This window comes from Cololabis saira, chromosome 6 (assembly GCF_033807715.1).
Source record: "Cololabis saira isolate AMF1-May2022 chromosome 6, fColSai1.1, whole genome shotgun sequence".
In the NCBI taxonomy this organism is placed as follows: domain Eukaryota; kingdom Metazoa; phylum Chordata; class Actinopteri; order Beloniformes; family Belonidae; genus Cololabis; species Cololabis saira.
Genome location: NC_084592.1, coordinates 47,325,674 through 47,397,762, shown reverse-complemented (window position 1 = coordinate 47,397,762; position 72,089 = coordinate 47,325,674). Strand labels below are relative to the sequence as shown.

Genomic DNA, 72,089 nt, shown 5'->3' with positions numbered 1-72,089 from the left:
GTATTTGTTTCTCTCAAACGGCCTGAGGCCACATTTACACAGTAAATAGTAGTAAAAAGTATTTACAAAAACGGATATTTCCCCCTCTACGTTTTGAAAAATCCCATCATTTCCAGGAACCTGCATAAATATCTGTTAAGGTGCTATGAGCAGCCACAAAATTTCACAAAATTTCAACTTTTTTCTCAACTTTTTCTCAAAATTTCAACTTTTTTCTTAAAATTTCAACTTTTTTCTCGACTTTTTTCTCAAAACTTTCTTCTCGACATTTTGACCTTTTTCTCAAAATTTTGACTTTTGTCTAAAATTTTGACTCTTTTCTCAAAATTTTGACTTTTGTCTCAAAATTTTGACTCTTTTCTCGACATTTTGACTTTTTTCTCAAAATTTCGTCTTTTTTCAAAAAAATTCTCAAAAACGGATATTTCCCTCTACGTTTTGAAAAATACCATCATTTCCAGGAACCTGCATAAATATCTGTTAAGGTGCTATGAGCAGCCAAACCTGCAGGGGGCAGTGTAACAAGAAGATAAATCAGAAAAAGTTTTATTGCCAAGTCAATCATAAATCAGACGAGAGAACTTGACTCCGGTTCACACCGATGGCACCATTTATACGGACGCCATTTTTTAGAGGATGGATCACACTGGGATGGAGGAGAGAAAAAAAAAGGCATCTTCACACTGTGTATTAATACCTAGTGTCAAGGTGCAAAAAAAACACCTCAGCACAGAAAAGCAACATACACACAACAAAACAACAGCATAACTTGCATGGGTATGGGGGGGGAGGCAATATATATATATATATATATATATATATATATATATATATATATATATATATATATATAGGTACAGTGTACAGTGTACATTTAAAATGAAACAATACCAAAATAATATACAGTACAAAGTGCAGAAACAATAAAATCACCAACGTACTAGGATGATCAATAATACAGTAATAAAAAACAGAAAATAGACGGAAAGAAGAGACACACAAAGTGCACAATCACTTCTCACAGATGTGGCCACCATTTACCGTACACCAAATGAAAACAAAATGACACGAGTAACTTCCAGTTACTTCCAAGATGAACCAGAGTCTTTGGTTTGGAGTGACAGAGAAGTGGAGTTACTTTTAAGTGTGACGTTAGAATATAAAACAGGTAAAATACAAGAAAATATTGACGGTTACAAACTAATTGTAACCACAGGTGTCACTCATGACGCTGGTGACGTTTCTGTCTCATAATGTGACGTTCTGAAGAATAAATCTCCGTTTCCCTCCGTTTACAAGCAAAGCCAAAATGCATGAAAACACCACCGTTTTTGCTACGTGGAAACTGGGCCTAAACGTCCTCGTCCTCATCGACGCAACGGCTGCAATTATCAACGTTTTCTGACGAGCTGTGTGGATATTAGGAGCCGTCCGGCTCCAGCCGTCAGAGGCTTCGTCAGGCCTGCCGTGGTGCCAGAGGAGGAACCGTCCACACAAATCACGGGTTTACTGACCAGAGCGTCTGTTTCTGGACGACCCGAGCGGGAAACGCTGCAGGAGTAATGGAGGCCAGAGGGACCGGAGCCGCTGGAGCCGAACGCTTCGAACGCTGGCCTCGTTGTTCCTCGTTGTTCCGGTCTCAGGGCGGCCAGGCCGGTTCTGCTTCTGGTTCTCTCTTTCTTTTCTGTTTTTTAACAACTGACCACGCTTAAGCTGGCACAGATTCTGCTGTCAAAGCTCCAAAACCAGAAAATAAGAGTTGCACTTCAGAACAAACACAACGTACATTAGAAATGTAGAAAGAGTTTTTTCATTTGCAGCTGAGAGCGGCTCTTAAACCACACGGTGTAGCTTGGCAGCAGCCGCTACCTACACATCCACTTCACGAGCTGATCATTACTAAAAGACCCTGGAGGGAGATGGTATCCACTCTGTACTATACATGCTTGAGGCCTCAGGATGTGGAGAGGTGACGTCCCCGGACTGGTTCAGGGTTTTGACTGGGAAAAGGTGTGGGTAATATCAAACTTACCTCTCGAAATCCTGACCATCAACAGATCCATCATCATTTTGTGCATAGGACCTACATGACCCCTCCACCTTTAAAACTAAACTTAAAACCTTTCTGTTTAGTAAAGCCTATAGTTAGTGTTTAGTAAACCTCTAGCTGGTGTTGGTAAATCTCTAGGTAGTGTAAACTCTAGTGTGTTAGAGTCAGTAGTCATAGTTGCAGCTATAGAACAAGACTATAATAGTTAGTCTCAAATATAACTTCGTGGTAGATATGCTGCTATAGGCCTATTCAGATTCAGATTCAGATTCAGATTCAGAGAAACTTTATTCATCCCCGAGGGGCAATTCAAGGACAACTAAGCAGCAATAGAAGTACAGTAAATCCGCTCAGCTGCCGGCCGGTTGACCACAACGAGCAGCGAACCGAAACCGGAACAAAGCAGATAAAGGGTGACATTGGGGTTGGGGGAGGGAGGAGGGAAAAAAAGGCATCTTCACACTGTGTATAAGTACTCAGTGTGAAAGTGCAAAAAAACACCTGAGCACAGAAAGCACATAATAAATTTAACATCATCATCACAAGACTTACAGCCAGGAAGGCGTTGAGAATGAGGGAGGTGTGGTTATCAGCAAGTGTGTGTGAGCGGTAAGTCCATGAACTTCGCCCAGAGCTGCTCCTCAGCCAATGTCCTTGATGTTATCAGACTGCTCGGTCAGTTCTGAAACAGGTCCACAGATGTTCCTGAGAGGGGAGGGTTAGTAGTGGGGGCAGAGACCCTTGTTTACATTCCACCAGGGAGATTGTGACTAGAGTGATCGGCCAGACCGCTCTGTCAAGGCCAGATTATAGAATCTACAATTATATTTCATAACAGACAGACTCAGTAATTTTCCGCCTTTAGTCTCTGGTTCCTCAATGGCGACTCCAAACAGACGAATTTGTGATCAATTCCCGCCAAGCCGAGCTTCCAACTTCTCCAAGGTTTTCTCCATCTTGCCAATGAGCTCAAAGACGCCGCCAGCCTGCGATTCTGTTCAAGAATCATCCAGCTTACGGCTGTGCTCTCCCAGCGTTAAAGTCTGAGTGTTGGTCACAGAGCTGATCCCCTCAGCCACGTCCGGCAGCTCAGAAAGGGCCAAAACAGCTGTTGACGACTTACGCATTTGTCGGTAGACCAGGAATACCCCCCCTCCAATTAGGAGAAATCCTGCTATCATAAATCCAATTATGAAGCATCTTCAACGTCCCCGACAGACAGGATTGACAGACACAAAGGCCTCCAATGTTTCCAGGAGTCCATTGTGTATCCAGCAAAAAATGTCCCATCGGGGCAGGAGGGCTCCCTTACCCCCTGACTTCTCGTCGCAAAAATTTGGTCAATTGTGCTGAGAGACCAGTTAATCAATTCCATGATTGTAGAATTTCTGAAGAGTGAAAAGGAGAGACTCTGAAGACGAGACAGGACAAAAGCAGTAGCAGGGCAGATAGAGAGGGAGAGGAGCAGAAAAGCGTCCACCTTCGCCGAGAGCCGCAAGAGAAGCCTATGCTAGAGGGGGCACCGACATGATCCATTGGGCGGTGCCTCTCACCCTTCTTGTCCTCTCCTCTTCCTCCTTTTCCATTTCCATCATTCCTGTAGTTTCTTGTGCTGGCCCCCCTTTTTTCTCTTTTGTGCATGTTTGCAGGCCGGAGCTTTGGGAGCTGCGTGCTGGCCTGAGGTCCCCCCACCCCTCTGGTCATCCTGTTGCTGCTTCCACCTGCCTGCGGCACTACTACTACTGGTACTACAGGTACTACTGGTACTACTGGTACTACTGGTACTACTGGTACTACTGGTACTACTGGTACTACTACTACTACTACTGGTACTACTGCTACTACTGGTACTACTGGTACTACCTCAGGAAGTCATCCTTTGTCCCTAGAGCTGTCCAGCTCCTAAACTCAGCATCTTAATCTATTTTATCATCAATCTATTTATTGTTTTTTTTTCACTCCTCTTAACCTTTTTTAGACCCCATAAAGCTAAGCGCACTTTAAAACACACACATTTTAAACGTTGAATATTATTCATGTTATGTGTTATGTGCATTGTGTTTGTCTGTATGTCCTTAAGCTGCTGTCATGCCTTTTAAATTGCCCCTATAGGGGATAAATAAAGTGATTTGAATTTAATTGAATTGAATTGAATTTTTCATCAACACATTTGTAGATGCAAACACCGCAAACAGAAACGTCTCCGGCTCTTCCGGCTCTTCCACGTCCATTTCATCCTTGAAGTTTGCGTTTCGTGCATATTTGGTGTTCATGTTGATGCTGCGTCAAAACGAGATAAAGTGCTGCAGTCAAGAACTTTGAAATGTTTCCCAGCAGGTTGCGTAATGAAGGTACAGCGACTGAGAGGACAAAGACAAATGTCCACCCTGTCAAAGTTCCCGCCTCCTAGGTCTTACCCACCTGGAACCGGCAGATGGAGGAAAGGTTTTGAGGAGTTTTAAAAATGATTTCCATGATTCCATATCTGAAGCCCCAGATCGAACAGCTAAAAGGTTTACCTGGGAGCACAGGTAGGAGCCCATACAGGGAGGAAATCTAAATTCAAGTGTAAAGGACATATGTTTGTCTCTCCAGTTCACTAGTTTTCCAATTTGCTGCAACCTGCAGAAATAACATTTACCTGTTTACCTGAAAACGCCCCCGTTAAACCAGTTAAACCTTTCGCCACGCGTTGTGGTTTAGCGTGACGTGAGTAAATCCACTCCTTCAGGTCCAGTTACGCAGCCCGGAACAGCTGAAGCCAAAGCTCAATTAAACTGCAGATGTAAACATGCTGAATGTTTCCTCCGGTTTAACGGTGTCGAAGAAAAGCGAGACGTATGCGAGGTGTAAACCGAGAGTTCTCCAGAAACATGAGCAAACATGTTTATAACCTTTATAATCAGTTTATTTAAAAAAAGGAAGAAGGAAAAAACCATCTGAGGGACGTATCAGAGCAGGATGGACTAAGGCCACGTTTACACAGAGCCGGGTATTTACAAAAACGGATATTTCCCCCTCTACGTTTTGAAAAATACCATCATTTCCAGGAACCTGCATAAATATTTGTTAAGGTGCTATGAGCAGCCAAACCTGCAGGGGGCAGTGTAACGAGAAGATAAAGTCATGCTAGCCAATCAGAATCCTGGAAAAAAACATCAACAAATGACACGAGTAACTTCCAGTTACTTCCAAGATGAACCAGAGTCTTTGGTTTGGAGTGACAGAGAAGTGGAGTTACTTTTAAGTGTGACTTTAGAATATAAAACAGGTATAGGAAAAGAGCAGGTAAAAAGGTGTGAGAAATATTTTTTTTCTTTCTTTTTTATTATTATTTTAATTTTAGTTTTATTATTTTATTTTTACTTTTTTTTTCCCCCTTCCCTTTTATATTATTTTCCCCCTTTTCCCACTCTTTATGAATGAGTTTTCTTTTTCTTTTTCTTTTACTTTTATTTATATCAAAAACAGGGACATAACGTAAGCATGCAATATTGTATAACATGTATCATCTTTGTTCCAAATAAAAATTTGAATGAGTTACTTTTAAGTGTGACGTTAGAATATAAAACAGGTAAAATACAAGAAAAAATTGACGGTGGCCAAACAAATTGTAAACACTCATGACGCTGGTGACGCTGGTTTCTGTCTCATAATGTGACGTTCTGAAGCCTAAATGTCTGTTTTTCTCTGTTTAACGTGAAGACGGGGTTTTTGCAAATCTCCACTTCGGCCGGAGTTTTCAGAAATTATCATTTTTGGAGACTTTGAGCTTCGTTTTCGTGTAAACGAACGTCCAAAACGCATGAAAACACCAGCGTTTCCTGCTCCGTGTAAACGTGGCCTGAGCGTTCAGACGTGTCTCCGGTTTAATGATCTCCGTACAGTCCCGGGTTCGACTCTCCGCTGTAGGCTGAACCACTAATGACTCATAAAGCCTCACTTGCCACCTCGACTTGACAAATGGCAAATGTCAGCGGCATATTCTCCTGGTAGGCATAATTTTATTAAGTGCAAATATCACTGTGCTCCTTAGGAGCCACTCAAAGGTTAGGGCCAACAGCTGTAGCGGTTTCATGTGTATTAGCCGGGATTCTGCGGCGAGTCGTGATGGACGCGGCCACTCAAGCGTGAGGAACCCCAACTCTAACTAAATGCAATAAGGAGAAGCTGGGGCTAAAAGCATGTTTATTTAAAAGCCTGGGACAATAACCCTAATGGGGGACAGTGAGGTATGGAGATGTGAGGAGGAGGAGGAGGAGGAGGAGGAGGAGGAAGGGCAGGGGAGGGAATAAGAGACTGGTGCTGGATAGGAGGGGAGATCATTTTTTCCCCATTTATTGTCTGTGGTAATTTGTTGATTCACTCATCCATGCAGGGTCTTTATGTTTAATGCAGGCTTGTGAGAGGATGAGGAGGAGGAGGAGGAGGAAGGGGGGTTTACCCCTGAGAGATTAGCCTCCACCTCTCAGTGTGAGGGAAGGAGGTGGATGAATATCCGTCCTGAAAGTGGGGCCTCAGATGTTAATCAGGGCGTCTTATTGACTCCAGCCAGTTCAATACACCTGCCAGAGAAATGATGGCCGTCCAACGCTGACGCCCTGCAGACCCCCCCCTAAAACACTAACACTCCAGACCCCCCCCAAAACTAACGCCCTGCAGACCCCCCCCTAAAACTCTAACACTCCAGACCCCCCCCCAAACTAACGCCCTGCAGACCCCTCACCTTACAGGTGGGACGGAAACATGAGGAGTTGCAGTTAATACAGTAAACTCATGGCGGAAGAGGAGACATGAGGTAGTGATTGTGTGGGGATTCATCTTAATGTACGTATATAAAATGTTATATATAATAATGATTATATTGTTTATGATAAGATGTGTATTTATGTCCCGGAGAAGGCATGCCACCCTTTTTCTCCACCGGGAAAGGGTGGCGTGCCTTTTCCGGGTGGGTGGAGAAGTCCTGCCTCAGGTGGAGGAGTTCAAGTATCTGGGGATCTTGTTCACGAGTGAGGGAACGATGGAGCGTGAGATTGACAGACGGATCGGTGCAGCGTCCGCAGTTATGCGGTCGATGTACCGGACCGTCGTGGTGAAGAGGGAGCTGAGTCGAAAGGAGAAGATCTCGATTTACTGGTCAATCTACGCCCCTACCCTCACCTATGGTCATGAACTTTGGGTAGTGACCGAAAGGACGAGATCGCGGAAACAAGCGGCCGAGGTGAGTTTCCTCCGCAGGGTGGCTGGACGCTCCCTTAGAGATGAGTTTCCTCCCTTAGAGATGAGTTTCCTCCGCAGGGTGGCTGGACGCTCCCTTAGAGATGAGTTTCCTCCGCAGGGCGGCTGGACGCTCCCTTAGAGATGAGTTTCCTCCGCAGGGTGGCTGGACGCTCCCTTAGAGATGAGTTTCCTCCCTTAGAGATAGGGTGAGGAGTTCGGTCACCCGGGAGGAGCTCGGAGTCGAGCCGCTGCTCCTTCACATTGAGAGGAGTCAGCTGAGGTGGCTTGGGCATCTGTACCGGATCCTCCTGGACGCCTCCCTAGGGAGGTGTTCCAGGCATGTCCCTCCTCCCTAGGGAGGTGTTCCAGGCATGTCCCTCCTCCCTAGGGAGGTGTTCCAGGCATGTCCCACCGGGAGGAGACCCCGGGGAAGACCCAGGACACGCTGGACAGACTATGTCTCTCGGCTGGCCTGGGAACGCCTCGGACTCCCCTCGGAGGAGCTGGAGGAAGTGTCTAGGGTGAAGGAAGTCTGGGCATCCCTGCTGAGGCTGCTGCCCCCGCGACCCGGGAACGGACAAGCGGAAGAAGATGAGTGAGAGATGAGTGAGTGAGAGTGTATTTATGTCCATAATTCTGCCCCTACAGCAAGGTGGGGAGAACAACAGCCTTGTAGACCAGGAGCTTGGTGTCGACCCGGAGATCTCGGTCTTCAAAGACTCTTTTCCGGAGTCTGGCATAAGCTCCGTTGGCACAGCTCAGGCCATGATTGACCTCAGAGTCGATGTCCGCTTTGGAGGAGAGAAGGCTGCCGAGGGAGGGGAAGTGGTCGACATTTTCAAGCGTGGTGTTGTCCACTTTATGGAGGAGGCTGACGTAGCACCTGGGTCTTCTTGATGTTCAAGGCCAGACCCAGGGCTCTGTATGCCTTAGCAAAGGCGTTCAGGATGCCCTGGAGCTCTGCAGAGTGTGCTACGATGGCATTATCGTCTGCATACTGGAGCTCCATGATGGTGGTGTAGTGAATCTTAGTTTTTGCTTTGAACCTGTTGAGGTTAAAGAGCCTGCCATCAGTCCTGGACCAGATCGGAATTCCTTGTGGCAGCTCTTTGCCAATGAGGTGTAGTATGGCCGAAATGAAGACTGAAAACAAGGTGGGTCCAATGATGCATCCCTGTTTGACCCCCGTTTGACCCCTGTGAACACAGTGAAGGGCTCAGACAAGGAGTCGCTGCTGTTGAGAACTGTGGCTGTCATTCCATCATGCAGTAACCTCAGTATTCTGACATATTTGTCTGGACAGCCGTAACGCAGAAGGATGCTCCACAGGGCCAGCACGATCTACCGTGTCAAAGGCTGTTGACAGGTCTATGAAAGCCATGTACAAAGGCTTCTTATGTTCACGGCATTTCTCCTGGAGTTGGCGTGCTGTAAAAATCATGTCTGCTGTGCCTCTAGATGGCCGAAAGCCGCACTGTGATTCTGGGAAAACTTCCTCAGACAGCGGTAGTAAGCGGTTGGTGAGAACACGAGAGAGTACTTTGCCAGTGGTTGAAAGGAGTGAGATGCCCCTATAGTTTCCACAATCCACTTTATCTGTGTTCTTGAAAATGGTCACTATCAGAGCATCCCTGAGCTCTGAGGGGAGTACTTCTTTTTCCCAGACCTTCAGAAGGAAGGCATGGAGGCGGCACAGGAGCTCTGGTCCACCTTCCTTTAGGACCTCAGCTGGGATCCCATCTGGACCGGTGGCCTTGTTGTTTTTCAGGCTCCTGATCTTGGACCTCTGTTAAGGTGGGAGATTCCCCCATGTCTTCTATGATGGGACTTTGAGGGAGGTGACTGATGACATCTGGTTGAGTTGTACTGTTGCGATTGAGGAGTTCCTGGAAGTGTTCTCTCCATCGGTTGTTTATGGACTTGTTGTCCTTCAGCAGCTCCTGCCCGTCCTTTGAGCGTAGAGGGTTTTGGCCACGGTGGCTTGGGCCATAGACAGCCTTTGTAGCACTGAAAAAGCCTTTGTTGTCTCTAGAGTCTGCCAAACTCTGGATTTCCAGTGCTCTCTCAGTCCACCAGGAGTTTTTAATCTGTCTCACACGGTTCTGGACGTCAGCCTTGGCTATAGAGTGAGCCTGTCTCTTGGCTTTGCAGGTTATGTCGTTTTGCCAGACACGATAGGCTTCCATACTTCACAATCCTGCCCCCGTCGCCATTTACTGGTCGCCACAGGACTTTAACCCGGGATGTTAGGTGGATTCCCTGAAGGAGACGCCTGTGCGTGACTTTGTTTAACGTGGAGAGAAGGTGCACAGACAGCCACCACACGGCCCTTGACAGATCGGGGTCAGGATCCAGTGGCATGGACTCCAACACGACTGGCGACCCTTTTCTGCTGCAGCCTTCATCCGCCTTCCCAGCCGTTGATGCTCCCCTTGGGTCAGCCATCATCCTCCGCCTGGTCCACCGTTGAGGTCTTCACTATTTACCCATAGCTGGGACTGTTTACCCACAAACCCGGGACAGTGGTCGATGGGCAGTTGGATGTGTCCACACGCAGGTGGGCCTACATGCTGCATCTCTGGGGCATCTCTGGGACATATCTGGGGCGTCTCTGGGGCATCTCTGGGGCGTCTCTGGGGCATCTCTGGGGCGTCTCTGGGGCATCTCTGGGGCGTCTCTGGTGCGTCTCTGGGGCGTCTCTGGGGGGTCTCTGGGGCATCTCTGGGGCATCTTTGGGGCATCTCTGGGGCGCCTCTGGGGCATCTCTGGGGCATCTCTGGGGCATCTCTGGGGCGTCTCTGGGGCGTCTCTGGGGCGTCTCTGGGGCGTCTCTGGGGCGTCTCTGGGGCATCTCTGGGGCATCTTTGGGGCATCTCTGGGGCGCCTCTGGGGCATCTCTGGGGCATCTCTGGGGCATCTCTGGGGCGTCTCTGGGGCGTCTCTGGGGCGTCTCTGGGGCCACTGCTGCTCCGAGATCCCACACAGCTCTGCCTGGAACCTCAAGGTACCAGTTACCGTGTGTGGCAACCAGGAGGCGTGTGCGAGTCTTGGCAGTGGAGAGGCCGAGTACCGACTGAGGAGACTCACGCACTCGGCTCCTCTTTTCACCCCCGGAAACAGAGGGCTAGCTAACAGAGGGCTAGCCGGCAGTGATACAGATACACACACATTCATCCAAATTTCAATTCCATAACAACACGCCTTCCTCCCTCCTCAGGTGGGGAGGATGGCGCTAGTCTTTAAGTTGGTGGTGACGTATGACGGGAAAGGCAGGGACAGCAGAGAAACCGTCATTGAGCAGCTTCAGGATGAGCAGGGGAATAAAACCCTCTGACAACTACTGCTAAAACTCAAGGACTCTAATTTCATCTTTATTTAAAGTTTGTTATTTTTATAATAAATTCTAAGCATCGGGAAATTACAACGCTCTTTGGATTTATTTAAAGGACAGCTGGGAGTCTGACACACTGCTTAAGCCTTTCCATGTGGCAAGTAAAGAAACAAGGAAAACTCATCATTAGATTTTTGCCACTACAATTCGTCAATGACGAGCTGTGACTCTTAACTGGAGGACTTTTTGAGGATTAAAGGAAACAGACAACTGAGTGAAATATTGCTATTTGCTTTATCTCTGTTCAGGCCTCTAGAGCAACAGACAGGTGTTCTTCTGAAAAAGAAATCTATTTGTTAAATCTCTGCTCAGGCCTCTGAAGTTACAGACAGGTGCTCTGTTTTCTAATGTGTTTCCATGTTCTGCACTTTATAGCAAATTGCACTCATTTGTTCTTGGTGAAGCACCACCTTGATAAAAATAAACTGTTTCATAAATTGAACATATGTTTTCACTAGTCAATCTTTCACTCGTATATAAAAATCCATTTGAAACAAACAAAAAAACGGAAATCTCATTGTTTTCAAGTCTAAAAGATATGCGATCAAATTGCGATTTTTTAATCGAGTCCCAGCCCTAATATATATATATATATATATATATATATATATATATATATATACTGTATATATGTTATATAAATATATGTTATAAAATCAGACTTGCTCAGAGCCCAGTTTGTCATTTTTACCTCCCTGAAGTCGTCCATTCTCCCTGACTTCCTGTTCAATGTCCTCCAGCTGTCAGACGTGTCGTCTTGACGTGTCGTGTTGACTGTGCTGCGGTGTGACACCCGCCCAGCGGTGTGACACCCGCCCAGCGGTGTGACACCCGCCCAGCGGTGTGACACCCGCCCAGCTGTTGCTGCATGTCTGCCGTGACCCGTCCGGCGCAGGGTCAAGCTAACGTGGGTCACGCTAACGTGGACAAACACTGGTGTCCAACGGTTGGCCGGGGCTCCGTGGGAGGGCCGTGTTGCTGCTGCTGTCTGTTCGGCTTACAGACGTAACATCAGTCCATCCATCACAGACTGACGCTTGCAAACATCAAACTCACAGATTTATGGATTTGGTGTATTTTTGTGCGGCGCCACGCTGTGAGGTTTCACGGTAAATAAGCGTTAGAGCAAGTTTGCTTCTGATGAGTTTGTGGCAGCTGCTTCTGTCTGCTTTTTCTTTGTTTTTTTTTAAAGAAATATCACGCAGCTTATCTGGAAAACTACGGAAGAGTATTATGCAGGAGAAAAAGTATTTGAGAGGCAGATTTTTTTATTGTGCACATCGAGAAAAAAGTCGTTATGTTGAGATTAAAGGTATTGTGACATGAAAAACACATTTTTCTTGATTTTTTGTCTTTTGTTGGGTATCTTGACATCAATTACACCCAAAAAACAACGAACTTTTAACATTCAGTGTATTGTGTGCTTTCTGGGATTTTCCGCATAACTATGCAAAAACGGCGCACCTGGTTTGGTGGCGGGCCGTTACGTAACGGCCCGCTAAATCACCGGCCCCTCCACCCAGCTCCCTGCCTCCTCTCCTCTCCAGTGCACCATAAAGGCTGATTTATGGTTCCGCGTTACACCGACGCAGAGCCTACGGCGTAGGGTTACGCGGCGACGCGCACCGTATGCTGAACCCTACGGCGTAGGCTCTGCGTCGATTTAACGCGGAACCATAAATCAGGCTTAACACGGAGCTGTTTAGAGCCTCTTTTGTTCTAATCACCGGAGGAAAACTGCTAAGAAGACCCACGGCCACTGACTGGACTTAAGATAAGGGGACACTGCTGCTTGCATGCCTTTATTTTTATGATTGTTTGCTGTGGACTGTCTGCTTCGCCCTGCTGCTTTTCCGTGCATGCTTCGCCTGTCGCTCCCGGCTTAACTCTCCGACGCCTCTGTGAGCGTATTGCTCGCGGGGAGCTGCGGTCCCGGTCCTCTGGTCCCGGTTGGACTTCATCCCCGGGCTGTAGTCGCCCTGTCTGGGCTGTGTGTCGGTGTTTGTGGTTCGGTGTGCGCGCGTGTGTGTGGAGACGCCGGCAGAAGTTTGTAGCAGTTGGGTTGGAGGAGGTTTGGAGGAGGAGCGGGACAATGATTGACAGGAAAGGGGGGAAAGGATGCGTTTTTCACTGCGCAAAAAAACACTGTAATAAAAAGCCAGGAATGGAGTACTAGAGTGAAGTTTTTCTTGTTACACCGTTTTAGACACATTTGAGGGATGTTGGCCAAGACTTTTAATAGTGTTAAAAGCATGTTAAAAATGATGTCACAATACCTTTAATGTTGAAATACAAGTCGAAATTTCTCAGTTTTTCTCAACATTTCAACTTTTTCTCAACATTTTGACTTTTTTCTCGAAATTGTACTTCAACATTATTCTCGACATTTCGATTTTTTTCTCAACATTTCGACTCTTTTCTCGAAATGCATAATGAAAAAAAAATCTTCCTTCTCTAAAATATTATTTTTATTTTTATATGCATGTAAGAACAATTCTACAAGTGCTGAAAATGAAACTGCTTTTATTCTTGAATGAGAGGCCACTAATCTGTCTCTAAATACAGTCATCAGAGTGTGAATGAGGCCAATTAGCTTATACCATCTCTGGCGTTAACTCCTAGTGTGCACGTCTTGAAAGTTTATTTCTGTAGATGATAATCTACAAAAGAAAAGGAAATGACAAGAAAAACATTCTTCTAAGTGGGCATTATAACGTAAACGTAAAAGTGTGTGCAGGATGTCTGAACGGTTGCCACGGTTTGTTGAACTCATCCCTGTTGTTTACGCCATAAGAAGAGATTTCCTCACTGAAAGAACTCCTGAAGTCAAGTCCCAGGAAAACTGTTTGACTTTCCTTAAAGGTTCCTGGAAAAGACCAGTTGGAACGCTACAAATGTGCAACTGTTGCAAAAGTAGAGCTGTAATAAACCAGAATTCAACACTAAAAAGTATTTCCAACTCCATAATTTCCTAAAATCCTCTGACTGCATTTACTTTAGAATGAAATTTTGTCTTGTGTATCTGGTGTAGCTTAGTTCAGCATTCAATACCATAATCACAACAACTCATCTGCAAACTGGACCAGCTGGGGCTCAACGCCTCCCTCTGTAACTGGATACTGGACTTCCTCAGTGAGAGGCCACAAGCAGTCAGTCGGCAACAACACCTCGAGCAGCATCACACTCAGCACAGGGGCCCCACAAGGCTGCGTGCTCAGTCCCCTGCTCTTCACCCTGGTGACTCACGACTGCACACCAACCTTCAGCACCAATCACATGGTGAAGTTTGCGGACGACACAACTCTGGTGGGTCTCATCACCAAGAACGATGAGACCTACTACAGGAAGGAGGTCAACCTTCTGACCACGTGGTGCTGAGACAACAACCTCCTGCTGAATGTCAGCAAAACTAAGGAGATCGTGGTCGACTTCCGGAGAGACCACACTGAACTCCCACCACTGACCATCGATGGTGCTGCTGTGGAGCGGGTCAGCGGAACCAAATTCCTGGGGGCAGAGCTGCCTGGGAGACTTGCGAGGCCCTGTGCGGAATGGCCGGGGGGGGCCCTCGAAAACATTTTTGGGTTTTTCGGGTCGGATCGGGTGTCTATATGCGCAATTTTAACTCTCCAATTATCAAAATACTGGATACCTTCCCCTGCCTCATCATCATCTCTTGCCTCGACGCGGGGCCCCACGGCTGCTTGAGACCCGGTCGGATCGGTGATTTTTGTAACAAATTTATCAAACGAGCCTTTCAGAGAGGCATTAAACTCTTCCATTTTCTTTAGTTTTTTTCTTTTTTCATCCCCTGATGGAAATTTCCTGAATTTGTCTCGTTCTCTCGACATTGTGTGACAGTTTGTTCCAACTCCACCGTCTGGATCAGAGCAGCTTGTGTCTGCGCTTGGTCTGATCAGTTGTATTGAACAACAGACACGCACATATATTTATTGATATGTACAGACTAGTACACATTTAGGTCTGTAATGGAACGTGACTGTTGATATTTATAAGGGAAAAAAAAAAAAAAAAAAAACGAAAAAAAAAAAAAAAAACGGCCCATAGCGCGAGGCCCCGTGGGGCGCGAGGCCCCGTGGGGCGCAAGGCCCCGTGGGGCGCGAGGCCCCGTGGGGCGCGAGGCCCCGTGGGGCGCGAGGCCCCGTGCGATCGCACGGTTCGCACACCCCTTGCGGCGGCCCTGCCTGGGGGTGCACATCAGCGAGGACCTCTCCTGGGCCACCAACTCTGCATCACTGTGTGGGGCGGTAGCTGTACTGAATACAGCAGGAAAGCACTGCATAGTGAACGCATAGTGAACACAGCTGGGAAGATCATATGTGCCCCACTCCCCTCCTTGAAGGACATTTACACCACCCGCCTCACCCGGAAAGCTATCGCGATTGCGAGCGACACCAGCCACCCCGCACACAGTCTGTTCAGCCTCCTACCCTCAGATAGAAGCTACAGGAGCCTCCTACCTTCAGGTAGAAGGTACAGGAGCCTCCTACCCTCAGGTAGAAGGTACAGGAGCCTCCGTTGCCACACCACCAGACTCAGTAACAGCTTCGCATACCAAGCTGTCAGGATGGAGGAACTCTTTTTTAAATCTTTATCTTTATCTTTTTAAAATTTTTATCTGTTGTACCTGCGCCTGCACACTTTATATGTTTCACGAGGGAAGTGGGAAACGTCCTCTCGATTCCTTGTATGTCTGACATGTGAAGAAACGACAATAAAGCTACTTTGACTTTGAGTTGACTTTGGTGGACGTAGTGGCCCACGGCTGAGCAGGTCTGGGGTTGTTCCCGGCACCATCTCGACACAGGGAGTGCAAGGGGAAGGAACAGCGAAGGCAAACACAGGAGGAGGTCAGGACTGCAGTGGAGGAAGAGAGAACCAGCAGAGTGTCTGGTCTCAGACAGCAGGGGTTCTGGACCAGATGGGAGCACACCATGGACCGGAGAGTCACCTGGACGGACCTGTGGCAGGCCGACCCAACACCGTATCAGCTTCCTAATCCGGGCCGGTTATGGCGTCCTACCAAGCCCAGCAAACTTCTTCACCTGGGGGAAGACGGAGACCCCAAACTGCTCGCTGTGCTCAGGAAGAGTCAAGTCAAGTCAAGTTTTATTTGTATAGCACATAAACAAGCTCAAACTTAAAGGTACTGTCGAACATCACGCCCTGACAGAGGGCCTGATGTTAGAGGCGAGAGGGCCCAGGGCATTGATAGAGAAGGCTGGAGAGGTCTTTCCAAAAACAATGATCTCGGTCTTGCTCTCGTTGAGGTTGAGGAAGTTTTTCTGCCCAAGAGGAAAGGCTGGAACACGTCCTGAGCTCCTGCCCAACAGCACTTGGCCAGGGCCGATACACCCGGCGCCATAACCAGGTGCTGAAGCCAATTGCTGAAGCCTCCAGTAGGTGTATCAGCAGCGGCTGATCAGCAGGAATCCTGGCAACTGCCCAAGACTGGCAGCTCTCGGTAGATCTGGAGAAGCAGCTTCGGTTCCCCCAGCACGTCGTCAGCGTCACCCTGAGGCCAGACATCCTCCTGGTCTCAGAGATCACTAAGAACATCATAATCATGGAGCTGACGGTGCCATTGGAGGACCGCTTTGGGGAGGCCCATGAAAAGAAGAGGACCAAGTACCAACATCTGGTCATTGAATGTCGTCAACAGGGCTGGAAGGCGCGATGTCATGCCCATCGAAGTTGGCAGCAGGGCATTTGTGGGGCGCTCATTCCACAAAGCCCTGAGTGCGTTGGGCATTACGGGAACAGCAAGGAGCAGAGCCATCAAGAACTCCACCAAGGCAGCGGAGAAAGCCTGGAGATGGCTGTGGCTCCGGAGAGGAGAACCATGGGGACAAGTGAAAGCCGCGGATTGATCAAACTGGGTCGCCTGAGCGATGGCAATGTTGTAAGACCTGAAACACCCTACGAAAACCAGGATACATTATTGATGATGTGTTCAGGCTGCATCAGTAGGTGTATTTTAAGAACTGTCAACATTTAATTCTCCTTGATTGACTGTAACTTGTTTGAGGCCTACACTTGTATGTGTCCGTCCGTCCGTCCGTCCGTCCGTCCGTCCGTCCGTCCGTCCGTCCGTCCGTCCGTCCGTCCGTCCGTCCGTCCGTCCGTCCGTCCGTCCGTCCGTCCGTCCATCCATCCATCCATCCATCCATCCATCCATCCATCCATCCATCCATCTATCTATCTATCTATCTATCTATCTATCTATCTATGTACCATAAATAGCTGGTCTCCAGAGCCTGATGTGATGCATCTGTGTCTCCCGTATAAACCGTCCCTGGTGTTTGATCCGGCCCTGGAGCATCAGTATTTACACACACTCTCTCTTGCGTCTCCGTCACCCAGCTGGTGTGTGCGGCAGCACCTCGGGGTGTTTCTGACTTCCCCTGCCACTTCCCAGCATCCCTGCTCTGAACTCTCCCTCCACCGGCGTCAGGAGCTGATGTGACACCGTGTCAATCACGGAGCGGCCCGAGGTGCCGAGGAGACGAGAGGGTTCCTGGCACAACGCTTTGGTGAGCAACACCAGGAAAGGGGCAACAGCAGGGACCCCGAGCCTGTGATACCCCCCTCTGGACGCTCCACCTGTCTAACCCATCTCTGGGTCCAAATCTGGACCTCGGTGATATTTTATTGTCAGTGCGAAGGCCCTATTGTATCTGTAGGAATTTGTATCCTAATTTTTCTCGTTTTTATTTTACTTCCAACGAAATGAGGGTCTTTTTTCCCCCTAAACGTGCCCCAAAAGTCACCAAATTTTGCACCAAGCCAGGCCTGGTGAAAAACGTGATATTTAATGGTTTGCATTAATGGGCGTGGCCTAATGGATCGACAGCGCCCCCTAGAAAACTTTGTGCCTCAAGCTCCACAATACGGTTTGACGTACATGCACGAAAGTCGGTACACACCTGTATCATGTCACAACTTAAAGAAAAGTCTCTTGGCGCCATGGCCCAAACCCAACAGGAAGTCGGCCATTTTGAATTAATCGTGTAATTTTGGCGCAATTTATGCCATTTCTTCGGCTGTTAATACGGCCCGGACCGTAACGTGCCCCCAGGTGTGTTATACATCAAAATGTGCGTCTCCATCCTGCGACTACGCGCATTAATTTTCTCTTTCAAAAGCGTTACCGTGGGGACGCTAGACGCCAAAAAGCGCGCCCACCCTTCATCTGATTGGTCCATATTTGATAGTTCCTACTTTCTGCCATAACTTTTGAACGGGTTGTGATAAAGACATGTGGGTGGTGTCATCGGACTCGGTATTGAGTACTTGACCTTTATTGGCCTGAATTAGCCCCAGGGGGCGCTGTTGAGCCATTAGGCCACCGCCATTAATGCAAACCATTAAATATCAAATTTTTCGCCAGGCCTGGCTTGGTGGAAAATTTGGTGACTTTTGGGGCACGTTTAGGGGAAAAAAAGGACCTCATTTCGTCAGAAGAATAGAAATAAAAACGAGAAAAATTAGGATACAAATTCCTACAGATACAATAGGGCCTTCGCACTGTCAGTGCTTGGGCCCTAATGAAATCAAATGATAAGAAAAGTAAAATAATAAAAAAGCAGCAGTTGTTAGTCAGTAAGGGCAGTAGATCCAGCAGGTTCATCTCATTCTTACAATGGCAAGAATTACGTTTCTATACAGTCAAAACGTACAAAGACCGGGTCAAATACAGGATTACAAAGTATTCTGTGCCGATTTGTGCGGTGAATTAAACCGATTTGACAATTCTACGTCACAATGCCTGCATTCAGGGCTTATCCATGACTTGGCGCAGTTTTCAAAAAGTTTTTAAGTTAAGAGTACACTGCAAAAACTCAAAATATTAACAAGAATATTTGTTTTATTCTCATCACTGGAAAAAACAACAATTTTCACCTGTTTCAAGTAGATTTTCAATTAAAATAAGTAGAAAAATCTGCCAATGGATTTTTTTTTGCTTGTAATAAGAAGATAAATCTTGTCCCACTGGCAGATTTTTCTACTTATTTCAAGTGAAAATTTACTTGAAACAGGTGAAAATTGTCAAATAACAAGTTAGTATTACAAAAGTAATCTGTGCCGATTTGTGCAGTGAATCAAACCAATTTGACATATATGTATATATATATATATATATATATATATATATATATATATATATATATATATATATATATATATATATATATATATACATATACATATATATATATATATATATATATATATATATATATATATATAAAACCAAACGTTCTGCCGTGCCCCGAGAGGAGCCTCGCTGGCATGGAGACGCTGATGCGATCGGCCCGGGTCCGAGCCCGTGGGCCCCCTGGGGGCCCCTGGGGCCCCGGCTTCTCCGGCAGAACCGGCTGGTGCTGCCACTCTTCCTCTGCAGCTCTGATGTGTTGTGATGGAAACGTCACAGTCGGAGCCCGAGCAGCAGACACCTGCAGAAGGTTGATGGAGTTTGACAGGATTTAATCTCCGTCTGTCTTTGGACGAGTTCTGACCTCCGCGGGTGTCCCAGAGAGGCTGCAGTCGCTTTATGTTGGTATTTTTTCTGAACTTCATAGTTTTGTTGATCAAACTTTGGCCTTACAGTATTTGTTTCAGACAATTGCACTAACAACTAAAGTTGCTTTCGTCAACGAAAATGAATGAATGACTAAATATCGTCGTCAACGAGTCTTTATCACCTGAGGAAAAACGAGACGAGACGAAAATGCTGGTCATGTGACGATAACAATAATCAAATATATAATGGAATATCTTAGAGGAATAAAAACCAAACTAAAATGAAGATTACAAAATAAAAACTCTGCGAAAATGTGTCTTTATTTTGGTTGACCAAAACAAGACGAGATGTACAATGTACATTTGGAGTCCTTCACTCCTTCACTAGTTTGTGAACTTTGCAACGGAGGTGATTAGGCCTGTGTTGAAAAAAATCGATTCTCCGATTTTAAATCGATTCTCATATTAATTCCTAAAAATCGATTAATATGTCTAAAGATCGATTTAATTTTTTTTTTTTTTTTTTTTTTTTTCATCATTACATTACAACTTTTGGTACTTTTTTGTTTATGCCCAAGAAAGGAATATTTTGTTGGACACGAGAATAACTGGTGCCATGTTTTTGCCTTTAAATATGTTTAAAGGTATGAAAACATTAAAGTTTTCAGTTATAATTGTCATAAATTGTCTATATTTCTTTGCTTTATTATACTGAATTGGGGTTACATTTGCATAAATGTTAAAAAACCAAATTCTCATAAATGGGGAAAAAATAAAAGCGATTTTTCTTTCGTCCTCCGTTTCCTCCCTGGATCTGTTTGGTAATTCTACACGATGTTTCTGTTTCAGTTCTATCAGCATTCTGGGAGCTGATTGGTCCTTACAGCATCATTAGCTGCAATACTTGCTGTTGAATCTCAATATAATACTAGTATTAATATGTTGCAGAACTACAGTCATATAATTCATGCAACAGCTCAAAAAACAGTTTTAATAACACTAACCCAAATCAATATCGGAATCGGATCGAATCAAATCGGATTGAATCGGATGGTGATAATCGATTCTGAATCTTAAGAATCGGAATCGAATCGATTCTTGATATTTGAATCGATCCCCAGCCCTAGAGGTGATAGATCATATGTTTGGGCGCCCAGCCTGATCATCAGAGTCCAGAACAATAACTACAGACATTAATCCATACAACAGTTTGGGATGTTTTTTCTCTGTGAAAATGAAACTATTTCAAACAAAAGTCACTGCAAAGTCCAACTCCTTTCTGTCTCTGAGCTGAGATATCTGTGATTCTCTGGTCGGATAATGAAGCTGGAACCGTCTCAGGAGAAACAGCTTAAGTAACAGTTCTGTCTCACATCTTCTTTCAGGAAAAATGACTTTGTTTTACAGCCAGATGCTTACTTTGCACATTTGCATCATTATTCTAATGTGTCATCTCATGGCTTCCGTCTGTAGGCGGTGGATATTAGCCGCTACCTTTGCTTTTCAAGTGCTGCTTTCTTTGCTCCTGCCCGCTGTGTTTCCCCTCATTAATGCAGTCGATTATCCGTCACCAGCTCTTCTGAAGAGTTTCTTCTCATGCAGGCCACCGCTCTCTGACAAGGAAGACATTACTGTTAGCTCTCAGAGCTAATTAAACTACAGATTATTCATCTTTAATAGGCTTGACTGCATTAATGTCTTTCTGTAACGAGGCAAAGCTCCATTAGAAGTGCTGGAAGGATTCTGTACATGTTGCTTTTTTGAATTGAACTTAGTAATCTTTCAGCAGTTTCTATTCCGCTGTAAAGCACAGACAAATCCCTTTATTATTATTATAAATTCATGTTTATTGAAAAAAAGCATAGCTTTAATTCTCTACAGAATTTCTTTGACCAAGAGATGTCAAAGTTTCCGTTAACTGTCCTGCGTTAGATGTATTTTGTTCTCATAGTACTCTTTACTTTTTCAGTTTTGCAGGTTTTACTTAGCCTAAAATATGCATAATAAATGAATGTGCAACCCGCTGCTCTTTAGCGCCGCCCTAGTGGCTCCTGGAGCTTTTTCAAAAATGTTTGAAAATGGAAATAGACGGGGGAGGGAATTATATTTTTTGTTTTCATATGGTTTCTATACACGAATCCAGCGACCGGTTTGTGTGTGCCGCCATCTTGCGGCGGCGCCATCGCTGCGGTGGCAGGTGTCAATCTGCCGCCCCAGCGCTGTTATTGTAACCTGCCGCTCTACAGCATCATTATAGCTGGATTGATGACGTTACAGAGTGGCCTCCCATAAATAATGAAGGTTTCTTAATTTAATGCTGATGTTCATTTATAAATAATGATTTGTTTGAGCGATAAGCAGGAAAGAATAGAGGAATAAGGAGATAAGGGAGTGTATGATTAAACACTGTAATATAGTATACGTTATGTGTGCTGATGTTAGCAGCGCGAAATTTAATCATTATGGAACGTCATAACGTCATTAAAAAAAACAACAACAACAACACCTGTTTATGTTTTGTTTTATTTTAGGTATCCAAGAATATTTTATTGATCGCCTGGCGTCCGATGACCAAAAAAAACGCAATTACAGGTCTCTAATTGAAGGGCAGAACTATCTCAGCTCCGGATGATACAGAATACATACATACATAACCCCAATCTGCAGATAAAACTAGTTTGTTGAGGAAAAAATATCAACTCTATTTGTAGCTGCAGAAGAAAAAAATAATCTCACGAGGAAAACTAAAATATTGCTCACGCCTCGGAGCCTCTTCAGCATAATATAGCAGTCAAAATAAAAAGCAAAGAGAAGTAAGAGGGATACAAAACATGTACTGTATGTTGTACTATTATACTAATTTATTGAAACACATGGCGAGTCAAACATTTACCAAAGCAGCTGCCAAACACTCCTAAACAAGGTAGTAAGACGTGGGTTGTGCAGAACTGCGGCAGTAAATCCTCATCGGAGCTCCACTCTTTGATAGGGATTTCATATGATCCCAAACCATTAATAATCATTATTTTCTCCATATACCGCTCCATGGCTTCCTTGTTTAAGGTATCCCGGCAAATTCCAGTTCCTTTCCAGCAGTTTAACATCTTTTTTTTGCGTTCCATCTGTTCACTTGGTGAAACAGAAAAGTAGTTTTGAAAGTCCGCCCCGTCTTCATTCGCTATCAAAACAAATGCACGTGACCGCGACTTGGAGGACATTGGAGTTTTCCAATGATACAAATACATTAAGAGAGACTGGCAGGGAGTGGACATATATAATGTCTGCTCCCTGTAATCTATTATATGTAATATAATAGATCCATGGGAGTGCAGGAGCGGAGCCGCCACCGCAGTAATGGCGGCCGCTCGACTTCCGGTTTTTGCTGGATTCGTGTATAGGAGGACAAACATGACACAAACATAACGTTTTCCAATGCTGTAAAAATGTGTAGAATAAATATTACATTTCAGCATTTCTGTTAATGAAGATTTACTTTGTTCTTGTTTTTTAATTTACTTTCTTTGTAAATTGATTTCTTGGGAAAAAGGGGCAGATTAAATAAGATTCTTCTTCTTTCTGCTCCCTTTCATTCACAATTTAGGAACGTTTGTGTTTATATTAAATTGTTTGTTTTATTTGGTCAATGAAGGAAATAAAGAATAAATAGATAAATAAATAATTACGCCACTCCACTGTAAAACACTGAAGATGACAACTGGCACATTTAAAAAGTGTTCTTATTCACTACTGAAATGTTTCAATAATAATTCACAGTAAAGTTCACTTGCTGCACATCTAAGAGAGCGACAAAGAGCGAGCCAGTCTTTAGTTCCTGCGTACATGTTGGCAGGAAACGTTAAAATAGTCCTGAACATGTGCCGTCCACGACGCAGAGCTCGGGAGTGCTTGATAAAGCATTTGATTTCTCTTATGAAGTCCCGGAGGCTCGAATCAATTATAGACATTTAGATTCAGCACCTTTGAGGGGAGGAGAGTTCAGCTTCTTCACATCAGTAGAAGTTTAGAGGAGATGAAACACTCGTAACAATGGAATCGTGTCTTTAAGGATAACTTTGGGGATTCTGATGTGAAGACACTTTTGATCAGAAAAGGTGAGGCTTCTAATGAGTGAAGAGAGCGTTTGAAGAGAGTTCAGACAAATGATGACTCAGTGTCGGGTTTAAAGTCGGTTAAACTTCACTCGTCTTTGTTGTAGATGTCTGTTCCGCCTCTGTTACTTTGACAAAAATAGTAATATTTTACTGGAACACTGTAGAGTACAGTGACTTCAATCAGAGGACAATAACTCTTTTCTTCTCCCTCTTTTCGAGGCTAAATGATGAATATATTTTATTTTATTCACTGGACTCAAAAGGGGCAACTGCACATTTACACCAATATAAGCACATTAGTGCTAATGTGGCCTTCAGGAACCTTTACGGGGCCAAAAAACCGTCCTGTCATGGGAGAGGGGCGTTTGTTGGCCCAGAGGGGTGGCTGGTCCCTGCTGATTGGGTGTTCTAGAAGCAGGAAACTTAAATCATGTGATCACAAATCATTTAAGCATTGGACCAGAGACGCGAGTACATTTGATGGAGTCAGAGAGTACATTAAAATCGTCACCTTACATTAGTTGGGGGCAAAACCCGTTAAATTCTGTCTCCTACCTAAGTCAAAGACTACAGAAATGTCTTATTTCAAAATTTTCTTATTTCAACCCAAGTGGGTTATGGTTTTATTGAAGTAGCAACACACAAGTTAATAACATAACGGTCCAGTGATAAAACGGTTAATCACATAACGGTCCCGGCCGTTCATGCTCGGGTGCCTCACACACAAAACTGTCCGTGCAGCAACTCCCCTGCAACGTAAAACAATAGTTCTTAGTGAACCTATATATATAAACAATAACTCATTGTAAAATGTCACTGACACGCAATTAGGTTCATGAACACGCCTCTCCACTGTATCCAAAATACAGCGGCGCCGAAACCCAACCTGATGAAGCTGTCAATCATCAGTAAGCGACTTTATGACAGATAAAATAAAGAAAAATGATTGATATGTTTCACGCTTGTGTAACAGTCAAATCCAATCATGCACATCTCATACATGCAATGGCAAGAATTACATTTCCATACGAAGACCGGGTCAAATACAGTATTACAAAAGTAATCTGCAACCATTCGAATGGTGAATTAACCCAATTTGACAATTCTACGTCACTATGCCTCCATTCAGGGCTTAGAATGATAAAAAGACTATATTACTCCATTTCTATGTCTTCTCAAGAGGGGAGCTTATCACTTGAAACACTAGCCAAAACGTCCTCTGAAGCTCTTGTGTTGTCCAGCAGACAAAAATTCTCCCTCGTCAGACACAGATCACACCATCTAAAGAAGCCAGTTATTTGTATCATTTCAACAAAAATGTCAACAGAGAAAATTCAACACTCAACTCACGGACATCTAGTCTCCAAATGAGAGGACACCTCACTCTCAGGATTCACCAAGCCTCACCCATGCAGCTTTTCATGAATGCGTAGCCAAACAGGCAACGTGGAGCGCTTACACACACACTGCTGCAGCCGTTTACACACACACTGCTGCAGCCGTTTACACACACACCCTGCACCATGACCTTTGGCCCTGCTACAGCTTTGCAGCAGCTCCCCTTTCCTCCACTTTCCAATTTCCCATCAAAACCATATCTCTTTTATGCTAGTCTTTCACAGGTTCGCAACTTTCAGGAAAATGTCGCCTCATGTACCATGTATCGGGCCACAATTTTCGGCTGGAACTTTGTCCCACTTTGAACGTTTAATCAGTTTGTTTTTAGCCTTAAATTAGTTATATTTTATTGATCCTTTAAGTTCCCGTATATTATTTCGCTCAATATTTTGTCACAATCTTTTTTTGACCTAGTTTTATGGACGTCTCCCGTCGACTAAGAGTCTTTTGGAAATTATTTTAGGTTTGTAATAAGTCTCAGTCTAACCACGCATCTGCCATATTAGCCATCTTTTTAACTTTAAGTTTCTTTAAGCTCATAAGTTTCCATTTTGACAGTTTGGTTTTAGCGCTGATCAATTTAGTGAACAATTGAAACTTTACTTCATAATTTGGAAACCCGCAACATTATTGGACAACAGATGGAAACTAGCCTTGTGCTACAATCTGGCACATTTACATATGTATATATGTTCATCAATGTGCATTGTCCTGAGAAACAAATAAAGTAAATAAAGTAAAGTCAATAGAGAGTTTCAGTCATGAAGATTAGACAAGAACCTTAGACCAGACAAACAGACAAAAACCCATTCCAATAGAAACCTCCTCTTGTTGGGTCCCAGACCCGTGGGCGTTGGTAAAGTTCCTGACTTGGGTCCCAGACCCGTGGACCAACGCTTACACATTTAATACCCCAGGTATTTATCGAGAGGAGCATTTTCTTACCCAGTCTCAAGTGCCCTTCCTGGCTCGGGGACCCGTCACCGGGCCTCGGATTGGCGCAGGACCATGGCCACTTCTGCAGAAGGGGGGAGAGCAACAGGGGGTCGGGGGCTCTCTGTGAGAGCCCCCGACAGCAAATGCTTCCCAAAGTATTCTCCTCCTGCATGATGGTTTTATTAAGAAACTTGACAGGAACTGACCATATAAGGACAGTGAACAGTAGACAGTAGACAATGGGTGGAAGTGATAACGTGTGATTGAATTCATGACACTACAGTAGACAGATGTCACTAGGACAGTCCAAAACCCTGAGTAGATCAGGAAGTGGCTGTTGTGACATCTGTTAACAAAGCATGTGACAGTTTCGTAAGGACAAAAACAAGTTTAAAGGTTAATTAACCTCACAGAAGTCAAACAACATGTTGCCTCAGCCTCGACTGTCCAGCCTGCGTGCTGCACGTCGACTCTCTTGACTGCGCATCAGTTTAAATAAACTTTGATAATCTCGAGCTCACCGGTGTTGTAGTTTGTTCAGGATCTGTACTTTACTTTGTGCAATTTATAAAATTTCCACAACAAAAAAAAAAAGCAAGGAGCGTCCGTTGTTTACGTTTTTCTTCTTCCCTTAATTCTTCTGCCGGTTGTTTATGAACTACAAAAAATGTGCATTACCGCCACCTGGTGACGGCGTAGCATAGTCTGATGGATGGATGGATGGATGGATGGATGGATGGATGATGGATGGATGGATGGATGGATGGATGGATGGATGGATGGATGGATGGATGGATGGATGGATGGATGAATGATGGATGATGGATGATGGATGGATGGATGATGGATGATGGATGGATGGATGATGGATGGATGGATGGATTATGGATGATGGATGATGGATGGATGGATGGATGGATGAACGGATGGATGGATGAGTGGATGATGGACGGATGGATGGATGGATGGATGGATGGATGGGGGGATGAATGGATGGATGGATGGATGGATGGATGAGTGGATGATGGACGGATGGATGGATGGATGGATGGAGGGATGAATGGATGATGGATGGATGGATGGATGGATGGATGGATAGATGGATGATGGATGATGGATGGATGGATGATGGATGATGGATGGATGGATGATGGATGGATGGATGGATTATGGATGATGGATGATGGATGGATGGATGGATGGATGAACGGATGGATGGATGAGTGGATGATGGACGGATGGATGGATGGATGGATGGATGGGGGGATGAATGGATGATGGATGGATGGATGGATGGATGGATGAGTGGATGATGGACGGATGGATGGATGGATGGATGGAGGGATGAATGGATGATGGATGGATGGATGGATGGATTGATCTCCTAAAAAAGTAATGTAACTTCCTGTCACTTAATTTTTCCCATCTTTTACATTTAGGTTACATTCTTCCTTTATTCTTTATTTATCTAATATTATCTGATTCAGTAACAGAAGTTCAGTGAGTAAAAGTTGTATTATTTATTTATTTTTGCCATTTGTATGTGTTTTCCCCAGGATGCCATAAGTAGTCGTGTCGTTAATAATCGCTGGCGGTGGGTTGCCTCCTTCCTACCTCTCCCCTCTGTGGGGTTGCCGGTGGCCTGTGTTCCGGGTTCTTCCTGGTCGGCCCCTGGTCTTGCGGGTGGCGGGGTTGCTCCCCCCCCCTTCCCCCACTATAGATACACTTCAGGTGGAGCTTTGTTTGGTTTATTACGCACATACACACACACACACACACACACACACACACACACACACACACACACACACACACACACACACACATAGCCACACATATGCATACACACACACAGTTACATTTAGCCACACATACATATACACGCTCATACACACACACACACACACACTCACACATATATAGCCACTCAGTCACATACGTATACATACACATACACACACATACACAGCCACACAAACATATACATACACACACACATAGCCACAAAGACATGTACACACACACGCACGCATACTCACACACACACACACACACACACACACACACACACACACACACACGCACACACACACACACACACACACACACACACACACACACACACATACACACACACACACACACACACATACCCACATACATACACATAGCCACATAGACATATACACACTCACGTACACGTATACATATTCATACATTCATGCATGCACACACACACACACACACACACACACACACACGCATGATCATATACATACACGCACACACACATATACACATAGTATGTTGGTTTTGTTTGTGGTTTTTGTTGCAGATTTCCAGTGTTTGGTGTTTGACGTGTGCTTCCGTGTGTTCCTTCTTCCTGGATTGGCAGTGGATGTCACCCCCCCCCCCCCTCCCCAAAAAAAAAAATCACTGGATTTGTATGTATATATTTATGTATGTATGTGTATGCGTATGTATGCGTATATATGTATATATGTTAAATATAGCAATAATGCACATATATATGCCTTTGGTTTTTACCTACATGGTATCGATCATTAATATGTGTGCAGACAACGGTGAAAGAAAAAATAAAATAAATAAACAGCCTTTTTGAGAATTTTATCTTCCCTCCTCTTATCAAAAAAGGCCAAAAGCAGCAACAACTCTGATTAATAATTAACAATAAACTATATACATGTAATCACACGGACTGAATAGTTTACGTCAGGAGGTTTTTTTCCTCCATTTTCACGGCGTTTGACCCTGACCTTTCGTTTCTCCGGTGATTCTACGTCAGACTGCACACGATCAATGACTGTCACGTCCGGGCCGATCAGAGGAGCGGGTTCCTGCGTGACGCTGCTCTCCCCCGGCAGCGCTGTCCGCCTGCATTTGGCCAGATACATGTTTCTGTGTTCCTGCTGGAAGTGCCGGGACCCCCGGCCCCCCCGGCCCCCCCGGGCCCCCCTCGTCACGTCTCCTGACCCGCCCGGGCCATTTCTCTGCAAGTTGATGCTAATAACATGAATTCACACTGACTGACATGGCTGAAGAACCAGGAGATGAAATCCATACTTCATGCATTTTGCATGTCGTAGTAATTAGGAGAGAGAGATGGGGGGCCGGGGGGGGGGGCGACTAAATGGTCCCACCGTAGGACTCTACTGCTCTTAAGTTGTGCTTTTTATTATTTTACCTCTTTTATTGTCATTTTATTTAATTTTATTTGTTATTTAAGCATATCACTGCAAAAACTCAAAATCCTACCAGGAATATTTGTCTTATTTCTAGTTAAAATGTCTCATTTTTGGTCAAAAACTCTCATTACACTTAAAACCAGACTCATTACCAGAAAAATAACATTATTTGACAATTTTCACCTGTTTCAAGTAAATTTTCACTTGAAATAAGTAGAAAAACCTGCCAGTGGAACAAGATTTATCTTCTCATAAGCAAAAAAATCTTGTTCCACTGGCAGATTTTTCTACTTATTTTAAGTGAAAATCTACTTGAAACAGGTAAAAATGGTTGTTTTTTGCAGTGATGGTCCCACCATAGGACTCTACTGCCCTTACTTTTAACAACTTGTGCTTTTTATTATTTTACCTCTTTTCTCATCATTTTATTTCATTTTATTTGTTAATAAACTGCAAAAACTCAAAATCTTACCAAGAATATTTGTCTTATTTCTAGTTAGAAATGTCTCATTTTTGGTCAAAAAATCTCATTACACTTAAAACAAGAGTCATTACCAGAAAAATAACTTGTTATTTGACAATTTTCACCTGTTTCAAGTAAATTTTCACTTGAAATAAGTAAAAAAAACCTGCCAGTGGAACAAGATTTATCTTCTTATTACAAGCAAGAAAATCTTGTTCCATTGGCAGATTTTTCTACTTATTTTAAATGAAAATCTACTTGAAACAGGTGAAAATTGTTGTTTTTTCCAGTGATGAGTCTTGTTTTAAGTGTAATGAGTTTTTTTGACTAAAAATGAGACATTTTAACTAGAAATAAGACAAATATTCTTGTTAAGATTTTGAGTTTTTGCAGTGTACTCTTAACTTAAATACTTTTACACGCAAAGTCATGGATAAGCCCTGAATGCAGGCATTGTGACGTAGAATTGTCAAATTGGTTTAATTCACCGAAAGAATCGGCACAGATTACTTTTGTAATCCTGTATTTGACCCGGTCTTTGTACGTTTTGACCGTATAGAAACGTAATTCTTACCATTTTAAGAATAAGATTTACCTGCTGTACTGTACTGCCCTTACTTCCTAACAACTTGTGCTTTCTATTATTTTACCCCTTTTCTTATCTTTTTATTTCATTTTATCTGTTATTTATTTATGTTTTAATTGTGTCTTGCCGCTTTTAATGTTGATGTAAAGCACTTTCAAAGACCTTGTGTTGAATTGTGCTGTATAAATTACGACGGAGTATTAGGGCCAAACTAAGACAAAAAAAAAATTGGAAATTACGAGAATAAAGTCGTATTATAATGAGAATAAAGTCGTAATGTTGCGAGAATAAAGTCGTAATAGAATAAAGTCGTAATATTATGAGAATAAAGTCGTAATAGAATAAAGTCGTAATATTACGAGAATAAAGTCGTAACATTACGAGAATAAAGTCGTAACATTACGAGAATAAAGTCGTAATATTACGAGAATATAATTTATGAGAATAAAGTGGTAATTTATGAGAACTCTAACAGGAAGAGCTTCTTCTCCCTGTGTTAAAATGAGGAATATTGAGCATCTTGTGAAGTTATATTTATATATTTATAATATATTTAATATTACGACTTTATTTTCGTAAAATTACGACTTTATTCTCAAAATATTACGACTTTATTCTCGTAATTTAACGACTTTATTCTCATATTATTATGACTTTATTCTTGTAATTTCCATTTTCTTTTTTTTTGTCTTAGTTTGGCCCTAATACTCTGTCGTAATAAATAAACTTGCCTTGCCTAAAAACGTTTAATATGACAATATGTAAAAGCTAATTCAGGAAATATGTCAGTTATTAATATGGAAATAAAAAAAAACATGGCCATAGTTTTGATGAATTGAACAGCTTTGACGGAACCTTCAAAGCCCCGAAGCTTCACCGAAATGTTAGTGTCCATAAGAAAGTGTCTGTTCGGATAACCTGGGTGATGTTTTAAAGCGTAGCCTTAATTATGTGTGCTTTCGTGCTGAATAAGTGTCTGCTTCTCTAACCAACCTTGAGACCCATTTTAAAGGTCTGGGAATGTGGCCTGGACAATCTTTCCCCCCTCACTTCGCTCTGGGCCCCTGACTCTGGCCATTAGGGAGATTCCCTGTCTTCCCCAAGCAATGACAGGTGAAATGGAGCACAAAATCCCCGAGCCGGCCACGGGCCTCTCTCCTCCGACATCAGACCAGCTAACACTCACAGACATCACTTCTTACAACCTTCGTACTCATTTCATGACAGACAACAGCGTCCGCAGCTCAGGAGGAGTGGAAGTGCTTCAGTTGAAAGGTCGCTTATTCGAATTATCAGCTTCCTCAGTCTACATGTCAAAGTATCCTTGGGCAAGATACCGAAACCAGCGTTGAACCCCGAGCTTCATTTATATGTCATTTTGGACACAAGTGTCAGTTTAATACTCGCAATGTCGTGTAAGATGCGTGTCTGGGATTGACGCTGTTACTACATAAACCGATACATAAAGAACACGGTTTATGCCACGCAACTTCACATTCAAATTTACACAAGACAATTTCTCATCTTTTGACATCAAAAGGTTTTTTTCTCAAGCTCAAGGCCAATAATAGTTTACTAGATTGAATAGTGTCTGCAGTTTTAGTGATTTTAGATTTGACACAGTCAACCCTTCAGTTGTTAGATACTATTTTTACAAGATATTTCAAGGATATACTTTCAGATTTCAATTGACATTTTGGAAAAGGGAAAAAAGGTGATGAAGAAGTGATGGGCAGGTTTGGTATCAGGTTTGGTATCCAGGTTTGGTATCCAGGTTTGGTATCCAGGATTATAATCCAGGTTTAGTATCCAGGTTGGGTATCCAGGTTTGGTATCCAGGTTTGGTATCCGGTTTGGTATCCGGTTTGGTATCCAGGTTTGGTATCCAGGTTTGGTATCCGGTTTGGTATCCAGGTTTGGTATCCAGGATTGGAACGCAGAAGGACAGATGACCGAAAAAAGGATAGCAATGGCTGAGGTGAATACTTTCTTCCAGGTTTGGTATCCAGGATTGGTATCCAGGTTTAGTATCCAGGTTTAGTATCCAGGTTTGGTATTCAGGTTTAGTATCTGTCACGACTGGTGTGTTGAGGACCCAGATGCAGGAGAGCGAGGCAGGAGTTCGCAACAAAAAGGGTTTATTTTCCAAACCAAAAAACAAAGCGCTGCTTAGCAGGATCAAAAACACACGGAAACAGGGATAAAAAAACTGGAGCAAAAACAGGCAGGACACATGGAGGAAAACACAGTACGGAACCACAAGGAGCAAGGGAATGACAACACCAGATATACACAGGGGATAACGAGACACCGGTGCAGACAATCAGGGCAGATGGGACACAGGCGGGGTAAAACAGAAACCAAATGGGGGGAATTGTCAAACCCTGACAGTATCCAGGTTTGGTATCTAGGTTTGGTATCCAGGTTTGTTATCCAGTGGTTTTATCCAGGTTTGGTATCAGGTTTGATATCCAGGTTTGGTATCCAGTGGTTTTATCCAGGTTTAGTATCAGGTTTGGTATCCAGGTTTGGTATCCAGGTTTGGAACGCAGAAGGACAGATGACCGAAAAAAGGAGAGCAATGGCTGAGGTGAATACTTTGTTCCAGAAAAGGCACACAGGGTCACAATTTTGGTGTTTAATTACTGTTTTATTTTGAAACCTGTGTCTTTGTTCCAGTTACGTCTTGACTTCCCTTGTTTCCATCTGCCCTGATTGTTTCCACCTGTGTCTCTTCAACCCTTCTCTGTATGTCGATGTTCGCTTATTCGAATTATCAGCTTCCTCAGTCTACATGTCAAAGTATCCTTGGGCAAGATACGGAAACCAGCGTTGAACCCCGATCTTCATTTATATGTCATTTTGGACACAAGTGTCAGTTTAATACTCGCAATGTCGTGTAAGATGCGTGTCTGGGATTGACGCTGTTACTACATAAACCGATACATAAAGAACACGGTTTGTGCCACGCAACTTCACATTCAAATTTACACAAGACAATTTCTCATCTTTTGACATCAAAAGGTTTTTTTCTCAAGCTCAAGGTAAATAATAGTTTACTAGATTGAAAAGTGTCTGTAGTTTTAGTGATTTTAGATTTGACTGCTGCGTCTGACACAGTCAACCCTTCAGTTGTTAGATACTATTTTTCACAGGATATGTCAAGGATAAACTTTCAGATTTCAATTGACATTTTGGAAAAGGGAAAAAAGGTAATGAGGAAGTGATGGGCAGGATTGGTATCCGGGTTTAGTATCCAGGTTTGGTATCCAGGTTTGGTATCCAAGTTTAGTATCTGTCACGACTGGTGTGTTGAGGACCCAGATGCAGGAGAGCGAGGCAGGAGTTCGCAACAAAAAGGGTTTATTTTCCAAACCAAAAAACAAAGCGCTGCTTAGCAGGATCAAAAACACACGGAAACAGGGATAAAAAAACTGGAGCAAAAACAGGCAGGACACATGGAGGAAAACACAGTACGGAACCACAAGGAGCAAGGGAATGACAACACCAGATATACACAGGGGATAACGAGACATGACAAGACACAGGTGGAGACAATCAGGGCAGATGGGACACAGGCGGGGCAAAACAGAAACCAAATGGGGGGAATGTCAAACCCTGACAGTATCCAGGTTTGGTATCTAGTTTTGGTATCAGGTTTGGTATCCAGGTTTGGAACGCAGAAGGACAGATGGCCGAAAAAAGGATAGTAATGACTGAGGTAAATACTTTCTTCCAGAAAAGGCACACAGGGTCACAGTTTTGGTGTTTATTTACTGTTTTATTTTGAAACCTGTGTCTTTGTTCCAGTTACGTCTTGACTTCCCTTGTTTCCATCTGCCCTGATTGTTTCCACCTGTGTCTCTTCAACCCTTCTCTGTATGTCGATGTTCGCTTATTCGAATTATCAGCTTCCTCAGTCTACATGTCAAAGTATCCTTGGGCAAGATACCGAAACCAGCGTTGAACCCCAAGCTTCATTTATATGTCATTTTGGACACAAGTGTCAGTTTGATACTTGCAATGTCGTGTAAGATGCGTGTCTGGGATTGACACTGTTACTACATAAACCGATACATAAAGAACACGGTTTGTGCCACGCAACTTCACATTCAAATTTACACAAGACAATTTCTCATCTTTTGACATCAAAAGGTTTTTTTCTCAAGCTCAAGGCCAATAATAGTTTACTAGATTGAATAGTGTCTGTAGTTTTAGTGATTTTAGATTTGACTGCTGCGTCTGACACAGTCAACCCTTCAGTTGTTAGATACTATTTTTACAGGATATTTCAAGGATATACTTTCAGATTTCAATTGACATTTTGGAAAAGGGAAAAAAGGTGATGAAGAAGTGATGGGCAGGTTTGGTATCAGGTTTGGTATCCAGGTTTGGTAACAGGTTTGGTAACCAGGATTGGAACGCAGAAGGACAGATGACCGAAAAAAGGATAGCAATGGCTGAGGTGAATACTTTCTTCCAGGTTTAGTATCCAGGATTGGTATCCAGGTTTGGTATCTGTCACGACTGGTGTGTTGAGGACCCAGATGCAGGAGAGCGAGGCAGGAATTCGCAACGAAAAGGGTTTATTTTCCAAACCAAAAAACAAAGCGCTGCTTAGCAGGATCAAAAACACACAGAAACAGGGATCAAAAAACTGGAGCAAAAACAGGCAGGACACATGGAGGAAAACACAGTACGGAACCACAAGGAGCAAGGGAATGACAAGACCAGATATACACAGGGGATAACGAGACACAGGTGCAGACAATCAGGGCAGATGGGACACAGGTGGGGCAAAACAGACACCTAATGGGGGGAATGTCAAAACCTGACAGTATCCAGGTTTGGTATCCAGTTGTTTTATCCAGGTTGGGTATCCAGGTTTAGTATCAGGTTTAGTATCAGGTTTGGTATCAGGTTTAGTATCAGGTTTAGTATCAGGTTTGGTATCTAGTTTTGGTATCCAGGTTTAGTATCCAGGTTTGGTATCCAGGTTTGGAACGCAGAAGGACAGATGACCGAAAAAAGGATAGTAATGACTGAGGTAAATACTTTTTTCCAGAAAAGGCACACAGGGTCACAGTTTTGGTGTTTAGTTACTGTTTTATTTTGAAACCTGTGTCTTTGTTCCAGTTACGTCTTGACTTCCCTTGTTTCCATCTGCCCTGTTTGTTTCCACCTGTGTCTTTTCAACCCTTCTCTGTATGTCTTGTGTTGTTTTTCCCTTGCTCCTTGATCCCTGCTGGTCCGTACTGTTTTCCTTCCTCCATGTCCCCCATCCTCCTTCCTCCTTCCTCCGGCACTTATTGATTTAATAAAGTTCATTTTGTCCATCGCTTTACAATTTAATTTGCTCATTCTTTTTGTCGGACAACTAAAATGTAGATTTTGAAATACCTGACATGTTTCGGCCATTCCTTTCACCTCAAAAAAACGGCTCGGTACAGTTCTGAAACAGTCCACAGATGTTCCTGAGAGAGGGGAGGGCTAGTGGGGGCAGAGTCACCTTGTTTACATTCCACCAGGGAGATTGTGACTGGAGCGGCCTGCCAAGCTGCTCAGTCAAGGTCAGATTATAGAATCAACAATTGTATTGAAAAGAAACAGGCAGACTCCAGTAGTTTTCCATCTGCCTTAAGTCTCTGGTTCCTCACAGTCACAAGATGGTGTGTGTGACCCACCATTTATCAGCTGATGTTAAAAGGTTCTGACTCACCTGTCAGAACATGTCAGGTATTTAAAAAAACCTAAATATTCTTGTCCGACAAAAATAATCAGCAAATTAAATTGTAGAGCCCTTTTCTTGTTTGCAATTGGGATGGACAGGGTGACAGATGAGGTCAGACAGGAATCTCAATGGATTATGGTGTTTGCAGATGACATAGTGATCTGTAGTGAGAGCAGGGAGAAGGTGCAGGGAAGTCTAGAGAGGTGGAGGTCGCCCTGGAAAAGAGAGGAATGAAGGACAGAATACACGAGTGTGAATGAGAGGAACACCAAGTGGAACGGCGAGGTTACGGGGAGCAGAGATAAAGACGGTGGAGGATTTTAGGTTGAAAAGAGGTGAAGAAGTGAGCAACAAGGTTGAAGCAGGTGGAGAAAAGGGTCAGGGATGATGTGTGATTAAAAATGTATAAGCAAGAACAAAAAGAAAGCTGCTCAAGATGGTGGTGAGTCCGTGACTGCTGTCTAGTTTAGAGACCGTGGCATTCAGGGAAAGAAAGGAGCCGGAGTTAGAAGGAGCAGAGGTTAAAATGTTATCTTTGAGACCAAAACAAAGATGGCTACATTGAAGCTGCCAGGTTCTGTAGGGGGTCTAGACCAGGGGTCTTCAACCCAAAATGTTTTAGAGCCATATTGGACCGAAAACACAAAGAACAAATATGTCTGGAGCCGCAAAAAATGAAAAGGCTTGTATTAGCCTTAGAATGAAGACAACACATGCTGCATGTTTCTATATTAGCTATAACTGGGGGAAGATTTCTTTTTTTCATTATGCACTTCGAAAAAAAAGTCGCAATGTCGAGAAAAAAGTCAAAATTTCGAGAAAAAAATTGAAATGTCAAGATTAATGTTAAAGTACAATCTTGAGAAAAAAGTCAAAATGTCGAGAAAAAAGTCAAAATGTCGAGAAAAAAGTCGAAATGTCGAGAAAAAAGTCAAAATGTTGAGAAAAAAGTCGAAATGTCGAGAAAAAAGTCGAAATGTCGAGAAAAAAGTCAAAATGTAGAGAAAAAAGTCGAAATGTCGAGAAAAAAGTCGAAATGTTGAGAAAAAAGTCGAAATCTCGAGAAAAAGTTGAAATGTCGAGATTAAAAAGGAAAAAGGAAGAAAAAAAGAGGAAAAAAAGGAGAAAAAGAAAAAAAAGGAAGAAAAAAAGAGAAAAAAGGTCAAACATTTTTGAAAAAGCTCCAGGAGCCACTAGGCTCTAGAGGCTCTAGAACCGCGGGTTGCCGAGCCCTGGTCTAGACTAACCAGAACTTATCAGCTCATATGAGGTATATTTGTGACTGGGTCGTAAATAACTCCAACTCTATTTGGTTGGGTGTTGAAGCTTCTCTTTCAAAGTATCCACTTAGGGATTTGCTGTTTCTTTTAAGAAAATTAAAAATATCAGACTCAGTTGTGGCATGACATGGCTGTCTCGCTTCACTTTACCGTTCAATCAACTGTTTCACTTCCTGTCAGAAAAAGGTTCATTTCTCAACTCATACTGCCACTTGTTGATTATGCAGATATTGTTTATCAAAATACTCCAGATCCCCATCTTAAACCTCTGACTGTTTTATTTAATTCATTATGCCGAGACGTTGTCCTTTCAGAACATCATTATTTTATGTTTGATTCATTGAACTGGTTCTATATATATATATATATATATATATATATATATATATATATTAGGAATGGGCGATATTTTACCGTTCACGATAAACCGTCAAAAAAATTCTCCACGGTAAGAATTTGTCATCTCGCGGTAAAAACGGAAATGAGAAAGAAAGAAAGAAAGAAAGAAAGAAAGAAAGAAAGAAAGAAAGAAAGAAAGAAAGAAAGAAAGAATATACATATATATATATAAATATATATATATATATATATATATATATATATATATATATATATATATATATATATATATATATATATATATATATATATATATATATATATATATATATATATATATATTTATATATATATATGTCAGTTTGCCTTTTCCCCCTTCTATTCTTTACACACAGACACGCCTACCTGCTACCTCAACGTCATCACGCACAGTCCACCAGCGTCAGTGATTGGCTGAGACGGATCACGTGACGGCGACGCTGGAGCGGAAGTGTCGGTTTGTTTACACACATGCTCCCCGTTTGAACCTCTTAAACATTTAACATGCTCTCTAAATGCAAAATGCGTTTAACACTTACTGGTTAAAACGTTAGTTATACTTTGTATGTTATTTTTGTACGTATTCCTCTAATAGAAGTTGTGACAGAAGCGAGCAGGAGCTGCTGCAGCTGGGCAGGATTAGCTGCTGAACATCAGGTTCTCTGGATTTAACGGTAATTAACTGTTTAAACATCTTTATTCTGTTTCTAACTCAGCCTGCTAAACTCAGCTGCGTAACTGTTGTTGTCTTTTCTGGGGGGATTTAGTGAAGAGTTGAAAGGCCAGATAGCTGCAGGAGAAGCTAAAGTGAAGAGGTTATTAATGCTATTATTAATGCTATTAATGCTGTTATTAATGATATTAATGCTGTAATCTGCAGAAAAACATTTTTTTATGCTGTAGTCTGCAGAAAAGAGGTTATTAATGTTGTAATCTAAAGAGAAAACAGGTTATTAATGCTGTAATCCGGAGAAAAAAACAGGTTATTAATGCTGTAATCTGCAGAAAAAACATTTTATTAATGCTGGAATCTGCAGAAAACATTTTATTAATGCTGTAGTCTGCAGAAAACAGTTTATTAATGCTGTAGTCTGGAGAAAACATGTTATTAATGCAGTGAATTCGGGTTTTAACTCGTTCCAGCAGGTGCTATGGCCTGATTTAGGGCTCGACCCTCCAGGACGCGGCGCTGCAGGATGAGCAGAGCTCCAGCGGGTGGTTATGGCTCTGACGGAGGTCTACTGAGGTCTACTGAGGTCTACTGAGGTCTACTGAGCTCTACTGAGGTCCCGCGGGTGGTCATGGCTCTGACGGAGGTCTACTGAGGTCTACTGAGGTCTACTGAGGTCCAGCATGGCTCTGACGGAGGTCTACTGAGGTCTACTGAGGTCCACTGAGGTCCCGCGGGTGGTCATGGCTCTGACGGAGGTCTACTGGGACCAGCACATCCCCCTGCCCAACCTGGCTCCCCTGCAGGCCCGGTCCGTGGTGGCCCTGCTGGCGCTGCTCTGTTTCATCAACAGCTACGACGGGGAGTTCGTGTTCGACGATTCGGAGGCCATTATCAACAACAAGGTTCCTTTTCCTTCTCAGCAACACTAACATTATCAACAACAAGGTTCCTTTTCCTTCTCAACAACACTAACATTATCAACAACAAGGTTCCTTTTCCTTCTGAACAACACTAACATTATCAACAACAAGGTTCCTTTTACTTCTCAACAACACTAACATTATCAACAACAAGGTTCTTTTCCTTCTCAACAACACTAACATTATCAACAACAAGGTTCCTTTTCCTTCTGAACAACACTAACATTATCAACAACAAGGTTCCTTTTCCTTCTCAACAACACTAACATTATCAACAACAAGGTTCCTTTTCCTTCTCAACAACGCTTAATTCAGGAAATCAGGATGTCTAATGTGCTGAATCCACTTGCATCCTCCACAACTCTTGCTAAAACCAGTGTTGGTGTTTTTTCTGCAGGATCTGAGACCAGCGACGCCGCTGAACAACATCTGGATGAACGACTTCTGGGGCAGTAACCTGAGAAGCAACTCCAGCCACAAATCCTACCGGCCCTTCACCGTCCTCACATTCAGGTAAAGAGTGTTTGGACCCGTACACCGATCTACTCTGCACCTACGGGGTGTAACTTCTTTATACCAATAACACAACATAAGTCAACACTTCAGCTGGAGGAACTTTGCAGTGACAGAAATCTAAAGTGAATCTTAATACCCAGTGTAAGTCTCACTTGTGAGTTTTGCATGTAAATAAGGATTTTTGAGATATTTGACATGACAGTTTGATCAACTATAACTTTATGAGCGTGCAGTGCTGGATTTAGGACTGTGATCCGCTGGCAGGCGTAGCAGGAAGGAGGTTCGGCATCATCTTTCTTTAATTTTGTTATCTGGTTCGACACAACCTTCAGTCAGATATAATTGTCATAACGGTGGTTATCAACTTTATTGTATTGTAACCTGTACTTTGACATCTGACACGTGTAAGCTGCACTTACACGTACTTTAAATATCAGAATCGGAATCAGAATCAGAAAAAGCCAGGGAAGGCATTGAAGATGAGGGGGGTGTGGTTATCAGGATTCCAGTAATTTTCTGTCTGCCTTTAGTCTCTGGTTCATCAATGGCGACTCCAAACAGACGAATTTGTGATCAATTCCCGCCAAGCCGAGCTTCCAACTTCTCCAAGGTTTTCTCCATCTTGCCAATGAGCTCAAAGACCGGTGCCAGCCTACGATTCTGTTCAAGAATCACATCCAGCTTGCAGTTTTGCTCTCCCAACGTTAAAGTCTGAGTGTTGGTCGCAGAGCTAATCCCTTCAGCCACGTCCGGCAGCTCGGAAAGGGCCAGAACAGCTGTCGACGACTTACGCGTTTGTCGATAGACCAGGAATCTCCCCACTCCAATTAGCAGAAATCCTGCTATCATAAATCCAATTATGAAGCATCTTCAACGTCCTCGACAGACAGAATCACCAAACACAACGGCCTCCAATGCTTCCAGGAGTCCATAGTGTATCCGGCATATTAACTGCTTTTTTTCCTTAAATGGCAGCTGAACATGTTTTTAGATTTTACATTTAACACATTTAAATCATGAACCACGAGGTGCGTTTACTTCTGAACTCTTCAAGAATGAAGAATATATTTCTGTAGTTTTTGACCAAATCAGTCCTTTATCTGTTCTCTTTAGTAAAAGCAGTGTAATATAAATCAACAGCAGTTCTCCATCAAGAATAATGGGAACAAAACCACTCTTGTATAACTCTCAAGAGTATGTTTTTAAAGGAATGTTGTGCATCACTTATCAGAATGCTTGTGTGTTGCCATGGCAACCCTATCTATACAGTTAATAAGAGCGGATAATGCCGCGTTCCATTTGTCCTCGGAAGTCGGAATTTCCGAGTTCCGAGTCGGAATTTTCAAATGGAACGGCTGTAAACAGGAAGTAGAAGAGAGCTGTGCTCCTTTCCGTTTCCTCTTCATCCACCGTGTTTGAAAGTTGCAGAAGGACTGCATATTTGTCCAGAAGTTGCTTGTATTCGGACAAGGCAAGCGCTAGAACAGCTTTCATGGACGTGGCCATCTTGTTTTCTGACTTTGTAACTGGAACGCTGATAACTTGGCTGTGACGCCATTCCCAGTTCCGATTTCCGAGGTAAATGGAACGCAGCATAAGAGCGGCTCTCACTCCCTCCTGTTATCCGTAACTGTGGACGAGGGTTCAGCAGCTGGGCCTCCTTCAGCTTAAGGTCTGTCCAAAGGCGTTCACGTCAAGGCCTGCAGGGTCCCTAGTTTGGCTTTCTGGTGCTCGGAACCTCGTGGGTCACTCGTGCGGCGCTGCAAAACGGATGCTCCTTCGGTCAACTATCCTGGAGGAGGCCGGTCCTTGACTGGCCTCCTGGTGCTACAGCAGACCTGTAGGGGAGAGTCTTTATTAATGTATCTGTAGGAATTGTTCTTGTTTTTATTTTTCAGACCAAATGAGGGCCTTTTTTCCCCCTAAACGTGCCCCAAAAGTCACCAAATTTTGCATGCAAGCCAGACCTGGTGAAAAATTTGATATTTCATGGTTTGCATTAATGCGTTACCATTGCGATGCTAAACGCCAAAAAGCGCGCCCCCCTTTCATTTGATTGGTCGATATTTGATAGTTCCTACTTTCTGCCATAACTTTTGAATGGTTTGACATAAAGAGTCGTGGTGGTGTCATCAGACTTAGTTTTGAGTCCTTGAGCAGAGAAGAGAGTGAGTAAGAGGAGGGGCCTTGCCCTTTAATAGTGGGGCCCAGGAAGTCGATGCGGCTCCTCCTGCAGTTTGGGGTCGTGTCCAATCAGAGCGTGGTCCCTTATCATTGAAGGGCCACATATGCAAATCCCCGTGTCCACGGGGGTTTTCCTTTGTCCCAAACCATGTGGTCACGTATCGTAAAACTTTAGTTTGGTTTCATTTGGAGGCCGAAATCGGGCCTTGAGTTGGTCAAAGCCTGAAGTTCACATAATCACATTTCACATGAGTTCATCATCACATAAGTTCATAATCACAGGACGGTGGCCCAACACCCGGTACTTTCTACCGTCTACAAATGCAGAAATGTTCATATCCTTCATTACATTTATGAAGTGATTAGTCTCCTCCTGGTCTTGGTTTCTCCGTGTTTAGAAGAACTTCCTGGACTCAAAAGACCAGGATTCCTTGTGAACAGAGCATGTGCAGAAAACAGATTCATGTTCCGTTTGATGGGGATATTCCGTTTGGTGTTTACATGACCCAATATTCAGGTTTTAAAAGGAGTAACCCAGGGGTCATATTCGGGTTTTTAAAAACTGGAATATGAGCAAATTCGGGTTATTCAAAGGGGTTATTGGTGTTTACATGGTTGTGTAACCGGGTTATTGCTAATATTCCGGTTAGAAAAGGGTTATTGATGCTGGAAACGTAGTCCATGTATGCTAGTATGTGTGCTAATAGGGAGTGGTAGTTTAGTGGCTGGATCCAGGTTCAAGCCCCGGAATGGCAACAAGATGAACCACCTTGGGCCCCTGAGCAAGGCCTTAACCCTACTTGCTCCCTAAGAAAAAATGGTGTGTGCATCTCAGATTTAAGTCACTTTGGATAAAAGTGTCTGCTAAATGACAGTAGTAGTAGTAGTAATAGAGGAGAAATGTGATGATAATTTACAGGAAGCAAGTGGGCGTGTCCATGGCCTGTTTGTCATGTGACTTGTTCAAAAACTAAAAGAATACAAATATCCAAGCGTAATTACGAAGGTCCTTCACATCAGCCACTGTAGCTGGGAGGGAATTCATGAAAATCGTGCACTTGGTGACAAGTTTTTGATATTTAGCATGGTGTTAGTTACGGACATAAGGTTTTTCAAAAAAATTAGATAGAAAGTCGAAATTATAAAATAGAAAGTCGAAATTATGAGATAGAAAGTCAAAATTATGAGATAAAAAGTCATAATTATGACTTTCTATCTCATAATTTCGACTTTTTAGCTCATAATTATGACATTTTGTGATATTTCTATTTTTAAGGCTAAGTTTTCATATTGTTTTTTTTCTTTTACTGGTGGAAATGAGCTTCCGTAGTTGTAAGATTGAGTTTTAATTTTGTTTCCAGGCGGATCAAAGGAAGGATTTGTCTGAGTTTCTCATCACATTTTGATGATTTAATTGTTTCAAGGACCTTTTTTATTCTGATGAAATTGTACACTGGATTGAAAGGAAAAACGACTTGTATATTCCAGGTATTTGATGTTTCAGTATGTGGTCTCCCTGCAGGCTGAACTACCTCGTGGCCGGAGGCCTGCACCCCGTGGGCTTCCACGTGCTGAACATCGTCCTCCACGCCGTCATCTCCGCCCTGATGATGGACGTGTTTGCTGTTCTGATCGGAGGTCTGGCCCACGACGAGGGGGGGAGGACGTTAAACCTCGCTCCCAAAACCTCCTTCCTCGCCGCCGTCCTCTTCGCTGCCCACCCCGTCCACACAGAGAGCGTGAGTGGAGTCCAGAGAAATGTTTTAGATCCATATTGGACCAAAAACACAAAAAACAAATATTTCTGGAGCCGCAAAAAATTAAAGTCTTGTATCAGAATTAGAATGAAGAAACACATGCTGCATGTTTCTATATTAGTTAGAACTGGGTCCTCGGCTGCAAATGTGACTCTCTATATCAAACCATTCAAAAGTTATGGCTGATCAGATATTGACCAATCAGATGAAGGGGCGGGGCTAATTTGCAGCAATTATGTTCAATTACTCAATACCGAGTCCGATGACACCACCCACATGTCTTTATGGGAAACCATTCAAAAGTTATGGCAGAAAGTAGGAACTATCAAATATGGACCAATCAGATGAAGGGGGGGCACACTTTTTGGTGTCTAGCGTCGCCACGGTAACGCTTTTGACTGAGAAAAGTAATGCGCGTCGTCGCAGGATGGAGACGCACATTTTGATGTATAACACACCTGGGTGCACGTTACGGTTCGGGCCGTATTAACAGCCGAAGGAATGCTGGCATAAATTTCGCCAAAATTACACGATTAATTCAAAATGGCCGACATCCTGTTCGGTTTGGGCCATGGCTCCAAGAGACTTTTCTTTAAGTTGTGACATGATACAGGTGTGTACTGATTTTCGTGCATGTACGTCAAACCGTATTGTGGGGCTTGAGGCACAAAGTTTTCTAGGGGGCGCTGTTGAGCCGTTAGGCCACGGCCATTAATGCAAACTATTAAATATCACATTTATCACCAGGCCTGGCTTGGTGCAAAATTTGGTGACTTTTGGGGCACGTTTAGGGGAAAAAAAGGCCCTCATTTCGTCGGAAAAATAAAGAAAGAAGAAAAGAAAATTCCTCCAGATACAATACGGCCTTCGCACTGTCAGTGCTCGGGCCCTAATGATAATAAAATGAAATAAAATGATAAGAAAAGAGGTAAAATAATAAAAAGCAGCAGTTGTTAGTCAGTAAGGGCAGTAGATCCAGCAGGTTCATCTCATTCTTACGATGGCAAGAATTACGTTTCTATACGGTCAAAACGTACAAAGACCGGGTCAAATACAGGATTACAAAAGTAATCTGTAACAATTCATGCGGTGAATTAAACCAATTTGACAATTCTACGTCACAATGCTGCATTCAGGGCTTATCCATAACTTTGCGCGGTTTTCAAAAAGTATTTAATTTAACAGTACGCTTAAATAACAAATAAAGTAAAATAATAAAAAGCACAAGTTGTTAAAAAATAAGGGCAGTAGATCCAGCAGGTAAGTATTTAATGAACCAGTAATGTTTTTATCCTGATTTAAAGGAGCTGACAGTTGGAACAGACCTCAGGTCTACACTGCAAAAACTCAAAATCTTAACAAGAATATTTGTCTTATTTCTAGTTAAAATGTCTCATTTTTAGTAAAAAAAAATCTCATTACACTTAAAACAAGAGTCATCACTGGAAAAAACAACAATTTTCACCTGTTTCAAGTAGATTTTCACTTAAAATAAGTAGAAAAATCTGTCAGTGGAACAAGATTTTTTGCTTGTAATGAGAAGATAAATCTTGTTCCACTGGCAGATTTTCCTACTTATTTCAAGTGAAAAGTTACTTGAAACAGGTGAAAATTGTCAAATAACAAGTACTTTTTCTGGTAATGACTCTTGTTTTAAGTGTAATGAGATTTTTTGACTAAAAATGAGACATTTTAACTAGAGATAAGACAAATATTCCTGGTAAGATTTTGAGTTTTTGCAGTGTGCAGGAAGTTTGTCCTGACACGTGTAAAAGTCCAGCCACCTTCTCCTCAACACTTTAGTGTGACTGATGCAGAAACAAACCCTTCCTCTTCTCACAGTCGCCACGGTTGTTGTTGCCTAGTTACGGCTCCAGTTTGACTAATTTTAGACTCAAATCAGAGCCGGTCAGAATTGTCAACCTTGAGGAGCAGACAGACGCAGGATCGGCCTCTAACGACGACGCCACCGTGTTCAGCTGTAATTATCCTCCAGAAAAGAGCCAGGATGTCTGTACGCTTTCAAAGGTGCCGTTTTTTTACGGTTCAACTGCAAACGTCCTCATTTTAGTTTAATTAAAACTCCTGGACGAGTCAGCGAGTTCATGACGTCCAGAGAGACGAGGCTGCTGGAGATCTGAATGAAACCATAACTCACATTCAATCTAAACCAGTGCTGTCAGGCGATTAAAAAATATTCTAGTAAAAAATCTAATTAATTACAGGATTTATAATTAATTAATCGCATTTTAATCTCATATCTGCTAAAGGTCCCCAAATAAAGAATTATAATTCTAGGACATTACAAAATTGCAGTGATGACTAATCAATTGAAAACACTAAGAAGAGAAGATTTGAAATCCACATTTTTATTGGTGAAGTGTGTTTCATACCCCCACCCTCGCCGGGTGGGGGTCGTTGGCCTGGAGGGTGAGGGCCTCCTGGCCACGTGTCCGGCCCGGACCAGGTGGCCGGGGTCGTGGTCCGTGGCTGCTTCTTCCCGTGTCGTGCCCCTCGGCCTCGCTGGTGGTGGGTTGCCTCCCTCCTCCTACCTACTCCTACCTCTCCCCTCTGTGGGGTTGCCGGTGGCCTGGGTTCCGGGTTCTTCCTCGTCGGCCTCTGGTCTCTGGTCTCCCCCTCCTATAGATATACTTCAGGTGGAGCTTTGTTTGGTTTATCACACACACACACACACACACACACACACACACACACACACACACACACACACACACACATACACACATAGCCACACAGACGTGTACATACACACACAAATAATCATATACATACACGCACACACACACACATAGACAGACACACTGGCTTGTTCACCTGCATGCTTGCTCTGCAGTTTTGGGGGTTAGGTAGCGGTAGCGATAGCTTAGCTCAGACTGTGATCGGATCTCCATATTTGGGTCGATCGCTGCTCGTGTTTTGGTCGGCTCCGTGTCGGTTTTGTGTTTCGTTTGTGGTTTTTGTTGCAGATTTCCAGTGCTTGACGTGAGGCCTCCGTGTGTTCTTGCTTCCTGGTTTAGCAGTGGATGTCACCGCCCCTTGACACTCATAATTAATTGCATTAATTTTCATAACACGTTAATTAGCAGTTTAAATAATTAATCTAATTAACGCGCTAAACTGACAGCCCTAATCTAAACGTGTCTTCTTGTTGGAACGTTATGGGATGGCAGACCACTAGGGCTGGGGATCCATTCAGATGTCAAGAATCGATTCGATTCCGATTCTGATTCTTAAGATTCAGAATCGATTATCAAGATTCAATCCGGTCCAATTAGTGTTATTAAAACTGTTTTTTGATCTGTTGCATGAATTATATGACTGTATATGACAATAGATAGATGGATAGATGGATAGATTTAATAGATCCCCTGCTTCCCACCAGCGACTCTTTAACTATCAGAGAGTCCGGCAGCTCGTCAGTAACACATCCAGGATAATTTATTCCTGTGTTTTCTGGCTGCAGATAAAGTTTTCTTCACAGCGTTGTTTCTCTGCAACAATACACGGCGTCCCGACTGATTTGACATGTTAAACTAGTGACTCCATGGCCAGAACAAAAGCTGTGTCTCAGCTGGGAGCTCGGGCTGAGGGGCCGTTATCTGAGCCGGGATGCTGGTGGACCCGCCAACATCCGTGTTCCAGCACTAGTGCCTGGCTGGAGGGCAGCGGTGCCCCGTCTCCCTGTCTTTAATCATGCTGGGACCTGGGAGGGGGCTGCTGGCTGCTGGTTTAGGCCCGCCGCTCGTATCAAAGCAGCCCCCCAGGACCCCCCCAGGACACCGTACTGTACCCTGTACTCACACTGTACGCAGCGCTGCCGCCGACTCTGGCGCCGCCGCCGACCGATAATGAGTAATGAGTTCCTGCTTCCTCCGTCAGCCACGTCCGTCTCAGCGCAGAGCAGAAAGTGGTGAAGGGAGGGATGGAAATTGATAAGATTTTATCGATAGATTTTTATCTCATTTGGAAAAAAGAAGAACAAACAGGTCGATTAGCATCAACAAAGCATGTGTGTATCTGTCCATGGGGTGAAGCTGAGGAATAAGTTACCTGACAAGATCAAAGAAAGTAAAAATACGCGCAAATTCAAAAAATAATTTAAAAACAATACTCTGGATATGTATAGACATGATGGTATATAATAACGATTTAGGGGCAATTGAATCCCTGGTATTATGTTTGGTATTAGCTGTGTATGTGTATTTATATGTATAGTTGGTAGGTAAACCTAAAATTGCCATTTTGGTGTCAGAATGTTCAGAAGGTTTGTGGCTTTTGAAAAATGGGTCCCATATGTACTTAGGTTACTATGGGGCGAAAGAATTGGTAATAATCTGTGCTCACGTTCACTTTTCCCATAGGACTCAATAGACTCAGGACCTACTGTTAGTCTCCTAAAGGGGCGTGGCAGTGGGGAAACCCACGTAACACAGATACAGGAAACACAACCGTAGTGGGGGGTAGAGTTTATAGAACGTCTCTGGTTAAAGTATATGAAGTCTTTATTGACTGAGTCATGTGACCAGTTCTGGCTGAATGAGTCAGCAGTGACTTCTGGTTGCTACGGGCAACAAGAACCTCCACTTCAGAACCTTCCAGTTTGGCTGTGAGAAAAACCCATAGTTTGGCTTCTGACAAGGTCTCAAATCACTCCGATTTGTGATCAAACCGTAGCTCGTAGCAGAAAAACCAAAACATTGTGAGAGACACAGAACCCGGCAGATTCTGACAATCTTAATTTTATTCAGATATTCCTTAAAATGATTGAGTAAGCTCAGTGCGAAGACAGAGTGAGATTCTTTTGAAGTAAACGTTAGATTACATTAGTCAATGGAGACTGAGACAGGTATTGGCGCCGCTCTCGGACCCCCCGTTTAAATTTTGTGCACCCCCCCCCCTCTGTCAAAGTGACATTTTATGAATCCCAACACCTATATCTACATTCTGACCAAAAATTATTTGTCTCCTTTTTACGCTCGAGTTAGAAATACAAATTTGGGTTATTTTTTATCGTTTCCCACACTATTTTAAAAGTGTACATCTTAGGAAAAAAAACTTTGGTGTTTTGGAGAGAAGAGAAGTTTTCCTCTGTTTTGAAGTTTAAATCACTTTTCTACGTGCAGGTATGAGAGAGTTAGGTGACTCAGAAAAAAGGTGAATTTTGGCTTTTTTTTTTACCTTCTCCCATCCACAGTAGGCTTTTGTGACATTCCGCGCCACACACATACATGGGAAAATCTCCGCATTAGTTTGGAAATTTGGAAATGTTTTTGCACTTCGTCCGAAAACTATTTGTGCGATCGCTTTGAAAATTCACAGGACTGTACTTAAATTCAGGCCCTACAACTTTCTAAATCGGTTCAGAATTTTTCGAGTAACGGTGTGCGAGTGGTGAGGCCCCAAAGTTCTCCCAATGCGTTCCGGATGGCCCAAAAAGCGCACGTTTTCGCACGTTGCGCGAAATCGTGCGCACAAATCTTTCGAGTGTTTATGTAACTACGCAACGTGCGTGGTGACGTCATTCGCGCCCACTGGAATCGATAAGGGAATCGTTTGCAAAAAAGGCAAACGATTCCAAGGAATTGAAACACTGAGAACCGGTTCTCAACAAGAACCGGTTCTCGATTCCCATCCCTAGGTGAAGGTGACGAAGGTGGTTTTAATGTTTATCTCCTCCCTCTCCCCCGTCTCCTCCAGGTTGCGGGCGTCGTGGGCCGAGCCGACCTGCTCTGCGCTCTCTTCTTCCAGCTCTCCTTCCTCACTTACTGCAGAGCTTTTAACAAAGGTACGTATCAACTACCGGTTCCTGCCCCGAGCACGACTCGGACCTGCTGGTACCAGCTAGACCTGCAGTCCAGACCTCTAAACCCAGACCAGGACCAGGACCAGGACCAAGACCTTTTCAGACCCAGACCCTGCTGGTACCAGCTAGACCTGTAGTCCAGACCTCTAAACCCAGACCAGGACCAGAGAGTATCAAGACCGAGACCAGGACCAGAGAGTATCAAGACCGAGACCAGGACCAGAGAGTATCCAGACCAAGACCGGTTCAGACCGAGACCAGAAACAAACCAGTCATAGCTGCTCAGTTACCAAACTTGTTTAATTGTGTCCAATAAAACATTCCTTTTTTGGGCAATTAATTAATAATAAAATACCAAAAGTTAATAATAAGAAAAAAAAATAAGAAGAAAAAAAAAATAAAATAAAAAAAAAAATAATTATAATAAATAATACTAATAAAAATAAATAATAATTATAATATAATAATAATTAAAAATAATAATAAATAAATAATTTAAAAAAAGTTGTAATGTAATGATGAAAAAAAATCTACCTTTAGACATACGAATCGATTTTTCAGGAATTAATATGAGAATCGATTTAGAATCAGAAAATCGATCGTTTTTTAGATTAGATTGGATTAGATTCAACTTTATTATCATTGCACATGTTAAGGTACAAGGCAACAGAATGCAGTTAGCATCTAACCAGAAGTGCTTGTGCAGTGCAGGTTGTTATGAGGTGCAGGTCAGACATGAATGAGTGATAATATATATTATAAACAGATGAGATGTCATTATATGGTTTACAACAGATTAGAGTTACAGTATATACGTGGGTGATTGCAGCGTTTTCACCACGGACCTGCTCTGCTTCATGTCTCTCTCCAGGCGGTGACCAGGACGGCAGCTTCTCCGTGTCCTGGGTTCTGCTCAGCCTGGCCCTGACGGCTGCAGCGATGCTCTGCAAGGAGCAGGGCATCACCGTCCTGGTACGAGGGGGGGGTTATGAACATATACATAAGATTATATCACCGTCCTGGTACGAGGGGGGGGTTATGAACATATACATAAGATTATATCACCGTCCTGGTACGAGGGGGGGTGGAACCCTATCATGGAATAACGCCTGAAAATGGAATAACGCCTGAAAATGGAATAAAATTTGCTCTTAACTCAATCGAAAATGTAATAAAACCCAATAATGTAATAACTTCACCAATAATGTAATAAAATATCCTGACGGATATTGTAATAACATTTTTACCGATAATGTAATACCGTATTTCGTTATTGGGAATTTATTACATGGAACTCAAAGTCTGCAATTTAACCCAATATTCATTCTGGTGTTTCAAATCCAGCGTATAAAACATTCTTAGATACTTAAAACACAAAATGTAGAACTCTGGACTGAAAATGAACATATATATTATAAGTTATATAATATATATGTAATATATATTGTAATATATATTGTATATATAATATTTATAATAAATATATATATATATATATATATATATATATATATATATATATATATATATATATATAGTTATATATATTATATATATTGTAATATATCATACATATATTATTTGTCAAGTATTACATTATCAGTTTTGGAAAAAAAAAGACCCACCAAAAAATTTAATAAATTCCCAATAATGTAATAAGGTATTACATTATCGGTAAAAATGTTATTACAATATCAGTCAGGATATTTTATTACATATTGGATTTTATTACATTTTCGATTGATTTAAGTGCAAATTTCATTACATTTTCAGGCGTTATTACATTTTCAGGACATTATTCCACTATAGGAGCTACAGGGGGGTTATGAACATATACATGACCCCGTCAGACGCTGCTGACCTACATTAGCGTGTAAACAGCGTCTCCTCTCGTCCTGCAGGGTGTGAACGCCGCCTTCGACGTCCTCCTGATCCGTAACGTTGACGTGCTGCAGCTCGGCCGCAGGCTGCTCCTCAGGAAGACGCCGCTCGACGTGAGTCTTTACGTCCCTGTCAGCCATGACGTCCTCGTCTGTACGATTAGCGCCGCATCACGTCTCTCCGGCGCCTCTCGACTCCCTCATGGATCCCTGATCCTCAGTGACGAGTGCTGCTGTTTCCCTTCAGTGACGAGTGCTGCTGTTTCCCCTACAGCCCAGGGAGATGCTGCGGGGCGGGTTCCTGACCCGCATGGCCCTGCTGGCTCTGGGGGGGCTGGCCATGCTCTCCGCCCGCTGGAGGATCATGGGAACCGGCCCGCCGGCCTTCACCCAGGTGGACAACCCCGCCTCCTTCCAGGAGAACATCCTCATCAGGGTGAGTAGGAAGTAAGGGATAACGCCCGACCAGGTGTACATTAACATAAATATATGGACGACACAGGGACGTGAACCGTCCGACGTGAAGCGGAGGACAGTTTGCCTCCGCGAAGTACGTATCAGTCGTCCTGAGTGTAAGGGCCAATCCCAATACACCCCCTACTTTCTACCACTACCCCTAAAAAAAGAAGCCACAGATTTTAGGGCCCTTGTAATCTTCCCAGAGCCCTGTCCCAATACTCCCACTACTCCTACTTTTCAGCACAACCCCTAAATTTTGCTTGCTACGTCACTGCGTGGTTTACGTTCGGGTACGTAAGCGACTGCGTAGTTACGTTTGCACATACGTCACACCATATCAGGAAGCCCAGAGATAAAAGCTGTTTTAATTTCAGCTGTAGCGCTGTTAACAGGGCCGCCGCAAGGGGTGTACGAACCGTGCGACCGCACGGGGCCTCGCGCTATGGGCTGTTTTTTTTTAAATCTTTTTTTCCCTTAAATATCAACAGACACGTTCCATTACAGACCTAAATGTGTACTAGTCTGTGGATATCAATAAATATATGTGTCTGTTGTTCAATACAACTGATCAGACCAAGCGCAGGCACAAGCTGCTCTGATCCAGACGGGGGAGTTGGAACAAACTGTCACACAATGTCCAGAGAACGAGACAGAATCAGGAAATTTCCATCAGGGGATGAAAAAAGAAAAAAACTAAAGAAAATGGAAGAGTTTAATGCCTCTCTGAAAGGCTTGTTTGATAAATTTGTTAGAAAAATCACTGATCCGCCCGGGTCTCAAGCAGCCGTGGGGCCCCGCGTCGAGGCAAGAGATGATGATGAGGCAGGGGAAGGTATCCAGTATTTTGATCATTGGAGAGTTAAAATTGCGCATATAGACACCTGATCCGACCTGAAAAACCCAAAGATTTCGCGCACGCTCGCTACGCTCACGCGCGAGGCCCCCCCAGCCATTTCGCACAGGGCCTCGCAAATCTCCAAGCAAACGCTCTGGCTGTTAATATGCCACTTTTATTAAGTTTTAATATTTTTTCAGGCGTAAAAGTAACTTGTAAAATCCCCAACCTGGGCCCAGTTTATCCAAATAACGCCTGTTAAGAAATTTGATCCGATGTTTTTGGGATGAGAAGAGCCGCGGGTCCGGAGCAGCAGCAGCCGGAGTACAGACGTGATCGCCGGGTCAACCTGCACCGTCGTCCCGGGGAGAAACCTGCAGCTCTGTGGAGAATTACCGCTGGCTGAAATAAATCATTTAGGAAGATAAATGTTGGTTTAATAGATGAAATCTAACAGTTGTAGCTACGCCTGTTAAGAAATTTGCTCCGAAAATTTCGGGATGAGAACGGCCGCCTGCCGGCTCGGGAGCTGATTTATGGTTCTGCGTTAAATTGATGCAGAGCCTACGGCGTAGGGTACGGCGTACAGCGCGCGTCGCCGCGTAACCTATGCCGTAGGCTCTAGGTTGGTGTAACGCGGAACCATAAATCAGCCTTTATTCTGGCGAGGTTTGAAAAAGACTTCGCAACAACGGAAAAACGAGTGATTATGTACATTCACTGAGTGAATATTCTGAAAGTAAAATATATATTTCTTGCTAGAAATGTAATCAGAACGCATTTTTATGCAGAAACAAACTCAAAATATTGATTTATTTTATAAAAAATAGGAAATGTCCGCCATGTGTTTTTTTTTTTATTCAGTCCCCAAATGACGACGAAAAGCATTCTGGGAACTTTTTCTGGCCCTAGTTCAGCTAGGGTGCTTCTGAAATCCCTCACTCTGAAGGGCCAGATTGATGCCCCCTACACTTGTTTTCCCCACTACCACTAGGTGAAAAGAGGAATTGGGACACCACTACCCTCACGGGAACGTGCAAAATTTAGGGGTAGTGTTAAAAAGTAGGACTAGGGGGGGATTGGGACTGGACTTAAGTGTTTCTCTCTCTTCTGCCCCCCGGTGGCCAGATGGTGAACTACCACTACTACTACTCCCTGAACGCCGGGCTGCTGCTGTGTCCCTGGTGGCTTTGCTTCGACTGGTCCATGGGCTGCGTGCCGCTGATCCGCTCCCCGGCCGACTGGAGGCTGGTGTTTGTGCTGCTGCTGTGGTCGGTGCTGCTGGGTCTGGTGGGGGGGGCCCTGTGGGCCCCGGACCCCCCCCGGAGGAGGGCCCTGGGCCTGGGCCTGGTGCTGCTGGTGGTGCCGTTCCTGCCCGCCTGCAACCTGTTCTTCAGGGTGGGCTTCGTGGTGGCCGAGCGGGTGCTGTACCTGCCGTCGGCCGGATACTGCCTGCTGCTGGCGGCGGCGCTGGGGAGCTGCTGCCGCCGCTGGCCAGAGCGGAGGGTAGGTTTGGTTCTGTTTATTTGTGAGGATCCCCATTAGCTACGCCCTTAAACACAGCTAGTCTTACTGGGGTCCACATTAAAACAATACATTTAAAACATAGTTAGAAACAAGACAGAAAGAAAGAAAACAAAATAACACGACAAACCTACATTAAACTTTACCCTACATGTAAATCATTATCTTAAAGCAAATTTCGTGAATAAAGTCAAATAAATGTAACTTTATTCATGAAATTTTGACTTTTTTCTCGACATTTCGACTTTATTCTCGACATTTTGACTTTTTTCTTGACATTTCACCTTTATTCATGAAATTTTGACTTTTCTCGACATTTTGACTTTTTTCTCGACATTTCGACTTTTTTCTCAAAGTGCATAATGAAAAAAAAATCTTCCTCCTCTAAAATATTATATTTATTTTTCTCCTGCCTGGCCCTTTGCTGCCCGTCTAGCGGTGTATGCAGATGACTCTAGATTGTGTCTTAACTGATACTGATATAATGGAGTTTTGGATTGTAAAACCTTCCATGTTGAAAACAGAAGAGCAGCATTCCTTCAGTCCTCCACTAGGTGTCTCCGTCGTCGTCCAGGGCCCAGGATTGACCCGCTCTGCTTCTCTTCCAGGGTTTCCTGCGCGCCGGCGTCCTGATGCTGCTCTGCACCTTCGTGGCCCGCTGCGCCCTGCGGAGCCACCAGTGGAGGTCGGAGCAGAGCCTGTTCACCAGCGCGCTGGCCGTCTGCCCGCTCAACGCCAAGGTGAGGCGCGTTACCGTGGTAGGAGACCTCCGTTGGCCCCACTTGGCCCCCTTTTATTTGCTTATTTGTTCATTTTCATAGGATCCCCATTAGCCATCACTCCGTCATGGGAGTAATGGCTGTTCTTCCTGGGCTCCTCACACAGGACACAATTATATACATAATAAAAGCATACAGAATAACAATAAAGTATAGAATTATACCTGGTAGTAACACGGAAAAAACTACAATATCAAAATAATTTACCACAGTGTCGACTACTAATTACAATAGGAAAGGATTATTTTCACACCAACTCGATACCCGGGTTTATGAAACCAAAAACCAACAAAGACAAAAGCTTACCAAGAAACCAAGAAGTCAGATATTAATTGGTCTCCGTTGGTCTCCGTTGGCCCCCGTTGGTCTCCGTTGGTCTCCGTTGGTCTCCGTTGGTCTCCGTTGGCCCCCGTTGGTCTCCGTTGGTCTCCGTTGGTCTCCGTTGGTCTCCGTTGGTCTCCGTTGGTCTCCGTTGGTCTCCGTTGGCCCCCGTTGGTCTCCGTTGGTCTCCGTTGGTCTCCGTTGGTCTCCGTTGGCCCCCGTTGGTCTCCGTTGGCCTCCGTTGTCTGCAGTTGGTCTCCGTCGGTCTCCGTTGGTCTCCGTTGATCTCCGTTGATCTCCGTTGGCTTCCGTTGGCCCCTGTTGGCCCCTGTTGGTCTCCGTTGGTCTCCATTGGTCTCCGTTGGTCCTCGTTGGCCCCCGTTGGTCTCCGTTGATCTCCGTTGATCGCCGTTGGCCTTCGTTGGCCCCTGTTGGCCCCCGTTGGTCTCCGTTGGTCTCCGTTGGTCTCCGTTGGCCCCCGTTGGTCTCCGTTGGTCTCCGTTGGTCTCCGTTGATCTCCGTTGATCTCCGTTGGCCTTCGTTGGCCCCTGTTGGCCCCCGTTGGTCTCCGTTGGTCTCCGTTGGTCTCCGTTGGCCCCCGTTGGTCTCCGTTGGTCTCCGTTGGTCTCCGTTGATCTCCGTTGATCTCCGTTGGCCTCCGTTGGCCCCTGTTGGCCCCCGTTGGTCTCCATTGGTCTCCATTGATCTCCATTGGCCCCCGTTGGTCTCTGTTGGTCTCCGTTGATCTCCGTTGGTCTCCATTGGTCCTGGTTGGTCACGGTTGGCCCTCGTTGGCCTCCGTTGGCCCTCTTTGGCCCCGGTTGGGTGTAACCGACCCCCCTCTCTCCCCAGGTGCACTACAACGTGGGGAAGAACCTGGCCGACAGAGGGAACGCCAGCGCCTCGGTCCGATACTACCGGGAGGCCGTCAGGTACGTTTCCCCCCCAGCTGTCCAACGACGGGCTTGACCAACGCTGACTCATGTTTCGGCCCTCAGACTCCACCCCACCTACGTCCACGCCATGAACAACCTGGGGAACATCCTGAAGGAGAAGGACGAGCTGCTGGAGGCCGAGGAGCTGCTGGCCAAAGCCGTCTCCATCCAGTACGTGTTTCCCCCCAGTACTGATCCAGATACGACCACCAGCGGTTGAGGATCTGTGTTTCTCTGCAGGCCGGACTTTGCGGCGGCGTGGATGAACCTGGGCATCGTCCAGAACAGCCTGAGGAAGTTCGCGGCGGCGGAGCGGAGCTACTGGAACGCCATCCGCTTCCGGAGGAAGTACCCGGACTGCTACTACAACCTGGGCCGGCTGGTGAGTCCCGGTGCATCATGGGAGTTCTCCCCACGTAGGGAACACCCGTCCGACCCGCCCCGGTGCATCATGGGAGGTCTCCCCACTTAAAAGTACTGTTACTTCAGAATAATAGTACTGAGTAACTGTTGAGTAATGTCTGATTTATTTTTTTAACACAACCATTCAAACAGACAAAAGTACAAAATAATCATCTTCAGGCAAATTAAATCAATAAAATAATCAAATAAATTAAAATTAATAAAACATTTAAAATTGCTTAAATTAAAATAATCTTAAAGTAAATTCAAGTACTTGAATAAATAATAAAATAAATAAAATAAGAACAGAATAAAAAAACCAGCAGAACTAGAACAAACATGAACTCATAGAAACTCTGTGTGTGTTTGAGTCTGTGTAAATGTGACAAAACATGTAAAAACTAACATTTTCCCCAAAGAATCACCCAGTGATGTCATGAGATTGACGCGTACGTGGATAAAAGGGATAAAAGAAAAGTAACAGCTCAACGTAGCCTAATGTAGAGGAGTAAGAGGAACAGTTTCTTCTTCACAAATCTACTCAAGTAAAAGTACAAAGTTTAGTGATTCAAAACTACTCCTAAAAGTACAACATTTCCCAAAACTTACTCCAGTAAATGTAACTCGTTACTGCCCAGCTCTGGTTGGGAACCCCCGTCCGACCCACCTGTGTGTGTTTGTTTCAGTACGCCGACCAGAACCGGCACGTGGACGCGCTGAACGCCTGGAGAAACGCCACGGTGCTGAAGCCGGAACACAGTCTGGCCTGGAACAACATGGTGATCCTGCTGGACAACACGGGTGACAAGTTTATTATATTTATTATTATTAGTGCTGTCAGGCGATTAAAATAAAATGTGTCTAATTAATTACAGGACTTATAATTAATTAATCTAATTAATCGCATTTTAATCTCATATCTGCTAAAGGTCCCCAAATAAAGAATTAGAATTCTAGGACATTGCAAAATTGCAGTTCATGACTAATCAATTGAAAACACTAAGAAGAGAAGATTTGAAATCCACATTTTTATTGGGGAAGTTTGTTTCATAAATGAAATTGAAAAGAAAAAGGTCAAGCACATCAGCAAACCAATTAGACCAAGTGCATTATTCAAAAATGCAATACAAATACAGTTAAATAAATAAAATTCAGAAATAAAATAAGTCTCAAATAGGCACTTAAGCAGACTCTCAATTCAAAATTAAAACTAAAGCTGACTCAATACAGCGGTTCAAGTTCTAGTACCTGTAACGTTTACAGTGGAACTTGTTTAGTGTTTAAATGATAATTCAGACTGGAGCAGCTCCGGTGATAGGAAAATTATTTTCTACTAAATGTACAAATCACCGCGTTCTTGTTGATAGTCACGTCTTCTTTCTTTTTATACATAAACTTGCCGTTCAAAGGCCCAGCAAAGATTTGCTGAATCGTCCAGGTTTGTTATGACTAGCATGACTAGCAGGAGGGAAGTCGTGGCCTACGGCTCCCTTAATGGGCCAAATTTAAAATACTCGCGCATTTTGACTCTCATAATTAATTATTAATTTTCATAACGCTTTAATTAGCAGTGTAATTAATTAATCTAATTAACACGCTAAACTGACAGTCCTAGTTTTTATTAGTTTCAGTCACGTTCATTCTCCTTTTAGTCGTGTCAAGTTTCAGTCGACTAAAAGTCTGAGCATTTTAGTCTTATTTTAGTCAGAATTGTCCATTTTAGTCTAGTTTTAGTCAAAGATTGTATTGATCCAAATCCCTTTTACAATTCAAACAAGGTTATCTTATTATTATTCTATTATTGTTACCTTACCTCCCAGGGGGTGGAGTCTCTGATTCCAGGAGCCCCGCCCGCTGGGGGCGGAGCTGATGACATCATAGATGTGACATCAGCTGCAGAATCTCAACATCTGTGATGTAACATCCTCCTACGTCACTGATCACCTCATCAATGATGCTCCTTATGGGGGTTACTGAAGAAGACTAGGCATGGTAACAATAATTACAATAACAAAGGAGCAAAAACTAATAAATTACAACAATGCACCACTGACAAAAACTAAATTGTTTAAAAAAAAAAACTATAATTTGGACCATATTTTATGGTTTGATTACAATAACATCCAAAGATGCTTCTCCTCCATTCACTTTTGGTGAATGAAGCCTCGGCAGGAAGAGTTGATGTCGTCAGGAATCCAACCATCGTTGGGAGTTTCACCCTGAACCGCAACACTCTCTCTCTCTCTCTCTCTCTCTCTCTCTCTCTCTCTCTCTCTCTCTCTCTCTCTCTCTCTCTCTCTCTCTCTCTCTCTCTCTCTCTGTCTCTCTCTCTCTCTCTCTCTCTCTCTCCCTCTCCCTCCCTCCCCCTCCCATCCTCCCCCCCCCCCCTCTCCTCCGTCTCTCCCTCCTTCCTTCTTCTCTGTGACAGAGATCAATAAGTCGGTGGAGCTCGTGTTCAGCCGTCATTAGGAGACTAAACCGTCCGTCCGAGTGTGAAGAGCAGAAACTCTGACTGACAAATGAACAAGAGACTCTCTCCTTCTCCGTTTTCTCCGTCCGAGAAAAAGAGACTCTCTCCTTCTCTGTTTCCTCCGTTCAAACCGTCCGGGTTCAGACGTCTCCGGCTGCAGAAATGTTGTTCACACATAAACTTCTGGGGGATTCTGGGGCATCATGTTTGGGATAATGCCCAACTTCGCGGAGGCAAACCCTGCAAAGTCCATATGTTTTACTAAACAGAAATGTTTTAAGTTTAGTTTTAAAGGTGGAGGTGGTGTCAGCCTCCTTAACCCAGATTGGAAGTTGGTTCCATAGTAATGGTGCCTGATAGCAAAACGCCCGCCCTCCAAATCTACATTTAGATACTCTAGGAACTACGAGTAAACCTGCACTCTGAGAGCAGAGAGCTCTGCCAGGAACATAAGGCACTATCAGGTCTTGTAAATAATGAGGAGCTAAGCCGTTTTGGGCTTTATATGCAAGTAATAAAATTTTTAATTGGATTCTGAATTTTACGGGTAGCCAATGTAGCGACGCTAACACTGGAGAGACGAGGTCTCTCCTGCTGATTCCTGTCAGTACTCGTGCTGCTGCATTCTGGATCAGCTGGATCCGATTCAGCAAATTACTTGCTAAGAACACATTACAGTAATCCAGTCTAGAAGATACAAACGCATGAACTAGTTTTTCTGCATCACTCTGCGAGAGGATTTTCCTAATTTTTGCAATATTACGGAGATGGAAAAATGCTATTTTACAAACCTGATTAACATATGGTTTAAATAAATAAACAAATGTTTAATTAAGCTACAAATATTAGGCTATCAAAAGTAAAAGAAATTACAAAATCCCTCATGTGTCCGTCCTGCGGTAGCCGGCTCTTCTTCTCTGAATCTCCGTTGCCGTGGTGCCGTTGCCGTGGTTACCACCTGGCAGTTGACCGAACTTGTTTTCTAGGTGTAGGTTATCACTTTTAACAGACACCTGCCAGCCAATCAGAATGGAGTATTCACACAGACCTCGGTATAATTAGTATTAATGTGTAGTGATGCACCGATTGTTCGGTAACCGAAATTGTTCGGCTGAAAATGGTGAAAAAACACTTTCGGTGTTCGGTGGAATAAGTGGGAAAAAAACCGAACAATTAATAACGGCGTTGTAAAATAAAGAAATAGACTGGCCGCTCCGTCCCGTAACTGTTGCACCACAAACATAAATCTTTGGCCAACCAAAAACTAACCCCATAAGAATTTTACCAACATTCACCAGGAGGTGAAACCAAAACAACATAATGCTGGAAATTAAAAAAAATTCATTTTTTTATGTTCAATAAATATTTTCTACCTTGTAATTTTGAAAAAGATTTTTTTCTTTGAAAAGCCTAAATCAAATTTATTTGATTTATGCAATGTTGAAAAAATTGGCAAAATAAATGAAAAACTGCTGAAGAACCATGTTCGGAATTGTTCGGTATTCGGTCAAGTGTTTATTATTATTTTCGGTTTCGGCCACAAATTTTCATTTCGGTGCATCACTATTAATGTGACATTTGTGTTCCAGGTAACCTGGCCCAGGCGGAGCTGATCGGCCGCGAGGCTCTGAAGCTTCTGCCCAACGACCACACCATCATGTTCTCCCTGGCCAACGTGCTGGGGAAGCTGCAGAAGTACCAGGTCAGAACCGGATAAAAGGCTGAGCTTTTTAGTCTTATTTTAGTCAGAATGGTCCATTTTAGTTTAGTTTTAGTCAAAGATTGCATTGATCCAAACCCATTTTACAATTCAAACAAGGTTATCTTATTATTATATTATTGTTACCTTATAGACTCAAGAATACATTCATTCCAGATACAGAAGACTCTAATTTGAGTTTACAACATATTTATTTTTCCTGTGATTTTGTGGCGACTGGGATTGAGGACGTGACGTCACCAGAACTAAACCAGAGAAACTACTGAAAACATGGACATTAAACCAGAGAAACTACTGAAAACATGGACATTAAACCAGAGAAACTACTGAAAACATGGACATTAAACCAGAGAAACTACTGAAAACATGGACATTAAACCAGAGAAACTACTGAAAACATGGACATTAAACCAGAGAAACTACTGAAAACATGGACATTAAACCAGAGAAACTACTGAAAACATGGACATTAAACCAGAGAAACTACTGAAAACATGGACATTAAACCAGAGAAACTACTGAAAACATGGACATTAAACCAGAGAAACTACTGAAAACATGGACATTAAACCAGAGAAACTACTGAAAACATGGACATTAAACCAGAGAAACTACTGAAAACATGGACATTAAACCAGAGAAACTACTGAAAACATGGACATTAAACCAGAGAAACTACTGAAAACATGGACATTAAACCAGAGAAACTACTGAAAACATGGACATTAAACCAGAAAAACTACTGAAAACATGGACATTAAACCAGAGAAACTACTGAAAACATGGACATTAAACCAGAAACTACTGAAAACATGGACATTAAACCAGAAACTACTGAAAACATGGACATTAAACCAGAGAAACTACTGAAAACATGGACATTAAACCAGAAACTACTGAAAACATGGACATTAAACCAGAAACTACTGAAAACATGGACATTAAACCAGAAACTACTGAAAACATGGACATTAAACCAGAAACTACTGAAAACATGGACATTAAACCAGAGAAACTACTGAAAACATGGACATTAAACCAGAAACTACTGAAAACATGGACATTAAACCAGAGAAACTACTGAAAACATGGACATTAAACCAGAGAAACTACTGAAAACATGGACATTAAACCAGAGAAACTACTGAAAACATGGACATTAAACCAGAGAAACTACTGAAAACATGGACATTAAACCAGAGAAACTACTGAAAACATGGACATTAAGGATCTTTGGTGGAACATTTCGACACATTTTAGCAGTTTTTATTTTGTAATCTACATTTTAGTCTGGTTTTTATTCCTCTATGATATTGCATTATATATTATATTATCGTTATCGTCACATGACCAGCATTTTCGTTGCGTCTCGTTTTCCTCGGGTGATAAAGGTTCATTGACGACGATATTTAGTCATGATTTTAGTCGACGAAAGCAACTTTATTGGCCAAGCGCGGCTCGTGTTGAAGCTGCTGTTTCTCTCTCCTCTCAGGAGTCGGAGGGTTTCTTCCTCCAGGCCCTTCGGATCAACCCTGATGCTGCTGGTTGCCACGGCAACTTAGGTAAGGCCCCAGAGTTCTGTTGATGCAGGGCTCCAGACTGCAACCAATTCGTCACATTTTGCAACTTTTCTGGAGGCCGTGCGACATAGTTTTTTAACTAGGAGCACCAGCGCTACATACAAATCCACCCCTCTCCCCCATTTTCTTTCTTTTTTTAACCATTTAACCATAGCAACATTTTTAGTACGTGCGCAGGATTCGGTGTCGAGTAGAAAGTGCTTTCATTAAAACCTTTCTGAGACAATTATCTCGTTAATTCAGAAAAACGGTGCAGAATTATTTTTTTTCATTAAAACTTTTCTCAAAATTCTGAGATAATTAACTAGTTAATTCAGAAAAACAGAACAGATTTTTTTTTTATTAAAATCTTTCTCGGAATTCTGAGATAATTTTCTCGTTAATTCAGAAAAAAAAAAATGTCTCAAGTGAATGCAATACGCTTCCGTACATATCGCCAAGGAGGAGTTGCCATTCACAAAATTCAGGGTCTTGATTGAACTGTTAAAAAGTTCAAATAAACCTCACTTACTGTAACGACACAGCAGTTCATTGGTGTTATTGCTGATATGAAAAAGCAGTACATTGCTATTACCCCCTCCCTCCACAGCCGTCCTGTACCACCGCTGGGGGAAGCTGGAGGCGGCTCAGCATCACTACGAGCTGGCGCTGCGTCTGGACCCGCGGGCCCCCGGGACCCGCGACAACTACAACATGCTGCGCCGCAAACTGGACCAGCGGGGCCGGGGGGGGCCCTGAGGGGCCCCCGGGCCCCCCCTGGACCCGCGGGCCCCCGGGACCCGGGACAACTACAACATGCTGCGCCGCAAACTGGACCAGCGGGGCCGGGGCGGGCCCTGAGGAACTACCCCCCCCCCCCCACGAGACTGCTACCTGGACCACTGGATCTGCTGGACCCCCCCACCAGAACCCCCCACCCCTACAGGACCCCTGTAGCTCCTATAATGTAATAACACCTGAAAATGTAATAACATTTTCACTTAACTCAATCGAAAATGTAATAAAATCCACTTCACCAATAATGTAATAAAATATCCTGACTGATATTGTAATAACATTTGAACCGATAATGTAATACCTTATTACGTTATTGGGAATTTATTACATTTTCAGGTGGGTCTTTTTTTTCTCTTCCAAAACTGATAATGTAATACTTTACAGATAATGTAATATATATGTTCATTTTCAGTCCAGAGTTCTACATTTTGTGTTTTTTAAGTATCTAAGAATGTTTTATACACTGGATTTGAAACACCAGAATGACTATTGGGTTAAATTGCAGACTTTGAGTTCCATGTAATAAATTCCCAAATAACGTAATAATGTATTACATTATCGGTAAAAATGTTGTTACAATATCAGTCAGGATATTTTATTACATTATTGGTGAAGTTATTACATTATTGGGTTTTATTACATTTTCAGGAAATATTACATTATAGGTGCTACACTCCTGCCTGGACTGCTGGATCTGCTGGAACCACCCCCACCTGGATCTGCTGGACCCCCCCCACCAGAACCCCCCACCCCCACCGGGACCCCTAAAACACACTGTCCATCGTTCCATTTTGTATTATTTGACTTGTTCTGAGAAATGTGGAAATAAAGACCGTGATCTGTGCGCTGGGCTGGTTCTGGTTCTTGGGAATACTTTTTAAAGGTTTTGTGGCACTAGTGGCCTTTATTGAGAAAGATTTTGGCTTCTGACAAGGTCTCAAATCACTCCGATTTGTGATCAAACCGTAGCTCGTAACAGAAAAACAAAAACATCGTGAGAGACACAGAAGCCGGCAGATTCTGACAATTTTATTCAGATATTCCTTAAAATGAGTGAGTAAGCTCAGTGCGAAGACAGAGTGAGATTCTTTTGAAGAAAATGTTTGTTTACATTAGTCAATGGGGACTGAGAGAGGTATTGGTGCCACTCTAGCCCCCCCCGTTTAAATTTTGTGCATACCCCGCCTGTCAAAGTCACATTTTATGAATCCCAACACCTATGTCTACATTCTGACCAAAAATTATTTGTCTCCTTTTTACGGTTTGGCCGTGAGCTCGAGTTACAAATAAAAATTCAGGTTATTTTTTACTGTTTCTCACACTCTACCAACCGACATCCACACTCTAGATTTGACAAAAAAGTGATTTCCAGTCCTTGCTTGAGTGCTCATATCTTGAAAAGTTTACATCTTAGGAAAAAACTGTTTGGGCTTTGGCTTGAAGTTTTCCTCCGTTTTGAAGTTTGAATGACATTTTTACGTGCAAGTATGAGAAAGTTAGGTGACTCAGAAAAAAGGTGATTTTTGGCTTTTTTTTTTACCTTCTCCCATCCACAGTAGGCTTTTGTGACATTCCGCGCCACACACATACATGGGAAAATCTCCCCAATAGTTAGGAAATTTGGAAATGTTTTTGCACTTCGTGTGAAAACTATGTGTGCGATCGCTCTGAAAATTCACAGGGCTGTAGTTAAATTCAGGGCCTACAACTTTATAAATCGGTTCAGAATGTTTCGAGCAACGGTGTGCGAGTGGTGAGGCCCCAAAGTTCTCCCAATGCATTCCGGATGGCCCGAAAAGCGCACGTTTTCGCACGTTGCGCAAAAACGTGCACACCATTCACTAATAAAAGTCATACCACTCGATTCCCGATTAGGGCGCACGTTTCTACGTTCTTACTTTTCGCGTTTTCTGCCTCTGGCGCAGCCGTGGCACTAATAATAATAATTCATTTTATTTAGAGGCGCCTTTCAGGTCAGTCAAGGTCACCTTACAGGAGATACAGTTAACACAAGTTAAAATACAGTTAATACAAAAAAGCAGCAACAGAGAGGATCAACAAAGTACATAGACCAATAAATAGAACAGACTGGTGTAGTGTAGAGCACTGGTCCCCAACCTTTTCTGTACCGCGGACCGGTTTAATGTCTGACAATATTTTCACGGCCCAATCTAAAGGTGTAGTTGATAAAAACTAAATAAAATTACAAGATCGGCATTAAAAACTGTGATATTTTCTCTATAGTAATAATAATAATGAATAATAATAAAACATAATTTTCGAAAAAATAAAATAAAATAATGGAAATTGTAAATTACCTTTAATATGAGTATTTCTATAAATGTGTTTTTATGTCTCATTAACGTTATTTAAAGACAAGCTTTTATTTTATTTATTAAGGAGACCGATATTTAGTGCTTTTATTATGAAGGCGTCTCACCGAGAAATTGTAAACATCCTGAGCTTCAGACTTTAATGGTAAAAGTTTAACGGCAGTAGAAAGTTTGTCTGAAAGACTAAACTAGTGTCTTGAAAGCTAAAGTGGAGCCTAACTGACACAAAAGGCACCTTCTGATAAGGATTTGTTTTCTTTGCAAATGTTATGCCGTATTTATGTACATATTGAGTTTTGCTGTCAGCGGTAGGCCTGATTTATGGTTCCTCGTTAAATCGACGGCGTAGCGTACGCCGGCGACGCACACCCTACGCCGTAGGCCCTGCGTAGGTGTAACGCGGAACCATAAATCAGCCTGTAGCTGTTATTACCGAGCAAGCAGCAGCTGCGTCAGTCTGTATTTAAGTTAAATGAAACTTATATGAATGTAGAAAGACTAACTCTATTTTATTGTATTCCTTTATAGCTCTTGCGGTGTGTTTGAAGTGTATTTACATCCAAGCAATAAAAACATTGTGAACCATCAGTTTGAGAGTCATCCATCATCGGGATGCTACAGAAATTATTTTTTCTCTCTGTGCGGCCCGGTACCGGGCCGGGGCCCGGGGGTTGGAGACCACTGGTGTAGAGCACAGTGTCCAGTTAGAGTGAGTGAGTTTGAACAGGTGGGTTTTGAATGTTGTGATGGAGTCGGTCTGTTTTATGTGTGGGGGGGGGGGGGGGTTCCCACGCCAGTCTTTCCTGGAGGGAAAGGGAGGGAATCTGTCTTTCCAGAGTCACCCAACTTCCTCAGTTGCCATCCAGACTTTCCTGGCAATGTATCGCATACTTTACCGGCTGATTTGATATCGATATTCAGAATTTGAATATTGATTTTATTTTATTTTTCTCTTCAAATAATAAGACTGGTTGTGAATCCTTTTATTTATTTAAAGTTTATTTCTCAGACTCTTTCATGTCTGAGACCAAAGCGACATCTGATGCGGTGCCCCCCCCCCCCCCATGTGGACCTGATCCACGGTGAACTCGTCCTCGTTTCATCCCTGACCCCGTGTTGTGTCAGCTGGACGGAGCTCCAACTCCAGCTCCACAATCTGCTCTACATTTATCTGAGTCGGCTGTCAAAGGCCTTTAAAAAAAGATTTTCAAGTGTGGACCTATCGTGCCATTCATGTGCCATTCATTCACCAATATCATCCAAAAATGTATAATAATTCAGCTAAATAAAATGTTATGATGAACATCTCCCTCCCTCATCACGTGACTGCACTTTGCAAGTCTGCACTGAAAAAACTCAAGATCTTACCAGGAATATTTGTCTTATTTCTAGTTAAAATGTCTCATATTTAGTCAAAAAATCTCATTACACTTAAAACAAGAGTCATTACTAGAAAAATAACTTATTTGACAATTTTCATCTGTTTCAACAAAATTTTCACTTGAAATAAGTAAAAAAATCTGCCAGTGGAACAAGATTTATCTTCTCATTACAAGCAAAAAAATGAAAATTGTTGTTTTTTTCCAGTGATGAGTCTTGTTTTAAGTGTAATGAGTTTTTTTTTAACTAAAAATGAGACATTTTAACTAGAAATAAGACAAATATTCCTGGTAAATTTTGAGTTTTTGCAGTGTGAAGACATATTTTCACTTCCCGGTCTGGTTTGCAGCAGTAGCGTTATGTGCACATTACTTGTGTGTGTGTTGTTTTTGTTGTTCTTGTAAGACACTTGATGAATTTCACTTTGTCTTACAACAACAACAACAACAACAACAACAAAGCTTTGCAGCGCGACATGTGCTGTATATTGTTAGTAATTAGCAGCCATTAGCCGCTACACAGAGAGAGGGATAGAAATGCAGCTGCTCGACTTTCTGGGTCTTTTTGCCCACCGTTTTAGAGATCATGGGATTTTATTTGGAGTAATTTAAATTAGGAGAAAGAGGGAAGAGGAGAGGATTGAGGAGTGAAGTATGAGAAAGCCAGGTGACTCAGAAAAAAGGTGATTTTTGGCTTTTTTTTTACCTTCTCCCACCCACAGTAGGCTTTTGTGACATTCCTCGCCACACACATACATGGGAAAATCTCCCCATTAGTTTGGAAATTTGGAAATGTTTTTGCACTCCGTGCGAAAACTATTTGTGCAATCGCTCTGAAAATTCACAGGACTGTAGTTAAATTCAGGGCCTACAACTTTCTAAATCGATTCAGAATTTTTTGAGTAACGGTGTGCGAGTGGTGAGGCCCCAAAGTTCTCCCAATGCGTTCCGGATGGCCCAAAAAAGCCCACGTTTTCGCACGTTGCGCAAAAACGTGCGCACCAATCGCTAATAAAAGTCATACCACTGCGTTCCCGATTAAGGCGCACGTTTCTACGTTTTTACTTTTCGCGTTTTCTGCCTCTGGCGCAATTCTGCCTCTGGTGGTAATTTAAATTAGGAGAGAGAGGGAAGAGGAGAGGAGGTGGAGAGAGAGGGAAGAGGAGAGGAGTGAGGTGCTAAAGGCCGTAGATCCATCACCAGCAGGATAACAAAGATCACAGCAGGCGGCACATGTACCAGTTATTTATGTTGTATCTATGATATGTATGTTGTCATTACTTTAGTTTTGATTAGTGGGTATCCAGACTTAATACAGTTTTGTATTTTTCCATTAGTTTCAGTATTAGTTTCAGTTTGATATTATAATCCGGGGTATTTGTCGCGGGTAAGTAAGTTTCCTGGTGGTAAGTAAGTTCAGAGCAGGTATTACAATACAAAACACAACAGAGTTTTGTATTGTAATGTAACAAAGTAACAAACACAGTTATTGTCAGAAAAGTGTTACAGTCGTGTTCCATGTGTCCCTTTTTAAATTTCAGCACCTGTCCCTCCAAAGGTCCCTCTAGTCCCCGTGCTCACGTACAGGTGACGGCGTCGTAGCCAATCAAACGCCGGCAGCGTTTGGAGGTGAAGCTTTCAGCAGCATTCTGGATCTTTTCTCCCTGAAGCCTCGCCGCCTTCGCCTTCGCCGCCGCCGCGCTGACCTTTCCTCCAGTCTTGTTGAAACAGGTTTCACTCAGAACCAAACAATCGCTGCACATATTTGTTGTGTTTCCAGAACTTCTACCAGCGTCCACTTCAAAGCCGGCGGAGTGAAAACAGACGCGGCGCGGAGGAAACCTCCTCCTGGGATATGAGCAGCGTTAGGAGGAGGACCTGGTCGTGTGTCCCCCTCCACACCCCCACCAAGCCCCCACCCCAGGGCGTATCGGTAACATCTCCCCATCAAAGCTCCAGCGCTGTATTGTACTGTAAGAGTCAACAAACCGACCCCTGAAGCCGCGGCATCGGCCGCCGCCGCGACGCTTCAAACGCTTCCTGCCAGCCCGAGGAAGCAGGTGAAAAAATAGGAGTGCCGTGACCTCCGACCCCGGGGGCAACACTTGTTGACTGATGTTTCACGCCGGGGTCGGCTTGAAGAGGAGCCCGGGTCCCCGGGGAGAACCGGGGAGATCTGGGAGAGCTGCCTTTGAAGGCTCTGCCCTCAGCACCGGCAGCTTCCTGGAGAAGAGCTGGAAAACACCTTTCTCTGGTTAGAGGAGAAGGAGGAGGAGGAGGAGGAGGAGGAGGAGGAGGAGGAGAGGAGGAGGGACGTGCAGAGAGCTTTGGAGGGGCAGGTGCTGAAATTAAAAAAACTTTCCGACAATAACTGTGTTACATTTGTTACGTTGTTACATTACAATACAAAACTCTGTTGTGTTTTGTATTGTAAGTCTCCTCTGAACTTCTTAGACCTTACCCACGACAAATACCCCGGATTATAATATCAAACTGAAACTACTACTGAAACTAATGGAAAAATACAAAACTATATTTAAAGCTGCAAGCAGTGATGAACGTCCTCCACCCTGGTGCACGTTCAGGCTGCAGTGGAAGCTTGTATGACTTGATGTAGATTCTTCAGGCCTGGACATTTAGCGGATGAAACCACCCACGACTCTTTATGTGAAACCATTTAAAATTTATGTCAGAAAGTAGGAACTATCACATATCGACCAATCAGGTGAAGGGGGGGCGCGAAAAAGAGGGAGGGGTTAAACCAGGGGTGTCAAACTAATTTTTCTTGGCGGGCCGGATTTGACACATTTTTTTCTCGCGGGCCGCATGCTCAAAATAACAAAAACATTGCGCAAATTTTTTTTTCTAATTCTTTTTTTTTACTATTCTTATCTAATCCAATATAGGTTTAGTTAGTTTTAAAGGAAATATCAACTTTGTTTACACTCTAATTATGTAAAATATATTTCTTCAGGATCTTTTCTTGAAATCTTCATTTTTTTTCAAATGATGTAAGATATATTTAATATCATTTTACAAAGATAAACAGAAACAAGTATGTTTTATTTTATATTTCGCTTTTTTATAGGAAATTTAATTAAAAGCTAAATCTTTCTTATTACATCCGAGAGTGTTTCTTTGTGATTTAGAGATTTTTCCAGTACAATTAAGTGTATTTATTTTTAAAAATTTGCGCAGATATTTACGCCAGTGTGCCGAAAAAGTCAGCACTTTTTTAGCAGTGATATTTTTCCTGCAAAAATATATAGGCTAATAGTAGTCAGTTAATAAAAATAAACGACCGTCTACAAAGAAATAAAATCAGCAAATGCATTCTAGAAAATAAAAAAAATCTCAAACTGCTGTCTTTGTGGAATAATGACGGATTTATAGAAGAAATATATTATGGGATATGCTGCGATTCATGGCAATTATTTATGCCTTCCTTTTTAATAAATTAACATTTTGTTTTTTTTGCGTTGGAAACTTCTCGCGGGCCGCATGAAAACCTCTCTCGGGCCGCACATTTGACACCCCTGCTCTATATCAAACGATTCAAAAGTTATGGCAAAAAGTAGGAACTATCAAATATGGACCAATCAGATGAAGGGGGGGGGCGCGCTTTTTGGCGTCTAGCGTCGCCACGGTAACGCTTTTGAATGAGAAAAGTAATGCGCGTCGTCTCAGGATGGAGACGCACATTTTGATGTATAACACACCTGGGTGCACGTTACGGTTCGGGCCGTATTAACTGCCGAAGGAATGGCATAAATTGCGCCAAAATTACACGATTAATTAAAAATGGACTTCCTGTTGGGTTTGGGCCATGGCGCCAAGAGATTTTTCTTTAAGTTGTGACATGATACAGGTGTGTACCGATTTTCGTGCATGTACGTCAAACCGTATTGTGGGGCTTGAGGCACAAAGTTTTCTAGGGGGCGCTGTTGAGCCGTTAGGCCACGCCCATTAATGCAAACCATTAAATATCACATTTTTTGCCAGGCCTGGATTGGTGCAAAATTTGGTGACTTTTGGGGCACGTTTAGGGGGAAAAAAGGACATCCTTAATCGATTTTAGAGCTTATATATCAGGTATCGGAGGTATCGATACTTCAGTATTGATCCTTTCATCAGGTCCTGGAGGTTCTGGTTCCTCTCTGACCCGCCGACGCTTCATCACCCTGGGGGGTTCATTGATCACATCGATGAGTTCTGATCACGGTAATCAATGGGGGGGGGGGGGGCGTCTGATTGTTCTCCGTCCAACGAGGCCTTGTGTTTTGATTCTCGTCTTCAGAGGATGAAGAAAAGAAGGACGGCATCACTCTTTTGTTGCAGCAGAACAACAAGAGGCAAAGGGGCGATAATTTCCCCCGATGAGGGTGTTTTGGACCAGCAGGGGGGGGGGGGGGGTTGCATTTGATGAGCACCAAAAACACGCCCCCCCCCCCCAAATACAACAAAATATAGAAACACGGCTCCATCAACACTAGAGAGGAGCTGGATGAACAGCCATAGTCCTCACAAACACCAGGAAACTGGACCACATTACACCAGGAAACTGGACCATATTACACCAGGAAACTGGACCATATTACACCAGGAAACTGGACCATATTACACCAGGAAACTGGACCATATTACACCAGGAAACTGGACCATATTACACCAGGAAACTGGACCAGGAAACTGGACCATATTACACCAGGAAACTGGACCACATTACACCAGGAAACTGGACCAGGAAACTGGACCATATTACACCAGGAAACTGGACCACATTACACCAGGAAACTGGACCATTTTACACCAGGAAACTGGACCATATTACACCAGGAACTGGACCAGGAAACTGGACCATATTACACCAGGAAACTGGACCATATTACACCAGGAAACTGGACCATATTACACCAGGAACTGGACCAGGAAACTGGACCATATTACACCAGGAAACTGGACCATTTTACACCAGGAAACTGGACCATATTACACCAGGAAACTGGACCATATTACACCAGGAAACTGGACCATATTACACCAGGAAACTGGACCATATTACACCAGGAAATTGGACCATATTACACCAGGAAACTGGACCATATTACACCAGTAAACTGGACCACATTACACCAGGAAACTGGACCATATTACACCAGGAAACTGGACCACATTACACCAGGAAACTGGACTATATTACACCAGGAAACTGGACCATATTACACCAGGAAACTGGACCATATTACACCAGGAAACTGGACCAGGAAACTGGACCATATTACACCAGGAAACTGGACCACATTACACCAGGAAACTGGACCACATTACACCAGGAAACTGGACCATATTACACCAGGAAACTGGACCACATTACACCAGGAAACTGGACCATATTACACCAGGAAACTGGACCATATTACACCAGGAAACTGGACCATATTACACCAGGAAACTGGACCATATTACACCAGGAAACTGGACCATGTTACACCAGGAAACTGGACCACATTACACCAGGAAACT

General features: G+C 43.2%; 1 protein-coding gene across 2 annotated transcripts; it reads left to right on the top strand.

The window, feature by feature from the left end:
* The first annotated feature begins 37,719 nt into the window (after positions 1-37,719).
* Positions 37,720-63,699, top strand: tmtc4 (transmembrane O-mannosyltransferase targeting cadherins 4). 2 transcript variants are annotated; one of them, XM_061724662.1, is made up of 18 exons: positions 37,720-37,755; positions 37,894-37,972; positions 38,442-38,873; positions 39,289-39,404; positions 43,114-43,330; positions 49,067-49,154; positions 50,044-50,144; positions 51,074-51,166; positions 51,327-51,488; positions 53,475-53,852; positions 54,479-54,610; positions 55,823-55,902; positions 55,969-56,076; positions 56,146-56,287; positions 56,994-57,108; positions 60,367-60,479; positions 61,990-62,059; positions 62,667-63,699. In XM_061724662.1, exons 3-18 carry the CDS (start codon positions 38,712-38,714, stop codon positions 62,813-62,815), a joined length of 2,226 nt encoding a protein of 741 aa, XP_061580646.1. In that variant the 5' UTR covers positions 37,720-37,755; positions 37,894-37,972; positions 38,442-38,711; the 3' UTR covers positions 62,816-63,699. The 2 variants fall into 2 exon arrangements, with proteins under 2 accessions (XP_061580646.1, XP_061580647.1); XM_061724663.1 differs by having other exon boundaries at positions 37,733-37,972; positions 38,445-38,873.
* Positions 63,700-72,089: the final 8,390 nt, after the last annotated feature.

Bases quoted from the DNA above. Each gene is read 5' to 3' on its own strand.
- tmtc4 (XM_061724662.1), top strand. From the start codon at position 38,712: ATGGCTCTGACGGAGGTCTACTGGGACCAGCACATCCCCCTGCCCAAC. The intron at 51,489-53,474 runs GTGAGTAGGAAG...CCCGGTGGCCAG, and splicing joins AGGAGAACATCCTCATCAGG to ATGGTGAACTACCACTACTA. The intron at 55,903-55,968 runs GTACGTTTCCCC...TTCGGCCCTCAG, and splicing joins TACTACCGGGAGGCCGTCAG to ACTCCACCCCACCTACGTCC.